Source organism: Caloenas nicobarica, chromosome 11 (assembly GCF_036013445.1).
Source record: "Caloenas nicobarica isolate bCalNic1 chromosome 11, bCalNic1.hap1, whole genome shotgun sequence".
NCBI classification, from domain to species: domain Eukaryota; kingdom Metazoa; phylum Chordata; class Aves; order Columbiformes; family Columbidae; genus Caloenas; species Caloenas nicobarica.
The window spans coordinates 2263549-2334030 of NC_088255.1; the positions used below are offsets into that span (position 1 = coordinate 2263549).

General features: G+C 47.0%; 2 protein-coding genes and 1 long non-coding RNA gene across 8 annotated transcripts; 2 read left to right on the top strand and 1 right to left on the bottom strand.

Annotated features, from left to right (window-relative positions):
* Positions 1-11733: 11733 nt before the first annotated feature.
* Positions 11734-36382, bottom strand: PTPDC1 (protein tyrosine phosphatase domain containing 1). Of its 6 annotated transcripts, none has more exons than XM_065642577.1 (11): positions 36330-36382; positions 35051-35174; positions 24426-24518; positions 21533-21704; positions 20667-20747; positions 20328-20446; positions 19582-19719; positions 17723-18915; positions 16814-16999; positions 13291-13401; positions 11734-12478 (listed from the first exon to the last, which is right to left on the bottom strand). In XM_065642577.1, the coding sequence occupies exons 3-11, from the start codon at positions 24508-24510 to the stop codon at positions 12362-12364; spliced, it is 2202 nt and encodes a 733-aa protein (XP_065498649.1). In that variant the 5' UTR covers positions 24511-24518; positions 35051-35174; positions 36330-36382; the 3' UTR covers positions 11734-12361. The 6 variants fall into 6 exon arrangements, with proteins under 6 accessions (XP_065498649.1, XP_065498647.1, XP_065498648.1 ...); XM_065642575.1 differs by having other exon boundaries at positions 17708-18915; XM_065642576.1 differs by lacking the exon at positions 35051-35174 and having other exon boundaries at positions 17708-18915; positions 36330-36352.
* A 35-nt stretch (positions 36383-36417) lies between these two features.
* LOC135993172 (uncharacterized) lies at positions 36418-37338 on the top strand. The gene is made up of 3 exons (XR_010606825.1): positions 36418-36578; positions 36724-36903; positions 36982-37338. It is a non-coding gene; the product is annotated as an uncharacterized LOC135993172 (long non-coding RNA).
* Positions 37339-56639: 19301 nt separating this feature from the next.
* Positions 56640-59540, top strand: BARX1 (BARX homeobox 1). Its single transcript, XM_065642867.1, has 4 exons — positions 56640-56844; positions 58513-58801; positions 58944-59028; positions 59376-59540. Exons 1-4 carry the CDS (start codon positions 56640-56642, stop codon positions 59538-59540), a joined length of 744 nt encoding a protein of 247 aa, XP_065498939.1.
* Positions 59541-70482: the final 10942 nt, after the last annotated feature.

Consider the following 70482-nt stretch of genomic DNA (forward strand, 5'->3'; position numbering starts at 1 on the left):
GGCCTCCAAGACCAGCCGGAATCAGAACCAGAGTGTCCGGCCTCTCCAGAATCGCCATGGCCTCCAGAACCATCACCGACTCCGGTCCAGGAGGAGGAAGAGAACTATGGCATCCAAGAGACAGAGTCAAAACCTGTGCTCTCACCATCACCACGACCGTCACATCTCCCCAACCCGTCCTTAGCTGCTCCACAGAAGCAGTACAAGCCGAGTGTCCTCCAGCGACTGACATGCTGCAAATAAGTTCCTCCACCATGTCCACAGCTCCCCAGATAAAGAGGGACTAAGGTGTTGAACAAGTGTTTGTGTGGTACCAAAATCAAACCCCGCAAGGCACCGGTGCTGGTTGAGCTCCAAGGCCTGGGCACAGCCCTGGATGCCCTCAGGGGCAGCAGGAGCCGGGCACGGGGCTCCCCCCCTCACCATTTTGCTGCACCGAGATGAGATGAAACAGTGCCAGCCCCAGAAGTTGCTCCTTGTGTGGCACTGGTGCCACGACACCCACGTCTCCCTGGCCCATCCTCAGCCGCTCCATGGAAGCAGAAAAAGCCAAGTTTCCTTCAGTGCCTGATGTGCTGGAAACGAGTTTGTCCACCATGCCCACAGCTCCCCAGATCAATAGGGTCTGAGGTATCTAACCAATGTCCTGGTGACACCAAAATCAAGCTCCCCAGGCACAGCCCGGGATGCCCTCGGGGTTGGGAGGAGCTGGGCACAGGGCTCCCGCCAGCAGCGCTGGGGCCACCAGGGTCTGAGGGAGCCCATGGCCATGGCCTGAAAGAGACGGGTGAACCTGCCCGGAGGTGAACCTGGCCAGAGGAATCCCCCTGCTCAGTGGTGCCACGAGGTGCAGGTGTCCACCTCAGCCGAGCCCAGCCAGCAGCTCAGCCCATGGTGCTGGGGAGCCTTGCCAGCTCTGGGCCGTGCTGCGGAGGAGAGTCCCTGTGTCCCGCCTGCAGCTGAGGCCTCAGCAGCCTCCTCTCTCCACAGGCTCCGCGATGCAGAGGCAGCAGCCAGGCGGTCAGGAATATGGCAGCTGCCCCTCACTCCAGAAAAGAAGACCAGGCACTTTGGCGCTCCTGAGAGCTGCGCCCAACACCAGCAGCTGCTGCCCCGGCCTGGAAAAATGCCATATCCTCCCTCCCCACAGCTGCCATCTCCTCCCAGCATATCACCGGCTGCCCAGCCGCAGTGGGAACAGAAGAATGTCATCAAGCAACTGATGGACTTCAAGTCAGAACGTCCACACTCCTCACCACCCCTGCGTCCCCCCAGCCCACCACCATCTGCTCCGCAGGGACAGGATCAGGACGGTGTTCTGCAGCACCAGACGGTCGTCAAAGCAGCACGTCCGGCCTCATCACCACCCCAACGTTCCCGCAGCCCGGTCCCAGCTGAACTGAAGCTACTGAAGCCGTGGAAAAAGCCCAGTGTTGTCCGGCTCCCATAGTGCTGATGACGGGAACATCCACCGTCCCCACAGTCCCCCGAATAAAAGGGACTGATTTGTTGCACATGTGTCCTGGCGGTACCAAAATCAACCCCCAGGCACAGCCCTGGATCCCCTCGGGGTCGGCAGGAGGCGGGCTCGGGGCTCCCCCCAGCAGCGGTGGGACCACCAGGAGCTGGGGGAGCCCATGGCCATGGCCTGAAACAGACGGTGACACCAATCTGACCGACACACGGTGCGGGAGGTGGTGACAGGAGCCCGGCCTGGGCAGTCGCACGGAATGGTGAGGGTCTGTGGGGTGAGGCAACGTTTGTAGCAGCGGGGTCATCTGGCCGTGGAGCTTGTCAAATGGGATACCCAGGAAAAGAGGGAAGCCATCCAGAGCACCTCTAAGGATATGAGCCCGACAAGCAAATGTACTGGAGGCACAACAAAGGCCCTCAGGAATTAATAGGCCCTTGATGGGTCCTAATGGACAGGCCAAGGCCATCACCCCTTGGGGTGCTGCAAAGTATCTGCACATCTGGGTGCTGAGCCCCCTGTTACTGTACAGCAGCAGCCCGGGGCTTCTTAGGCTAAAGGCAGGCTGGGCCTGGGGTTCGTCCTGAGGCCTTGCCTAAGATGGCCGTCGCTTTTGCCTGTCACAGTGTTGAGGGGCAAACGGTTTTAACGCTTCTCCCCGGGCAGTGTGGGTGCTGGTTGTTCCCTCCAGTGCTCTGCGAGGCTTCCTCTGGGTGCCAGAGCTCTCCCGGGAGGGAAGCCCCCAGGGGCCGTATGTTGGTCCATCCTCTCCTCAAGAGCTGTTGCACGGGGCCTGTACAGGGTGTGTCAGAGCAGCCAGAGCCGGCCAAGAGCTCACCGGCCCCTCCACCGCTCACAACATCGGTGCTGTAGATCACGGTGTCTCGGGAGAGCACTCGGGGAATTCTCCCCTGCTGGCCTTGCTCCCACCTGCCATCCTGGGCTTCACCCACAGGCCAGGGACCCCAGGCTAGAGTGACTATTGGTCTTGAAAGTCTCCAGGGATGGGGCATCTACCACCTCTCTGGGAAACCTGGGACAGTGTTTCACCATCCTTCTCTACAAAAATATTTTCCTCATGCGTGGCCTGACTATCCCCTCCTTTAGTTTAAAACCATCACCCCTTCTCCTGTTGCAATAGGCCCTGCTAAAAGTCCGTCCCCATCTTTCTTATTCGCCCCTTTGAAGTCCGGAAAGGCTGCGACAAGGTCTTTCTGGAGCCTTCTCTTCTCCAGCTGAACACCCCAGCTCTCTCAGCCTGTCCTCCCAGCGGAGCTGTTCCAGCCTCGGATTGTTTCTGTGGCTCCTCTGGCCCCTCTCCAGCAAGTCCAATCCAGTCCCCTTTGTGCACCACAAGGCCCGGCATTATCTTGACCAGCTACACATATTTCTTCTCCCCATGTCCCTGCACTTGGCAGCCGTGCACTGTAGTTGGCTTCCGTGTATCTCCCACTAACACCTGGCCAGCACTGCATGTTAGAAAGCCAGCATTATCAATGCCTTCCTCTTCATTGTGTGCGCTGCTGTGTGGAGACAGCAGAGTGTGCTCATACTCACAGTCACAGCACGGCCAGGAGAGGCTGCTGCTAGGAGAGCTTCTCCAGGTTCTTTCAGTCTCCTCTTCTGGGCTTCAAATTCCTACATCCCTTACCCCTCTGTGATAAATACAAGGAATTTGTTCATTAAAGTCCCTTTGTTGAAATGTTTTGTTATACTTGATGAGCAGTTTGGAAAGTTGTTTTAAAACTAAGGGTGGTGGGTTGTTTGGCGGGAGAGGCGTGTCAAGGTTATTGCAAAGTCACAACGACAACCACCTAGCAACAGAAGACACATGCGCAGGAGGGACGGCCGGAGGATATAAAAACTGAAAGAACCCGCCACATCTTGCGCGCCACTGCCACTATTAAGGGGGGCCGCCCAGCGCTGTCTTTGCTTATTGCAGCCTGCTTCTGTTTGGCAATAAAACCTTAATTGTTTAAGTTAATTGGAGTTGAAATTTATTACACCTCCTCCCTCAGACCCAGGCTACTGTGAGACTCCAATCTGTGCAGAACCTGTGCAGCATCGCTTTTCAGACGTGCCTCACAAGGCACACTTGGTGCCTGGAGAGCCAAAATCCCAGACGAGAGGAAGAGAAGGTACTTGTTTCCCCACAGAGAGCCCTGGGGTAGAGCTGGAACAGCAAAGGGCTCGGGGGACCCACACGAAGTTGCCTTTCCTTGGCCACACTCGAGGAGACTGTCCCATGGTCACTGACTGGATCTAAAAACCTCCTTCCTCCATCCTTGCTCACCCAGTGAAAATTCTCACTACCCTTGGAAACCCACCTTAGAATTTCATGTGGAAACCCACCTAGGCCCAGTCTGGGGGCAAAATCCAGGTGTTCCAACCCAGGTTGCCAAGGGTCAGTTTGGTCTTTGGGCAGGTGCTGCAGTTTATGAATTCCTTGCAGCGTCAGCCCCGTGCTGCACAGCAGATGGAGGTGCCCAGCAGCCTTCCCCAGCACGCTGCTGTGAGGTGGCAGAGCAAGGGAGCAGACATTGCAGAAGGAGGCATTTGGCCACAAAGGCTGTAACCTGCATGTTTGTCTACTCAGGATTCTTCTAGTTATATTTTGGTCATCACCATTTCTTACTACAAGTTAGGAGTGAGCTGGCTGTTGGACTTGAGGCAAGAGAAGCCAAGGAAGAAGAGTCCGATGTTATGGAAGCGGACAACACTGCGGCAGCGGGGACGTTTCTCCCCTACGACTTGGTTGGGGGTTGTGGAGTTGGCACTTCCGACATGACTTTGTGGTAGGGTTCAGTAGAGGTTAAGACTTTTCTGTGGTTCGCTGCAGTAGCTGTTACAGGGGTCTTCATAGCTGCTGCCAATACCGAGGTGACCTTCTCATGGGAGAGGAATTTCCTGGAAGAGCAGAGAGGGTGGTGGACACCAGCTGGGGTCCTCCTGTCCCATCCTGCCATGAGCTCGTGGCCATTTTGCTGCAGCAGGACGGGCTGATGCAGCATCAGCACCACAAGGCTCCGGGTGAGTGCAAAGAGAAACTGCCCACACATAACCCGCAGCTGCAAGGCTGTCACACAAAGCTTGAGTCGGTGTAGAGCATAAGGAAGTGATGAAGAAAGGAGTATTCACGATTTAACCCTTCACATCACGCAGGTCATAAATTTATTAATAGGCAGATGCTAAACTTTCTAGGTTTAATTATTCATTTGGATGGACTGGTTTTGTTTTTTCCATGACGGACTCAATCAGATGTGGTGGCAAGTTTGGCCATAATTGCAATCGCATTTGTCAGTGAACCAAAAAAATTACTAAGTACTAATACTGTTCAGATCGCATCCTTCTCTGCAGTCAGTGATCCCAGCAGCCTGATCACGGAATCGTCGCATCATAAAAATATTTGGGTTTGAAGAGACCTTCAATGCTCATCTGGTCCAACACCCGGCAATGAGTAGGGACATCTTCAACTGGATCTGTTGGCTCAGAGCCCCGACCAGCCTGAGCATTAAGAAGGAATGGAAAATCAAAGGCTTTATCTTTCCTGTAAAACCAAAGAGACTCGTGATCCCTGGGGCCCCCCAAGGCGCCAGACCAGACTCAGCCTGGAAGCTGCCGACAGGAGGGGAGCTTGCGCTTGTCTGGAGACAGAAACCCCTCACTCTTGGGGCTCACGAGCTGCTGCTGACAGCACCCGAGGAGGTCAGCAGTCCTGTGGCTGTGGTCTCCGGCAGTTCTGGGCACTGTGAGCTCCTCCTGCCCCTGTGCCAGTGCCCGCAGAGCAGGGCAGAGCCGTGGGCCCAGCCCCGGGCAGGACAGTGGCCCAGCCCTTGGACGGAGCTGCCCCACGGGACGTGCTCCCCTCCTGGAGGCAGCTCCCCGGCTCTGCTCCAGCACCTTCCACCAGAGCCCTGAGCCGCCCCACGCAGCCTCGGCCCAGCCGGGAGGTCACAGCGACTGTGAGGTCACAGAGCCCGCGGTGCCGCACCAGCCATAAGAAGCAGCTGTGCAGCCCCCGGCTCCCAGTGCAGCAGCAGCAGCAGCAGCAGCAGCAGCAGCAGCAGCAGCAGCAGCAGCAGCAGCACAAAGACGTTGCGAGTGCACGGGACCATGTCCTCCACCCGCCGCCTCTTCCTCCTCCTCCTCCTGCTGGCCCTGCAGGCCTGGCCTGCCCAGGCTGCTCCGTGGCGAGCACGGGGAGCAGGTGAGCGGTGCAGCCTTTCACGGCCAGCGGGCTCTTCTCCCTGGGCAGCGTGGGTGCTGGTTGTTCCCTCCAGTGCTCTGCGAGGCTTCCTCTGGGTGCCAGAGCTCTCCCGGGAGGGAAGCCCCCAGGGGCCATATGTTGGTCCAGCTGCTCCTGAGGGCTGTTGCACGGGGCCTGCACAGAGTGTGTGCAGAGCAGCCAGAGCCGGCCAAGAGCTCACCAGCCGCTCTGCAGCTTTGGCAATCTCCAACTCCAACTGGCTCCCACGTGGATGCCCGAGCCCCTTCCAGTGCCTGCAGTTCCCTAAGGCAGCGGTGGATCCCAGCGGGCAACGCAAACGTTTCTCCTCTGTGCTTGTTTCCAGATGAGGCTGGTGGCAACGGTTATCCAGCGTCTTGGCTGGATGTTGTTTCAGAGCCCTTGAGGTATCCTGCAGGTAAATTCCATGTGAAATGCAAGTTGCCCCTTGTGTGGCCCACACTCACACAGGGAGGAGAAGCGAGAGGGAACGGGTCAGGCTCAGTGATGTGTCCCGGGGCACTTTCCGTTGCCGAGCTGCCTTTGCCGGCCCCTTGGAGCCTGAGCTGCCCCGGTGCCGAATGCCAGGTCAGCATCTTGTTGGGGTTGACTCTGGAGCTGCAGTCAGCTCCAGGGAGTCCTTTCTCATGGCAGCTCCGCATGGGCTCTGTTTGGTCCCAGCACGGTGCTGCTGCAGGGACGTGGTGACTCTTTGCCCCACGCTCCCGACTGGAAGGGAGGGATGAGTGCCGCGGAGCAGTGCCATCTTTGAATTGCGCTCCCGGCCACTCCGAGCTGAAGAAGCATCTTGAACTGTGTCACGGGAGCTGTTGTGTCCTGCGCTTCTTTGCAGCCAAGCCTGTGGGCGAAGCTGATCCCGGTTCCCATCTGCATTCCAGGAACGAGCTTCCAGGACATGCCGTGGGTACGTCACGGCTTTTCCTCTTTTGAGAGCTGCCAGCTCCAAGCCCCAAGGTCCGCCAGCCGGGCAGGTCTGCGGGTGTGAGGACAGAGACCTGCCCGTGTGTGTGCCCTCTCCTTGCGCGGTGCCCTCACCGCTTCTGCCATTCAGTGCTGCCCATGCAGATCACAGCAGGTGACGGAAGCTTCTCTGGCTCTTTATTGACAGATGATCCCACAGGAAGGACTTTTCCGCCTCCTTGGCAGGGTGCTGGGCTACAGCCCGGCTGGCGTCCCAGGGGTGAGTAGTCTGTCCCTGCTGACCTCACAATCTCTGCCTTGTTTTTCCATAATGTATTAATCTCACTTGGAACCGAATCTTGCTGCTAAGGTGTTCCAAGGCCAATGTATGAAGCTGAAGGACCAAAACCATCCCCAGATCCATCGGAAGTCTTGAGGCAAATCCTGGACGAACTGCAAAGGGTACACGGTGGGTATATTTCACTTGGCCTTAGCCGTGAGGCTCAGCATCCGCAGGTTTAGGTACCGGTCTGGACAGGCTGTAGAGTGGAAAGGGGTCGATCAGAGCCCCTCTGCAGCGATGCTCGTCTCACAGCATGCAGCTGCCAGAGAGATGGTGCAGGGCCTGTGCGGCCAGTTGTGGTTCAAGCTGAGTGCCAGGGGCAGCTGCTGGGATGGGGCGAATGTGGCCGGTGCTGGTGCTTCCAGGGAAGGGCACGAGGGCCTTGCAGAGGAGCCTTCTCCAAAGGGCTGTTACTCCAGCTGGCCTGGCTCAGCTTCTTCCCGTTCTCTTTGAAGGACAGCGTTCAGCATCACCCTACACTTTGCCCACAATGTGCAATGCAAACCAGAAGGTCGCGTGCGATTTCCTGGGCTCCCAGCAGGGCCATGTGTGGCTGTTGTTCAGAGCAATGCTAGGCACAGCCCCAGAAGCCCAGCCCTGGTTTCTGAACATCAGCCATGCCTTTGAGAAGTATTTCCTCCTGAAGATACCATCTCCCTGATGGGGAATGGTTCCATTTGATCCACCGTCCCTCTTTCTTTCTCAAGAGATGCACCGCGAGGTTGTGCAGAAGGAGGCGTTTCCAGAAGGAAGCCGCGGCTCCCTGCCAGGCTCTCCTGAAGCAGCAGAGGCGATGCCAGCCACTGGTATGCCAGGTAATCGCTGTCGTGTGGTCAGCCGGTGTCACCCATCAGGATCGGTGTGTGTCAGCAGGCTCTTGCCCCAGTACCCGCTCTTGCACGTCACCTCACAGCCAAAACTCAAAGTGCTTTGGGCTCGAGGCATCTGGGCCGAGTTTGGCACCTGATGGGGAATGTGACTGTTGCACAAACGTACCTCCCACTGTAGCTGCAGCCCAGAGCTTGCCCTGAGTCCCCAGAGGCTCAAGGCACAGGAGCAGCACCGAGCGGGATCCCTCCCGTGAGCTGAGGTCCAGAGCGATACCCTGACCGCCAGATCGGGCAGGGGCTTAGAGGGAACCTCCCCGTCCTCCTGCATCCTCTGTGCCTGAGCCGTGCTGAGGCTTTACGTCTCATCTCTGCTTTCTGACAGGGCTGCCAAAGCCCGGAGGCTACCAGCGCAACAGCATAAATGCATTCCGTGGGGTGAACTCAGGTAACGAACAGTCTTGCTGGGGTCCCTGAGCAGGAGACATACCCCAAAACCTGGGAGCAGCTGCAAGCGGTGCCCACGCAGGAGAAAAGGCAGATGGGGAACGCAAGGCTCATGTCCCTCTTGAGAGGGCCGGACTGCGTCCCCTGGGGCTGTGGGAGCTGGACCGGCGGACAGAGCTGGGGGTGGCACTGCCTGCTGCAGGGACGGCTTCTGTCCGTGTCCCTCAAAGGAGCGACTGGTCAAGCAGCTGCGCTCCCCCCATGCTGTCCTTCTGGCCTTCTGCGTTTTGTTTGGTGGGACAACCTGTCCTAAAGGGTGGGAGTCCTGTCCCAAAGGGTGGGATGGTGCCTCCAGGCAGCAGCACTGATGGAAACGAGGAACATGCTGGCCATATCAAAGGTGCTGCAAGCTTAGCAGTGGTGCACAGGATGGAATAACATCTTGAATTTCTCCTCCAGATGTGGTCAGCAAGAGAACCACAGCTGCTCCCAGTCCCAAGGGAAGCGCAAGTGTGTTCTGCAATGAAGTTACGGGAAAGCGCTGTATGATATTCACAGTAGCAGCCCTGATTTCCATGCCACTTGTTGTTGTGTTGTTCTGTGTCGCGATCTGGCAGTGGAGGATGGCTAAGAAGTGAGTTATTGCTTTTCTCCCCACTGCTTCCTTAGGTGGCTGCTTGTAGCCACAAAGAATTTCTAGTCAGGCTGCTGTGGAGTGGCCAGTTACTGGCTGGCCACAGAGATCTGCTGAGGTTTCTGCTGCTGTCAGATGCCTCAATTGGCCTCTTAATTCCTGGGCCGCCTTCTCAGGAGCTCGCTCTGACTGGGGCCAGGCTTAGCTCAAACTGACCCTGCCTGGGCAAGAGCAGCCCCAGGAGCGACAGGCACAGGCAAAGCCAGGGCAGGACGAGGAGGAGCAGGGGATGAGATTGCCCAAGAAAGCGAGATGCTCACTGTCACCTGCTCCTGAGCAGTGAACTTGCCCAGAGGAATCCCCCTGGTCAATGGTCCCACGAGGTGCAGGTGTCCACCTCGGCCGAGCCCGGCCAGCAGCTCAGCCCGTTGTGCTGGGGAGCCTTGCCAGCTCTGGGCCGTGCTGCGGAGGAGAGTCCCTGTGTCCCGCCTGCAGCTGAGGCCTCAGCAGCCTCCTCTCTCCACAGGCTCCGCGATGCAGAGGCAGCAGCCAGGCGGTCAGGAATATGGCAGCCGCCCCTCACTCCAGAAAAGAAGACCAGGCACTTTGGCGCTCCTGAGAGCTGCGCCCAACACCAGCAGCTGCTGCCCCGGCCTGGAAAAATGCCATATCCTCCCTCCCCACAGCTGCCGTCTCCCCCCAGCATATCACCGGCTGCCCAGCCGCAGTGGGAACAGAAGAATGTCATCAAGCAACTGATGGACTTCAAGTCAGAACGTCCACACTCCTCACCACCCCTGCGTCCCCCCAGCCCACCACCATCTGCTCCGCAGGGACAGGATCAGGACGGTGTTCTGCAGCACCAGACGGATGTCAAGCCAGCACGTCCGGCCTCATCACCACCCCAACGTTCCCGCAGCCCGGTCCCAGCTGAACTGAAGCTACTGAAGCCGTGGAAAAAGCCCAGTGTTGTCCGGCTCCCATAGCGCTGATGACGGGAACATCCACCGTCCCCACAGTCCCCCGAATAAAAGGGACTGATTTGTTGCACATGTGTCCTGGCGGTACCAAAATCAACCCCCAGGCACAGCCCTGGATCCCCTCGGGGTCGGCAGGAGGCGGGCTCGGGGCTCCCCCCAGCAGCGGTGGGACCACCAGGAGCTGGGGGAGCCCATGGCCATGGCCTGAAACAGACAGTGACACCAATCTGACCGACACACGGTGCGGGAGGTGGTGACAGGAGCCCGGCCTGGGCAGTCGCACGGAATGGTGAGGGTCTGTGGGGTGAGGCAACGTTTGTAGCAGCGGGGTCATCTGGCCGTGGAGCTTGTCAAATGGGATACCCAGGAAAAGAGGGAAGCCATCCAGAGCACCTCTAAGGATATGAGCCCGACAAGCAAATGTACTGGAGGCACAACAAAGGCCCTCAGGAATTAATAGGCCCTTGATGGGTCCTAATGGACAGGCCAAGGCCATCACCCCTTGGGGTGCTGCAAAGTATCTGCACATCTGGGTGCTGAGCCCCCTGTTACTGTACAGCAGCAGCCCGGGGCTTCTTAGGCTAAAGGCAGGCTGGGCCTGGGGTTCGTCCTGAGGCCTTGCCTAAGATGGCCGTCGCTTTTGCCTGTCACAGTGTTGAGGGGCAAACGGTTTTAACGCTTCTCCCCGGGCAGTGTGGGTGCTGGTTGTTCCCTCCAGTGCTCTGCGAGGCTTCCTCTGTGCGCCAGAGCTCTCCCGGGAGGGAAGCCCCCAGGGGCCGTATGTTGGTCCATCCTCTCCTCAAGAGCTGTTGCACGGGGCCTGTACAGGGTGTGTCAGAGCAGCCAGAGCCGGCCAAGAGCTCACCGGCCCCTCCACCGCTCACAACATCGGTGCTGTAGATCACGGTGTCTCGGGAGAGCACTCGGGGAATTCTCCCCTGCTGGCCTTGCTCCCACCTGCCATCCTGGGCTTCACCCACAGGCCAGGGACCCCAGGCTAGAGTGACTATTGGTCTTGAAAGTCTCCAGGGATGGGGCATGTACCACCTCTCTGGGAAACCTGGGACAGTGTTTCACCAAATCCTCACAAAAATGTTTTCCTCATGTCCAGTCTGAATCTCCCCTCCTTTAGTTTAAAAGCAATGAGATGGGGTGGCCAGTTTGGCCAAAATTACAAGTGCATTTGTCAGTGAACCAAAAAAAATACTAAAAAAAGAGAACCCAATTCCACAATATCTATTATTGGGACTGCATGAAGGTAAGTTTTCAAATGCCAACACCTGACATTAGATTATCTTTCTGAAGTTAGTGATATGTGGAAGTCCTTGTTAATTATAATGGTTTAAACCATCCTGAGCTGGTTTCTACACTCCGAGTGTATAACACCAGGAAATGGTGCTAGGTATTTGGAGCTAAATATTAGTCATTTACAGAAATGAATAAAAGTACTTGGAAAAGAGACAGATTCTTGTTTAACTACTTAAATATATCAAACTGAACAAACTGTTAATCCTGCAAACTGGCATTCCAGTCTGAGTCCAAGGGCTGTAATCAAAAGCTGCAGTTATGACAATACCACAATTATTTGTCTTATTAGATAAAAATACCTCTATGATGTGTATTGCAGATAGTAAGATTTTCATTGATTATTTTTTCAGTATTATTATTTTACAGCTATTTATGCAAGTTTTCACTGAACATAAGTACAGACAGAATTATATCCTTATTAAGTTTTAATAATTATTTTCTCTCTTAAAGATCTATAAGTTTAGCTAATAAGATAAAATTTTACTCTTATTCAAAGCACTTTAAAAGCCACAATCAATTTTGTGTTAAAAACACTTTAAAGCTTCCTTAAACAAAAAAATACAAAATAAGGCCTTGGTAACTTAATACTCAATATAACTAATGTATTTCTCTACTGCAACATCTTTTAGAAACACGTTGGTGACAACTATTTAAGAGATCTAAAGGAAAAAATTATCTGTTGACAATAGTAGACCTCAAGATCCATCATTCATTATTACTCTTAGTCTTATTTTAAAATTTCTAAAAGGAAAAAGAGTTTAATAAGTTCAACCAACATTTATTTTCTACAAAGTAAAATCAATTAACATTAATGTAAACATACTTAATACATAAATATTAACTCAGTCCCTTAAACCTTTGTGTACCATGGCACTGAACTTATGGCAATCGTGTAACTTGGAAATAATGTTGCTTGCAGCTTCTAAATTAATAAATGTATTTGAAAACAAGAGAACAGTTCACCAAATAAAAGTGTAGTACCTGAAAGCAAATGCTACAGTACAGTCACACAGGAGCTGTTGTTTAGAACCGTGTAGATAAAACAACTGTCACTACAATTCCATCTAAGAAAGTAAAATGCTTTGTAAATAACTACTATTACTTAAAGTTAGGTAAGTCATGCCAGATAGCACAAAATACAGTAGCTGGAAAATGCAAAGTAATTTGGTAGGCCCGTCTAATTCTTCAGCACAGCTGTGCAGAAATCAAGAGGGATTCTCTGTTCCTTTGTCAAGCCTTTTCCTTTTTTCTTCCAGTGTTTGTTTAAATACTTTTTTCAGGGTATTGTAAACATACGGTCCATTATCAGAATCAAAGCTTGTCTAATAAAAGGGAGAAATTTAAGATTAGTTGTTACATGGACATCATACAGTGAAATGCAAAACAGACGACCAACATTTTTTTAAAAATCAGTTTTGAGATGTATAGAACAATGTGTTTCATGATGGAGTACTTAATGCTAAGTATTTTCAATTTTACACTGACCAAACATCAAAAAACTAGGAGAAATGTCACGATTGTTTTAACAGATGACACAGCTGTAGATTTACAAAAGATTCAGAAGTAGTATGATGAACATTCTGTGCAAATAATTTCACCTGCTGAATCTGAGAAGCAAACAGCTCTGAGCTGAGCAATAGTAAGCGTAACCTGTCACTGTTATTAAATTATTCCAAAAGCAGAAGTTATTTATACATATCCTATATTAAAAGCCCAAAACACAACTGAATTGCAATGTCATTTCAGAAAACGATTTAACCTGTTGGAAAAACTCCAACTAGTACAGAATCTGCCAAAGCCTTCAGTAAACTACTCCCAGTGATTAATTATTCTCAACAATTAAAAATTATCTTTTCCCTAATTTGAAGAAGTCCATGGATTGGCAGCGATCCAGAAATAGATAAATGAGACTAAAAGACCAAGGCTGTAGTGACAGAACTTAATTACATTGAGAATATTTCCCATCCTTAATGTAGGCTGACTAGTATAACATGTAAACTCTGAAATAGATAAGCATGAGTACTCGACGCGTGAAGCAATTACTGTAACTTCTGTCACAGAGGCCTGCTCTGTTGATTCACCCTTCATGATTTAAAACAAATAAATATGATGCCACGGAGAAATGGTTACTTGCCTTAGTGAAAGCTTTAATAGCACGAGCAAGTAAGGCCTCCTCCACATCAGCTGGTAGCATTTGCAAGTTCACCACACAGTGTAAAATACAAAGGATAGTCTGACACTGCTCCTGGTGGGTAAGAGGAACAGCAGCTCATTAGAAGAAATATTTTCAAGAAAAACATTTAACTTTCAGTTTTTGTTAATTGCTGTTTCAATATAAGACTGTGCCCCCTCCTGTATTGAAACCTTTGGGTGTAGGAGTTGGGGAGGGAATTTTCACAAGCCTAAAGAGCCTCTACATGATTATTTCAGTCATGATGGGAGAAACTCTTCTCTTGTCGTGTACCACAAGCTGTTCTGGAAATTTCTAGGAGGTCAGGCACGCATCTGGAACTTATTTTTCAAGGTCCCCTACAGCAGCAGCAGCATTCATAAGAATTGGCATAGAAAAAGCGAGATTTGATCTTTTCAGTACAAAACACTACGCATGTTTAGCGCTCTTAACTAACATAGGATGATCTGCATCTCTCTCTGTCCTACCAAGTCTCCTTCACCATTAAAGGAAGCTCGCAGAAAGACACATGGGCAGTGCTAGCAAGGATGCACGAAAGGGGCGAAAGTACCTTTGTGGCTGCTCCTTCCCATCCCTTTCCCAGGGGAGACAGATCTCCGCGCTGGCAGGTCACTTAACGGTGAAAATTAAAACAAAACTTGAGGGATTTCTGGGAAGAGCAGCTAAATATGCACCAGTACACACAGGGGACTCTCTGGCTGGAGAGCAGATTAGCAGGAAGGAACCTGGGTGTCCCAGCGCATACGAAGCTGAACGTGAGCTGCACGGGCTCGGGCGGTGAAGGCAGCTTAAGAGCATCCTGGGCTGCGAGAGACAGAGTTGCCAGCAGGTCAATGGAGGAGACACATCTGGAGTGCCGGCTCCAGCTCTGGGCTCCTTGGTACAAGGATATTGACACATTAGAACTAGTCCAGCGAGGTGCCACAAAGCTGATTAAGGGACTGGAGCATCTGTCACACAAGAAACCTGTTTTGAGCAGGGTGGTTGGACTAGAAGATAACCAGAGGCCAACTCAACTATTCTGTGACTCTGAAATAAGGTAAGATAAAATTAATATTTTAAATTAAAACTCCCATAATTATTATTTCTTTCCTATTTGTTTATAACAGGTGTCAAGCAATTATTTTTTTATTTAATACAAACAGAAAGTTACAACTCTGACAGAGTGGAAGAATGCTTCAGGAAGAAACATGATGTTTTTAGATGAACTTGGGAATTCTGAATGTCCTGTCATGAAGATGGGGACTGCACAGAAAGTTCTGACCACCTGATTAGAAGCTGTATTCTTGGATATCCAGAGGCTGTTAAAAGGGACCCTATTTTCTTCATAAATATTTCAGAAACGAAGAAACCCTGAAAAATTAGGATATGAATTTGTGTAATTAAGAGATCAAGAATAGAGAATTTTCTTTTTTAATTTACCTCACATCTAACCCTTTGGGGAAAGCACAATTAAATAGTTTGGATCAGAAGTACCTGTTTTTCCTAGAATTATAGAATTATAGAATCACAGAATGGTTTGGGCTGGAAGGGACCTTAACGCCCATCTAGTTCCAACCCGCTGCCATGGGCAGGGACACCTTCTAGTTGAGCAACCTGGTCTTGAACCCTTCCAGGGATGGGACATCCACAGCCTCACCACCCTCACAGTGAAGAATTTCTTCCTTATATCTTATATAAATCTCCCCTCTTGCCGTTTAAAGCATTTATCCCTTGTTCTGTCACTCCATGCCCATGTCCCTCTCCAGTTTTCTTGTAGGTCCCCTTTAGGCACTGGAGGCTGCTCTAAGCTCTCCTCGGAGCCTTCTCTTCTCCAGGCTGAACAACTTCCACCTCTCTCGGCCTGTCTCCATAGCAGAGGTGCTCCAGCCCTCGGATCATCTTCACGGCCTCCTCTGGACCCTGTCCAACAGGTCCATGTTCTTCTTATGTTGGGGGCTCCAGAGCTGGACGCAGCTGGACACCGTTGGCTTTCTGGGCTGCAGGCGCACATGGCCAGGTCACATTAAGCTTCTTGTCAACTGACACCCCCAAGTCCTTCTCCTCAGAGCTGCTCTCAATCCATTCTCTGCCCAGCCTGTATTTGTGCTTTGAATAGCCCCGACCCAGGTGCAGGACCTTGCACTTGGCCTTGTTGAACCTCATGAGGTTCCCATGGGCCCACCTCTCCAGCCTGGCAAGGTCCCTCTGGATGGGTCCCTTCTCTCCAGCATGTTGACCACCCCACTCAGCTTGGTGTCATCAGCAAACTTGCTGAGGGTGTCCTTGTCATAGAATCATAGAATCATTTCAGTTGGAAGAGACCCTCAGGATCATTAAGTCCAACCATAACCTAACTCCAGCACTAAACCATGTCCCTAAGAACCTCGCCTAAACACCTTTTAAACCCCTCCAGGGATGGTGACTCCACCACTGCCCTGGGCAGCCTGTTCCAATGCCCCACAGCCCTTTCCGGGAAGAATTTTTTCCTAATATCCAATCTAAACCTCCCCTGGCACAGCTTGAGGCCGTTTCCTCTTGTCCTATCACTTGCTGCTTGGGAGAAGCAACCAACCCCCTCCAGGCTCCAAGCTCCTTTCAGGCAGTTCAGAGATCAGAAGGTCTCCCCTCAGCTCCTGTTCTCCAGCTGAACCCCCAGCTCCCTCAGCCGCTCCCATCACACTTGTGCTCCAGCCCCTTCCCCAGCTCCGTTCCCTTCTCTCAACTCGCTCCAGCACCTCAATGTCACCAATAATTATGTTAAACAGTGCCCGTCCCAATACCAACCCCTGAGGAATGTCACTCATCACTGGTCTCCACTGGGACATCGAGCCATTGACCTCAACTCTTTGACTGCGACCACCCAGCCAATTCCTTATCCACTGAGTGGCCCATCCATCAAATCCCTGTCTCTCCAATTTAGAGACAAAGATGTCACGTGGGACAGTGTCGAATGCTTTGCAGAGGGATTTCAGAATACAGAAGGCCTGACTTATGTAAAGGAATCTGGCCTGGCTTCTGAATCTTTGAAGTGGCAAATTCTTCCTGTTCCTTGCCCCAGCTCTTCCAAAGCTGATGGATTTGCACAGCAAGTGATGTTTGCACAGCAAATCTGACAACCCTTAAGCCCAGCTGCCAGATGTGACAGTAACGAAAGTCATACACCAACTCACAGAGAAAATGCTTCTCATCTTTGCCTCTGGATCTCAAACTGCAGAATTTGCAGGGAAATATGCTGAATTTGAGCTTCTACTGTATAGTGTTCAAAGACAGTATCTGGTATTTTTCTTATAATATTCATCATTATAATATTGATTACAACTCACACTTCAATACCAAAACAATCTTCATTTTGATTTTTAAAGAGATGAAAGTTGCTTTTTAAAAGTGCAATTCTCTTGCCTAAAGGCCATAAATAAATAGTTTGACACACATGAACAAAATATACTTGGCAGTTAAAGAATAAACTGACATATATAATATCTACCTTTCTCAGTAAGTAAAGTGCATCCTGTGATTCTGTGCAGTTTTTTGCCAGCATGTCAACATCATCTGTGGATATAATAGGTTCTTTCAGCTGCTCTATCCAGGACCACATCAAGCTACAGAGGATAAAAGGATCTCTCTCGGTACAGATTTTATCCCAAGCTCCATCTCGAGAATTCAGTTCTTTCTTAAAAAAACAAAACAAAACTGAAAATGCATCATCTATTTACTTTTGCTAACATTCCCTTTGATTACAGCAGTACTTGGCTGCTTATGTTCCAACAAAAAAACTTAAGAGTTACAAAGAAATTATTTCTAGTTTTTTTCCAAAGTGTTAATATTAATCAGCAGTAACACAAGCAATTATTTTAAACAGAAGTATAACAGTGAAGCTCAGAACCTCCCAGTTATCTACTGGAATACATAAAGCAGCTTTGGATTCCAACTTCAAAGCAAACATTGCTGGGAGGATTTGGTTTTGAGGATAAGCAGTTAAGTTTCTACTAAATTATTTTACACACAGAATCCTCTGATCAGTTCTGGGAAAGCACTCACTAAACACAACACAGCTCTACCTGAAAATATGTAGTACTGTCATGCTACCAGCAGCCAATCACAGATAATTGCATCAATTTTCCTTAGATAGTAAAATGAATGAATACAACCAGAAAAAAAATGTTCTCATTTCCTGTTAGAGACCAAAATTTGTAGGTGCATTTTGCTTGCATTTGAAAGAACTGGCCCATAACTGACAAACAAAATAATTTCCTGAAATAGAGTATAAACCCATGTCCCGATGTGCCACTCAAAGCGCACGGTGGCGTTTTTGCCATTTTAGGAATTAACCTAGGTGAAATATGCAAAGCCCATAACATTGAATCGAGTGAAAAATTACCTGCCACATTTCTACCTTCTGCTTCACTTCATCCTCTTCCAGAAATTCATTTATGTCTGCAAGCGCTTTTGCTGCCAGAACTCTTCGGGCTTCCAAACTTAATTCTGATTGCAGAACAATGTGTGGAATTGCCTCTGACACATCTTTGCTACCTTGGCTTTCACATCCAATGGAAAAGTTCACTTTAGAAGAAGAAGAAGAATCAGAGTCCTCAGAGACATAGACTCTTCTGCTATACATGTTAGTCTTGTGGTCTTTTCTACGACCAGTCTCATCGGTAAAATTATGCGTTGGCGTTCCAGGTTCCCTGGTATTGTGGATAGACGCTAGACCTGAAGAAAAGGTTCTGCTGCGTTGTACTTCTTTGGTGGAGTTCCTTCTGTTATAAAGTGAGGATCCATCTTTTTGTCCATCCAAATTAAATTTACCTTGACTCCAGAACATACATGTATTACGCACTAACGCTTCTTTGTTTAAATCCAACTGTGGCTTTTGTTCGCTAGTGGCAGAACATTCCTCACCACTATTCTGCTTGAGTTTGTTGCACAGCAATATCTGAGCAGGTACTGTCCATGCGGTTTCTCCTTGTTCTGAGAGAAACTCAGTTCTCCTTAAATCTGACTCACTATAGCTTAGACGCCTTCTCGGATGGGTAAGAGGCTGAAGGCATTGAGCATTCCTTTTTTTCCAGAGAGGATCACATTCGTGTCCCAGGGAGAAAAGAGAATCCTGCATCTCAAAAGTGGAGGAGTGGGTGTGGGAGGACTCCGAGGTGTCACTGTCCTGCCTCGCAAGTTCTCTATCGAGCTGCGTGGACACCAACTGAGAAACAGTCTTTTCGATTTCAGCTGAGAGATCTGGGATATCCAACAATTCTGCCTCGATCACTTGCCTGTTTTCAGCCAGGTCCAGCAACAATTTGCAAACGAGATGAATAAGTTTTGGCACGTGTTTGAGATGCCTGCTCTCGTAACCATGGAGCAGGTGTCTCTGACGGGTCAGGTACTGGGACAGTGTCACCGTGTGCGCCTTGGGCTCGCAGCACGCAAATACATTCCTCAGAGGAACCAAAAACTGGGTGAACTCTCTGATGCACAACAACTGCCCCCTAGTCTGAATAGAATTAGGCCTTTTTGCTCTGACGAAAAGAATTGCTTGATCAGCACTCATTCTTGTTGCAAAAACTAAGTAGCAAGCTATTAGAACACCTGGAAAATATAAAAACAAGCATTAGCTGAAGAACTATCAGACTAAAACAAATAGGCGGTGGAACTATAGGATAAAAATATAGGGAAAGATCCAGGCTTTATGCCCGCTATCACATGACGCTGTTAGGTAGGTACAGTTGCATTTGTTGGACCACAAAATGGTCCAACCCATTCTCTCTACACTTCCAGGGAGAGCTGGTTCCTGACTGCAGCATCTCGCAGAGTTCCACCATGTGTGACCACAGGAGCGATGGCGGCTTCTCCAGCAAGGACATCGGCACACGGAAGTAAATGAAATTTTAGCCGCTCCACCAAATCTACCTGATCTGACAATGACCGGCGGGTTTGTAAACAAGCGATAAATACTGGAAAATGAAAGTGTACTGGGTTAATTTTTCCCAGCTGTTCCACTTAAATGTAACAGGAAATTATTACACAGACAAAAAAATTTTCTAACCTTACAGGTTACTGTTTTTAACATACTAAAACTGATCCCCTCCTGCCATTCAAATAATTTTCACAAATTCATTTAGCATTTTTAACCGTTTTATAGATGTATATCTCACAACGGTATAGAATCTAAACGAACAATTAATAGTTTATAACCAGAGATTGTTTTGCATTTGTAGAAAAACAATTCTGTTGATCTTGCAGTAGAGCACATACCTGTCCGACCAAGTCCTGCATGACAATGGACGGCGACCCTCCCTTCCTGCAGCGCAAAAGCCATGACTTTCACCATATCAAGTATGGTAGTGAGAGATGCCACTCCATAGTCCTTCCATCCAAAGTTATAAAAATAAACTGAAATAAAAGGGGAGAGAGTTATTTTCTGTCATACTGAATGTGAAATTTTCAGTCCTATATGCAGCGGAGAGATGACTAATAATAAATGATAGTAATAAAATTGCTTAATGGATCTTAGAATCTGACTACATATTGCTTGCAAGGGACTATTTTTCCCATTTCAGAGTACGCTTGCTACTGAAATTTGATAAATACATGAAGGTAGCAAAGATTTGTCAAACTAAAGTTCAGCTAGAACATTAAAGGTGTAACAAAACTGAGTGACTCATACAAAAATTACTGAGCTATATATAGGTAGAGGGTAATTTCTTTTTCTTTTTAGAAATGAAAGCACTTCTTCAGTCAAAAGCTGTTTCTTACAGAGAGGCGCTTTTTCTCATCTCACCATAATATAAAAATATAAAAGTATTGACAATACATGTGCCCTTAAATGAAATAACCTTTTACCATCTAGATAAGGAAACATGAATTGTACCAGAATTTGAAACATCGTTCACATTTTATATATTTCTTATACAGCTGCTTTTAACACATGAGAATTCAAGTGAAAACGTCTTTAAGTGCCAAAATCAATAATTAAGGAGGAACAGCAGGAGTGAACTTACTTCCAGCCTCCATGAAAGCTTCAGGAAGGTACGTGAAGCCGCTTTCTTGTTCCAGTGGATTCCCACAGCTCGCGTGCTCCCCAGGACGCTGAAGGTTAATTATGGTTTTTATGCCACATCTTAAGGAAGGAATAGATGAGTCAAAGTATTATATTCAGCCAGGATCTAACTATACCATATTTTCTGAAACACATTTATTCTTAATGGAGAATAGATCTTTACCTGTACATTATTAAAATGAAAGGATCTTTATCAACAATCCAAATCAAAGTTGAAAAAGAAAATAGATCAAGAGTTACTTTAGTAATACTTACAAGATATAATGATTAAATTTGTTACCTTTCAAACTGTTCAATAATGTTGTATTTTTCAATTAATTCTGTTGAGGGTCGAGCCATAGCCAGTATGTTATCTGTTATCCTGAGAAATTAGAAAAGTAGATAATAATGTTGTTGTTAATAATTTCATGGATATGAATCTACCAAAATAAGAACACCATGTTATTTTCAAGAAAGACAGAAATATCTTGCTGATTAACTAGAAATGATTTTTCAAAAAATTGTACTATCATGTATCGCTACTAATAAATCCTGTTAAGCTGACGCAGACATGTCATATCAAAAGACCATTACTGGAAGTGTTCAAAGGCCAGGTCAATAAACATATTAAAAAAATTCATTCGAATAGAAATCTGGACTCAGACCTCTCTTTGGCCCGTTAAGGTTTCTATGCTTCGGAATAGCATTTGCCACTACAAGAAGATCAGTAGAGATGCATTTCATGTGAATATTACTGTATATGAATATGCTTTTGATTGCGTACCTTACCCTATTTCACTTTTACTTTTAAATTCTATTATGAACACATTTCAATTCATACCTACTTTAACCATTGCAAGAACTGTCTAGAACCCAGAAAAGGTTTCTTGTAATCCATGAGAGATAGATATTTATTCTTTTGGATGTGAACCAAACTTAAAAACCAAATAATAAGTAAACAGAATTCTCTCCTAAAATTTAGTGGGCTATGTACAATGGCCATTATGGTTTGCTGCTAAGCCGTAATTCTGAATCAAACTATTTTATTTTATACTTGACTCAGTGGCAGGCGATCCAAAAAAAGCTCATTATTTTACTTTGACTTCTCTCTTTCGATAAATACAATCGATGCAGGTACATTTAGTGAGACTAAAGGCTGCTTGTTACCAGGAAGAGTAGAGCCCTTTGATGGCTTGCTCCTGGCCGCTCCATCGAGCCGGGTTCTCGTACTTGCACGCCCGCCCGCCGCAGGCCATGGAGCACTGCATGTGGCCGGGGATGACGTGGCGCAGCCGCTCCCCCACTTTCGTGTATTTCGCCGTCGGGCGCCTCGAACTTCCTAGAACACAGGCAAAAACCAGATTTAGTAAGGAAGCTTAGAAATTCACCTCCACCTTAAAAGTATCGGTTTGACCTTAAATCGATGAAGCTGCAAACAGCACAAATATATGGGATATATATTGAAGGCTCGTTTTTCAACGCAGGCTTGAAGTAAGGATTCTGAGGGAGGAAAATTGCATTGCTGCAGAAGTTGTTTTTTCTCACTGTAACTTGGGTTTTTCCGATGAAGTTAGAGGTGTGTGATAACAAAAAAACCAGTCACGGTCCTCTTCCACCTGAAATCGAAAATATATTAGTATATATATATATTAGTATATAAATTATTATATACTTGGTGTATGTGTGAATGTGTGCTTCTGTTTTATCAGTCCTTTATAACTGAGCTGTTAGAGTGAAAAGCATATATTTATCCTTGATTAAGGAATCAGTGAGCAAAATATAAAATACAGGAAAAAAAACCAAACCCAGTATTTTATGCATACCTACAAAATATAGTTAACAGAACAAAAGTATATTAATTTAATACCAAGAAAATACCCAGAACTGCCAACAGTGGAAAGTACTTTACTTTTTTTATCAGGAAAAGTTGCATCCAGCTCCTCGGGGCTCAGCGACGATACCGCCACCATAACCCGGTGAGTCGACGACGAGAGCACCTCCACAGCCGAGCTTCGGCGCCTCTGGAGGATGCGGAGAAGGGGATCGGAAGAAGAATGCCTCCGACCCTGGAAAAAGTTGCTAAAAATGCTCACTGCCGAGCGGCGGCGGGGAGAACCCTGCATGGCTGGGCAGCCGCCGGGAGCGGCCGGGACGGGCGCTGGGGACGCGCTGCTGGCACAGCCAAGTTGCTCAGCGCGGAGTTGCGGGAGCGCATCCTCCCGCGCATCCTTCAGCGATGCTGTCGCCATAGAAACCTGCGGGGAGGGCGCTGCCACCAGCCGTCTCCCCTGTGTGGGACAAAGCGTGCCCGCTGCTTGATGCGAATAGTTGGCGTTTCAAGCAGATCGTTTTGAAAATGGAGAGGGAGCGACCCAAGCGGTTTCCGTAAACAATGTGGGTATTTAGGCGGCCGTCAATAACGTGCATTCAGAACTCGCGCAGACGCAAAATACGAGATTCAAAAGAACAATCAAAATGTAGCTGGAGGCTCTGCTTCCTGAGAAATCTGTAAGTCAGTACATTATACTCCCCCACCTCTTGGTTTAACATTCCACAACCACCTCTCCTCCTCCACTTAGTTGCTCCAAAATGCATCATTAGCTCTATAATGATTGGGATTAGTGTGTTCCTACTGCAAGGGTTCAGTACATGATGAATCGCAGACTGTTCGCTCTGGACCATTCACATCTTCTAACAAAACACAATTTGTTATTCAAAACAAAAGGCCTGGTTTTTTTCAGGGCGCAGCTTTTTTACTAAGCAAAGCTGTTAGCCCTACAGACTGAGATAAAACAGATTATGGGGAGGAGGAGATGTATCAGTTGAGTGCTTTAGGCTTTTGAAGGTAGATATTAGGTGGCAAATTGCCTCCCACTTTGCTCCCAGCGTGCTAAGGAGAATGAGCTGGCCAGAGAGATTGCAACGCTCTCAAAAGCACAAAAATATGATGCAACTGTATGGAGAACAGACTATGGCAATGCTAAAAAAACTTTGTCATCCCACTGTCTGCGCATTAGACTGCATGTTAAAAAGAGAGAAACTTGGGATATTAAAAAACCTCACCATAGGTTTGTGCGATAAGCAAAATTAATCCCATTGCATTTTCCTGTGGATACCATCATCGGTCTGTGTCTGATGTTTCTTTTTGTACTACGAAAACAGCAACTCTTACAGAGAAGCCTGCACAAGAGAAAGCGCTCTTCTGATAAAAATTCATTAGGCAAAAATCTACTGTTTCTTCTAGCTACTGAATAGGAATTGAGCGGCTGAATTTTGAATCCTGCACCCCAGGTCCTAAGGAGACATGGGAAGGTTTGCTGTGGGTACCAGTCCTGAAACATCAGTAGTGATGTCATATGAGAAAGGGAAAATGTTAAAGCTGATTCTCTTAGCTGTTGTCTCAAAACTCTGACTGTTCCAATTCAACAACAAAGCTGATATCAAGAGGTGAGGAAATATTTAAATGTGTATTTTAGGGGTTGGGTGGAAGAGAAAGGAAGGAGATGAAAAAGGCTATTTCAAGTGCTACCTATACCCGGCAAATATGAAAAATGTTTTCTAATTAATTACATTGCTTTCTTATATTTAATTGTTTTTCTCTTTTCCCATAAGCTTTTCTTCGGGATATAACTAACTATAGCGGAGCCAGAAATGAGCAACATAAAATGCTGCACATCATTATTTTCCTGTTGAATCTAGCGAGATTTGCAGGTACTCACCCAAAACAGTAAGAAAGAATTACATCCCATAAGGGTTTAAATACTTTATTAGAAAGGGGAGATTGTTGAAAGCGTGTATTTTCAGAGAGCTAGGCAGTTTCTGAACACAAAAATCACATTGTTTCTTCAGCTAAGAGCACTGACAATATGAAAATTGCAGAAAAGCTCAACATATTAACGCATTGTGGTGGTGATAAAGCAGTGCAGCTCGGTTTTGTCACAGACATTTTATAACTGGGGATAATATTTCTGGGGTTTTTAATTTTCTACGGAAAACATTTTTTTTTCCAGAATTTCTCTAAGCACTTTTTATGAATGGTGTATCAGAGAAAAATTATTACCTGAACTCATATTTGCAAGATACAGACTGCTCTCTAGCAACGAAGAATACGGCAGTTCATTTTGCAGCAAAACTCCTGCAGCCATCGCAGTACCTGTTGAAACAGTAATATGTTCATTGAAAAGCTACAACAGAAGCTCAAAAATGCAAAATAAAGCTGAATAGCTGGCACCTGGTTATAGAGTTGTCAAAGGCTTGAGATTTGAGCAGTCGGACATGGACTGTACTTTCTTTTTGCTGTGCAGTCATCTTAAAATTCAACAGCTTCACTGCTTGTTCTAGCAATTAAAAAGTTTAGTCGACTGTGTGTTTCTGGCTCTGGAGTTTGGCTAATTATGTACTTTATAAGTGTGTGTTTTATACGGGCAGGAATCACTCAACTAAAAGCATTTAATGTACTGCCATCTTGATTTTCTCCAATCCTTAAAAGCGAACGTACAACATCTCGAACTGAAATCTTGCAAGAGGCAGTTGCAGCAAAGCTAATAATATCACGATGGCAGCTCAATTTCCAGATCATGCCATTTATAATTTTAGTTGATACTTGCCAAACAGACCGTCCGCAAGTTATACGCTTTCTCTGCTCTCTTCCCTCCGTTCCTTGCTTTTAGCCTGTTGGTAAGTTTGAAGTCGTGTATATGAAGATTCTCCTCTAACAAGAAAACTGGACACAAGAGTCTGTCTACGCAGAAAAAAGGTTTTTCTCATGCTTTACTATAATTTCTGATAGATGGTAAGTCCTGTTCTGAAGACCTAAAAAGCTAAAGGAAAGCTGTGAATGTGAACCTATTAATCAGTCCCTGTGATATTTAAATAAACCATTTACAAGGTGCTGAGTGGAAATTGTTACCCAGCATATCATTCTGGTTTTCTTATCTATACAGGAAAATAGTTGCAAGCATAACAAAAAAGCTTTTTTTCCACCAAACTAAATATGTCTCTGCTGCATGTGTAACTCTTGAAACTTTTCTAAACAGACAAACCCTAGGTCCCAAATTCTGCAAAACCAATATCAGGATTCAGCAGCATAAACAGTGTTTGAAAAGACAGATTTGCTAAAAAAAAACCCACCAAAAAAATAGGCATAGTAAGGATTAGGTGGTGTAACAGTCCTGTGCTGTGTTGAAGTGTGGTGTTAACTGCTTGCTGTTCATTGTCCACCTTTAATCTACAATCCTGCATAATTGTTTTCAAAATAAATATTTAAATAGACTCAAATAGAATTTCATTCATTCGGATATTACATTATCTACCACATACTTGATTAAATTGAAATTATTCTTCCAACAACGCTAGTGGACTTTATTCTGCATCAGAGCCACCTAGTGCAGCTCTGTCCTTTTCAAGGTGCTTAAAGGTGGGAACAGAATATACACACACATTAATAACTCTTTAATAGCACAGTATCACTTGCCCCAAAAAGATGAGAATTCCATTTGCTTGTGAAAGCCAAAAAGCCTTTTGAAACTTCAGCGATGCTCAGAAATGCATTTCTAATGTAATTATAGTAATAAGGATATGAATTAAAATGCATCTTAATAAAGATTAAAGGGTATCTGGAGCATTTTCTACTCAGCTACTTGACCATCTGACTGTGTCAATTTAAGTCAATTCCTTAATAAATAGACAGGAATACTTGTATATAATTGCATTCTATTTGGAGAAGCTCCAAAATGTCTATTTTTTTTTCCAGTGGACTTTGAAATCAGTAAGGGAAATAACTTTATTTCATCCCCAGGAATTCTTTTTAGAGTTGAATTAACAAAAATTGTTGGTTTGTATTTCTCAGAAAGTTATCTCAAAAAAATCTGAATAATTTGTCCAGAAAACATACAAACATTTGAAAAAAACATCTCATAATATGGGCAGCAGAATCATCACCACTAGGACTATTTAGTTTTCCTATTTCCTTGTAGTCGAGTGTTAGAAAAAATGAAATATAATTTTTTTTTAAACCACAATTCGGGCTGACAGGGATTCTTAACTGAAAAGGGAAGAGATGGACATTAATGCAGAAGATAATATACCTACAGTATCACAAAATACTAAAATACTGGCAAGATGGTTTTAAACGGCAGAGGTGAACAATGTGTTTATTTGCTTAATTTTCCTTATGCTTAATATTCCCTTAATATTCCTTTGCTTAATATTCCCTTAATTTTATTTCAGAAGATACACCAAATCCATATTTCCTGTTCTGTATAACCGGGCAGTTCCAACCGACTTCAAGGGTTTGTCTGCGTACCTTTCAGTTTGCTAAATTCACTTCCTGACAGGTGTTTTAAATCCCACAGTGTGACCAATGTGAGCAATTCCCTTATATTTATTTCCGAAAAAAAAAAAAGATGGTGGAAATAAATAACTTTACTGTATTACACTCCCTCAAACAGCTGTAAAATGTTGTCATTTGGGACAGGCGGCAATATTTCAGTGTTGATGTTACCAGAGAGGTGCATTCCATTCCCGCATAGATAAAAAGCAGTAAAAGCAAATATAGTGCTTGGGTAAGAGAAACAACTCCCTCCCGATTCTTCTTTGTACCGTATATTCTTAGTTTTTAAAAGGTCCTCTTCAGTATTTTGTTCATTACAGGAACACTTGAGAGATGCTGGGGAAAAAACCAGCCTGGCGCGTTATCTCAGGTCACGTTCATTACCAGCTGTTGGAGTCACGTGCCCTGTGGGAACCGTGACCCCGCTTAACCAGATCCGCTCCGTTATCCGGGGCTGCACTTCTATTGCCATGACAGCAAAGACGCTGGTCTCTTAATCCCCGTTTCCCAATTGCAGAAGTGGAACAGTGTCTCAGGTGATGTTCTATCTCCTGTTCTATCACAGGAAGCAACGTCACGAAGCGTGCACAAACTACGCAGCTAATGAAACCAAAATGTAGTAAAAACAATGCCCGCATTGTTGGCTGGCAGGAGTAAATGGCAGTAACACGTCGTCCAAGGAAACAAGGCTCTCTTGAAATCATGATGCACCATGTCAAGCACTAAGGGGGATATTTCAGGAGGTCCCCTCCAGGTATGGATGTTGTACTTGTTTTGATGTCTGCATGTATTTTTGAGGCGGGGGGGGGGTTCCACTTTTGAGCATATCGATTCCTAACAGAAGGGATATAGCATTTTTTGTTCACTTGTTGCATTCAGTAACATGACAGTGGCCAGGGAACTGCTGGAGAGAGTCCAGCGCAGCCACGAAGATGCTGAAGGGAGTGGAGCATCTCCCGTGTGAGGAAAGGCTGAGGAGCTGGGGCTCTGGAGCTGGAGAGGAGGAGACTGAGGGCTGACCTCATTCATGGTGATCAATATGGAAAGGGGGAGCGTCAGGAGGATGGAGCCAGGCTCTTCTGGGTGACAACCGGTGATAGGACAAGGGGCAATGGGTACAAACTGGAACACAGGAGGTGCCACTTGAATATGAGAAGAAACTTCATCATGGTGAGGGTGCCAGAGCCTGGCCCAGGCTGCCCGGGGAGGTTGTGGAGTCTCCTTCTCTGCAGACATTCCAACCCGCCTGGACACCTTCCTGTGTAACCTCATCTGGGTGTTCCTGCTCCGGCGGGGGATTGGACTGGATGAGCTTTCGAGGTCCCTTCCAACGCCTGACATTCTGGGATTCTGTGATTCACACATGCAGAGGCGGTTTTCTTGCAGAGGAACGGCATGGGCATGCTGCGCTGTCAGGTGAGATCTGCTTCCACTTTTCAGGAGTCAGGCGGCCTCTTGTCCACCTCCATTTCCTCTGCAATAAAAGCACTTCTCTTTGTGAAGTGACAGGGTGAGCAGCAAAGTGCCACACAGCAAGTGGGACAGCTGGGAGATCGGGGATCCAGGAGGAAAGAGGTTCTGAACTATTAATAACTGCTGGGCAGGCTGACTAAGAGCATCCTGGCCCCCTGTCTTAGTGGTTCACGGGCACAGGCTGCAGCATGGACGCAGCAAACGAGCCGTGGGGTTACAAAATGAGCAACCAGCTTAAGCATCACTTTGCCTCATAACAAGGAAGATTCCTTTCTAGTCCTTCAGGATCTGGAAATCAGTGGCTTCCAGTCACTGGGCTGAATTTTTGCTCCAGAATGAAACACGAGAAAGGAGCAATGCCTAATGTTTTAGCAGCCAGAAAACAATTATATAGCCAAAAAGTGATGAGACGAGAAGATGCTGGTCTCACTCTACCTTAGCAATTAAGATGGTTATTTAATAGATGCAATTACTACCTTTTACTGCAGGACATGTTTTCAAAACAGAGAGAAGAGCTTGTTTTCCAGACTGGAATGATTCCAGCTGGGGCAGCTCAGCTGCTGGCACAAACACTAATCCCATTGGAAAGTTCCCACTGCATTTCTGTGCAACTATGAACAGCAAGGTCCCATCTCTCCGATTCACGTGGATTTGGTAAAGGAGAATACAACAGCAGATCATGCATTTTGAAAGACTTTGCTCACTTATTAACATATTAACATGAGAAAATCTTAGATAAGCTTTCAATTGTAAAATATCAGTGCATAAGAAAAGCTAATTTACACCTCAAATATATTAATACAACAGGCAAGTGCTGATGCTTATGCCTGTCACATAAAATCAGGAAGGTTGTTTTCACTATTTTCTTGTCTTCTAAAGTGAGTTGTTCGCTCCCTGTTGCAAACGTGTAAGTAACTACCCCGTAGCCAATTTTTTAAAGGAACACGGTGGAGCACAGACACAGGTACGGGCCGCGTTAGCTCAGTACCTAAGCACTCAGGTAACACCGCTAAAATTCCCTCCGTGGCCTGATTCTACAGGTACTTATCCTGAGCAGCTTTGCGTTTGTGAGCCGTCCCAAGAAGTCAACAGGGCACTTGGCTAAACATAAGATCTTACGGAATAAAGTATCATGGCCAAAATGCAAAGTTCAGCAAACTGCACTAATTAAGATGTTTTAGATAGATTATAACTAAAGATAACTTAGATAACTAAGACCAAGCAAAAATATGATAGTGTAAGGAGGACTTTCTATTTAATGAAGTGGCTAAGAGCTACTACTTGGTCTCTAAATTAAGGCTGATGTTTTAAGATTGGCAGATCATGAGACTTTTTAACAGAAGAATCTTCTAAATTTGCTGAGACACAATTAGTCACTTCTCCAGGAAGCACTGGTAAATGAAACCGTGTTTTAAATTACAACAGACTATCTAAATTTAACAGTGTCAGAAATAACAGAGCACTTAGTGCTAAAATTTTGTAAAACTTGTAGCTAACTGGTTTTTGTTAAACTTACTACGAATGGAACAAAATGCAAAGTTTGTTGTTCTAAGGTATAGATCAGTAAAAAAAGTTCGCTGGTTGTAGATATTTCACAAATACTTGAGCTACAATTAACCAAAGGCTTGAAGGCAGTTTTAGCGTTGAGCGCACATTTCGGCAGGCACACACCTCAATTCCCTGGGCTTATTTCAAATGTGAAATGTTCACTACCTATGAGCAAACACCAAAAAAAAAAAAAAAGAAAGTAAAAAGAAAATAAACACATAGATATAGGACAAAGAGAAGGCAAGGTAATCATTTAAAAAAAAAAAAAAAGTTGTAGTTTAGTTATATGTAATTTACACAGCAGAACAATACTACAGCTATTGTAAAACTCCAGTGATTTCACTGGGACCATAACCAGAACTGATTTGTTGTTTCTATATGTGTTCTTTCCCCTTTGGGAAAAAAGTCCTCACCATCCGTTTTACTAGAAGGTGAATGTCATTTAATCATTAAATGTTATATTTACAAAGCACTGTAACTACTTTCACGTACAAAAGAGACAAAAGAATATAATTCGTTAGATGATTATGTAGGTGTTGGTCTGGTGATTCACTATTTGCTACTCATAGATTTTTTTTTTACAGAAATAGCAAGAAACTGCAAGCTAAACTGATGGACAGGTCTATAAATTGACTTGATTCATGTTATTTAAGTCACATCAGCCTTCTGTGATAGTGTTAATGCAATAGTTATCAAGTTATTTTAAACTACCTAGAATAGGCTGGAAGCCAGTAATTACTATCGATAATTGTAAAGGAAATGGTGTAAAATGAATATATTAACTGTTCTACAAACAAAACCGGTGACTCAGATACTCTTGATCACGAATATCATGTTTACAAAGAGACTATCAGACTTGTAAGGCTGACTACATACAGAAGAATGAAACATTGTCAGCAATGCATTTTAACAGCATTCAGAAGTGGAAAAGTTTTAAAAATTAACCCTGCAAATTAGAAGAATTATTTTTAAATCTCAAATAGTCAAAGCATAATAAATGTACATGAGTTTTCATGGAGTTTCAATAATTTCAGTTTAACACCTTACCTGTTACCCTACAAAAAGAATGAGTGATCGCTGACCCCTTCATTGTTGCGGTACCAACCACAAGAAATACGTTGTCGGGAATTCACATTTTACAGTAGCGAGGCTCAATGATGCTGCCACGGTATTTCCTGAAGTTAATTGGATTCGTGATGGTAATCTGGGAGGAGCCAGTAACTATCTTTTCTTATCCTAAGACTGTATGAGGAGTGCCATACGGACCACACAGATAATCATCCCATAAACTGCTTCTGTATCTGCCCCGATTTTAAAGGGATTGAGGCAAACAGGCCACACCAACCCCAAGTTTTAATAACTGAATCTTCCATCTCCTTTTTTTTCTGCTCACCTCATTTTCCTTTTATCAACCACAAGTAAATATATATATATGTGTGTGTCTACATGCATCAGAGAACTAAGCACACGCCTAGAAAGATTGTGAAGTTACATTAATAACAGCTAAACTGATCCATTAATGTTGAAATGTCATGAAAAGATCCTAGATAAATGTTTCACTGTTATCTGTGGTTACAACCTGAACAAAACTTTTTATTTCCCACCTAATAAAGCACAGAATGTCATTGAAGTATTTACATTGAGTATACATTAACTGCATTAAAAGTAGTATCTCAAAAACATAACAAAAGTTCATCTGAATGTAAAGGATGCAAAGATTTTGTTGATTTGTCTAAATACGAGCTAAAATTAAGTAATAAAACAAGTTAAATAAAATAGGATGCAATATAAATGTCAACTACTAAATATTACCCCCAAAAAAAGTTTTCATCTATTTCCATTGCTTCTCTGCATGTCTTATGAAAAATCCTAGCATTAATTACGTGCTGCTCACTACTCATCATTAAAAATGTCTCACAATTATTTAGAAACAAAACATTTGTGTAAGCTTCTGTGGACAGGATATGTGTTAACCAAGCAAGGACAGCAACTCGAGGCTGATGCCAACAAACTTATTAATTCCAAAACCACCATCTTAATTTTGGCTAATAGAGACGGAGCATACAACAGGACCAAATGGTCTTGTTAATTTTCAGAAATACTTCTGTAGTCATATTTCACTGGTTTTTGCTGTATACTGCTCATAAAAATCAGAAGGAAGAAGAATACAACTACTATTCTACAACTACAGAAAAATTAATTTACTGAGCACAGAGACAAATTAGCAAGGTAGTCCTTAAAATTACACATCTAGCTCCTTACTAATCTTGCGAAGACAAAAAGCCTCACATGCATGAACTAAACTGCACCCAGTCATTTTACTAAACGGCACACATCATTTATGGATGTTTGTGGGAAAAAAAAATCCTTAAATAAAAATGGGGCTTCAAAAGATTTGTACACAATTTTGGAAAACACACTAAGGTACCTTAGTACTTAAAAATCTGAGCAGGTTGTGGAGCCTAAAATACTAAAATAGTACGTTGCACATTCTTGGGTTTGTCACATAGTCATTAGAGAAGTGGCTCTAGAAACTGGAGTCTAAGAATGATGAGCAAAGGGACACATTTTTCAAGTGTCAGCACACAAAAAGTGGTTAAACAAATGGAGCATCTGGTAAAATGTTTTGTAGGAGGAAATGGAGGAAGTTAGCATTTTTTTTAGTTGACTAAAGAACAAAGAGCAGTTTCGGATAATTAAGAAATATTAATTAAATTCTTAATACTAGCATACTTATTTGGGTGAAAGTTTTAAATGCTCATATTTGAGAAGCCGCCACTGACATACTTAAGCCTTTATTTTCATATGGATAATATAATAACACTATTCACCTATTTGATTCTGGAAGGGGGTTAATTCGTGGGTGGTTTGGATTCTCGGTGCAACAGCCTGCTGCTTTGCTCCATCAATTCGTAGCTGTTAGAGGTTTGCTGGCTTGCTCTTCATATCTATTCCTACATTTGTACCAATTGGTATTAACAGCAGTTTATTCAGCTGAAGAACTGTTTTATTCGAGTGATCCGCAAAGTTTAGCTAGTTCCAGGAATTGGTGCCAAACATGTTTGTTCGAACAGGCTGTGTCATCACATTTTGTCAAGACAAGGCTTTGTGCGAACAGAGGATGATTTTTTGGGGGAGTCAACCATTAGGTTGAAATAATTTGTCATTTCCAAGGAAAGAATACAAAGAGTAGGTGGGATGCTAGTGACTAAACTAATAATCTTTATCTCTCTAGGCTTGGCATTTTCCTACTAACACAAAATGAAGAATCCCAAATCCTTTGGAAAATTCTGTTGAACTGTGCCATTTAAAGACACTAACAAGCTTTTTAGGTAAGTAGAACAGGATCACTTGGCTCCTGGCAGCTTATTTCTCTTGCACTGCATGGGCTGCCTCACAGCGACTTTACACGCACTTAGCAAATCCACCTGTCCTGTGACCTTACCTACTAATTTAGGCAGATAGAAAACTGGCTATATTGTCTCATAATGAGCTGGATGCAATTAAAATCTTTGCCTGTTGCTTAGACTGCATTGTTCGCATTGATACATAGACAGAATCAAAACATCAAATTATCCTAAAACTTAAAGTTTACTAAAACCTAATTTACTTTAGGGTTCATTTTAGTTTAGTACAAACCATGTATTTAGATTCCTAGCTCGCTTTGGACATTTCCAGCTTCACCTTTTGCTTTTTGCTCTTCTCATAGTTTGGATAATAAAAATCAACGGATGTTGCTTGTGTGGAACCACTGCAGGGGATGCTCTGGTTTCGTGAAACGTTATTAAATACTTTTTTCTAAGTTTTGCTTTCAGATTTGTGTATATCTATATATGTATTTCTGTTCCTTAAGCACAACGCAGTACCTACCACTGCAAATCAATCACAAAAGCAGGGTCAAAGCCTATCTTTGGTAGACCTTAACGACACCAGCAGTGTTATAGCTGTAAGATAAATATACATGTCTAAATAAATAGATGTTTAAATGCTTAATGAGAACCCAGAGTAGCAGCCCACCTGTGATCCCTGTCCTCCTTCAACATCTGTCTTTCTGAGAGCCCCTCTTTTTCTGTTTGTTCCACTGGTAGTTAAAATTGCCAATAATGGACAAAATGGAAATATAGTGAAATGTGAGGCAGAGGCAGCATAGTAATAAAAATATTTCAATTCAAAAGACAGTTCTAAAACTGAAGAATTGTATCAAGTATTAATGACTGGTCATTCGATGGACTTGCAATGCAACAGGTAACTGAAAGCCAAGGAAAATAGCCTAGAACTGCTCTAAAATGAAAGAAAAATCACAAGTTAAACTAGATATACATATAAAAAGGGAAGCAGAGGTGTCATGGAGCCATAGTGACCCCATCTTGCTCTGATTTGTGAGAGAGCTCATTTTCTAAATATATGACATGGCAGTATCCATGTGGCTGCAAAGCCCTTGTCCAGTAACCATCTACTTTTGTTGGTAGCTCAGTCTTTGAAATATCTGGCAAATGTCGGATTGTTGAAAAACCGAGAAATTACGAAGAAATCCTTCTTTCATAAATTTTAGAACTCCCGCAGAGCTACCATATAATAAGCCAGTTTGTGCTGACTGTTGCAAAAGCACCATTTAATGTACACAGAATTTCTAAGAAACGTGGGACCTGCTGTGGGTGTGCGGAACAGTTGTCGAGTTTACGCGCAATAAAACTTAACTGTTCAAAAATGGCAGACTAGGTAAAGAGGAAATGTTAAGAAAATTAGGTAGACCTAAGGTAGTCGGTCTTTTTAGGCATTTTATCACGTGTTTTTTGCTAAGGAACAAAATGGTCAAGCTCTGTAACACAGGGAATTGTTTGAGTGAAGAACCGAAGGGGTCAAAGGAATTTAATATACGTGGCCAGAGACCAAGAGCTGCAGATGGCTGTAACTCCCTCACGTTCCTGTGATAGGATTAACTCCAGGAAATACTCCAGAGTAGATAGAAAACTGAGGAAGTAAGTGTATTTTTACATATTTTTCTAATTTACAACATTAACAAGCTACCCCAAATCATCCTTCCCAGGACAGAGGGAAACTCAATGAACTTTCAAACTAGGCACGTGGTCTTTAACTATACATGGCCGCAACAGGGAAGGACTGAGTTTGTTTCGAAATGTACTTGTTTTAAGGGGTTACAGGTATTAATTACCCCGTACAGGTGAACTGGCTGAGCACTTTGAGGCCGGCAAGAGCCGCCCTGGGCAGCTTCTGCAGCATGGCAGGAAAATATCCGGAGAAGTGGGAATATATAGCCAGAAACTGGGAATATATTTGCCACCTAGTACTAAAAGATACAAGCAATCTCGTACCTTATCTGAGCACTTGCGATCCGTACTTTTTATATTTGTAGCACATTCCTTCCCAGCAGCGAGCTTCATCCATGTCAGATTTCAGCATTTCTACTCAGGACTCCTCTCATTTGTGATTTTACTGCTATTATTAAAAAATACTCATAATGGTATCATTGGTTTTACAATTAAGTAAAGCATTTACTCAAACATGTGGAAGAAACGCTATCCAGACCAGCTCATGCTGCCACCCAAGCAATCACACACTGAGAGAGGATTACACCGCTAATTATATCTCTTTGATGATATTCTCACAGCACCTGGCCCTGAAGACCATCTCCCTAACCTACTTAGTCTTTCTTGTGTTACACATAAACTATTGATGAAAAAAAATACATAGAAAAACGCTTTCAAGCCGCACACAATTGCAGATGCTCAAATTTATTTTGTATGTATTCTTTTGGGATTAATTACTCTACAGATGTGGTGCTCGGTTTTACTAATAGAGGCACGGGCCAACTGAAAACACGGCTCTTTCTAAGAAAAGCAAAGCAAGGGAGCTGTGCAAAAACACTTAAATCCAGATTACTAATCTATCAGCTAAGCCTTTCTTTTTCTTAACGAAGAGCGCAGTTACAGCCTGTCGGCAAAAGCACTAACAGCTACACTGAAAAATCGCTGTCCTGCGTTTGGCTTGAAGAATATTCCATGTGCGTGTGTGTCTTTTCGGCTCCGAAGGGGCTGCCCGTGCATTTGGGGGTGCAGCTGCTACGGAACAGGGCGCTGCTGCAGCGGGTGCCCGTTTGCAGGGCGGGTACCAGGGGCCGGGCTCCCTGCGCTCGTCCCCTGGCAGACTGGGGGTTAAATCCCGCCGGATCACTGAGCAAAGCCCCATCACCCGCCCCCTGCCCGGGGTTCCACAGCGGCGGGGGCCGGGTCGCTCACCCCGCGGGGCGCGTGTGGGTGGCCGGTTCCTAACCGGGGCCTCTGCTGGGCGCGGCCCCGCGGGAGGACTTGGTCACTGGCTAAAAGCAGCTGCTTTGTGCCTCTGCTCCGTGCTGAGCGCAGCCGGGGGAGCGCCGGGGCGGCAGCCGGGGGGGCGCCGGGGCGGCGGCAGGAAACGGCCGCGGCCCCGCGGAGGAGCCGCCGCCGGGCGTGCCGCGCTGCCATGGCGACGGGGGCGGGCCCCGGGGGACGGCGGGAGCGGGACGAGCCCGCCGGGCCGGGACAGAAGGGGCTGAGCGGGACGGTGGCCCCGACCGGCGGGGCCGCAGGGGCGCGGGGAGGGCGCCGGACCCACCTGGCTGCCGCCGCTCCGCCGCCGCTCCGCCGCCCGGCGTGGGGAGAGGCGGCGCGGGCGGAGGGCGCATGCGCGGCTGCGACGGGCGGGGGCGGCGCGGCCGGGGCGTCCCCGCCAGCCCGGGCCCGGGGCCTGCTGCGCTGGGGCGGCCTCACCTGGAGCATCCGCTGCGTGCGGGGCTGGGGACACAGGAGAAAAGGAGAGAAAGCTGCTGGAGAGTGCCCAGAGGAGGCCGCGAAGCTGGTGAAGGTTTGGAGGGGAGGCCGTGTGAGGAGCGGCTGAAGCCCCTGGGTTTGTTCAGCTGGAGCAGAGCAGACTGAGGGCAGAGCTCATGGGGCTGCAGCTCCAGCAGGGGAGCAGGAGGGGCAGGGCTGAGCTCTTCTCTCTGTGACAGGGACAGACCCCAGGGAATGGCAGGAACATGTGCCGGGGAGGGGCAGTTGGACGTGAGGAAAAGGTTCTTCACCCAGAGGTGCTGGACACTGGAACAGGCTCCCCAGGGAGGTGTCCCGGCCCCAACCTGACAGCGTTCAAGAAGAGACTGGACAACGTCCTCAGACCCACGGGGTGACCGGTGGGGTGTCATTGCAGGGACGGGAGCTGGACTCTGCTCCTGTGGTCCCTTCCAGCTCAGGACATCCTATGATTCTAGGAGAGATGGCTGAGGAGCAGCTGGTACCCCTCTTGTCGCAGCGTGCCGCCTCCTGGGCGCTGCAGCGTGACCGCACGGAATCAAAGGTGACTCGATGTTCATTTTCTTCCTGATCAGAGATGCGCAAGGGGCCCGTGTCCCCTCAGCCGCCTCTGCCCGGGCCGGGAGCCGGGGCTCGGGCATCCCAGAGCTGCCGTGTGCTCAGAAATACACCGAACCGCAGCGAATAAATTCACTGACACAGCATAATTAAATGGTTTGAGCATCATCGTGAATCACTGCTCCTTCTTAGTCGTTCAAGTTTGGGGTGTCACTGAAAATTTTCAAAATGTGGTGTCTTTTGGGTAAATTGTGCCCTACAGCTGCTCTGTTGGTTCCGTTATGTCTCACTCATTGAGAGGCTTAGCGTTGGTGATGATTCTGTGCCAAACGGACATCAGTTTGAGAGGCTTAGTTAAAGTTTTTTTTAGCATCTTCAACAGGCGCAGAAGGTCTTGGACACAAAGTAGAATAGGTTTGTAATGGCTTATTTTGATACTAGAGTTGAATATACAGTTCCTGATTAAAGGAGTAATAAGAGCTGTAAACCTTTGGGGCATGTTAGTGTGCTTGGCTGAAACACCTGCCTGTCAGGTAAGAAGGATGTTTTTGGAGTGAGTGTCCTCGTAACACATGTGTGAAGTTAAGTTCTGGTTTTCAAGATACTTGCAGATTTTTGACACTATTATGTGTCTCTCTCGTTAGCCACGTTAGTATGTTAGAACATAGAATTAGTGTCTCTAGTACATCATATAAATTACATAAACAATAGCGTGTTTGTGTGTTTTTAACTTACGTTTTTTAAAGATAAAAGCATTCAGTAACTTAGTGGAAATGCTGAAGAGATCTCTTTCTCTCCTCTTCTCTCTCCTCTTCTCTCTCCTCTTCTCTCTCCTCTTCTCTCTCCTCTTCTCTCTCCTCTTCTCTCTCCTCTTCTCTCTCCTCTTCTCTCTCCTCTTCTCTCTCCTCTTCTCTCTCCTCTTCTCTCTCCTCTTCTCTCTCCTCTTCTCTCTCCTCTTCTCTCTCCTCTTCTCTCTCCTCTTCTCTCTCCTCTTCTCTCTCCTCTTCTCTCTCCTCTTCTCTCTCCTCTTCTCTCTCCTCTTCTCTCTCCTCTTCTCTCTCCTCTTCTCTCTCCTCTTCTCTCTCCTCTTCTCTCTCCTCTTCTCTCTCCTCTTCTCTCTCCTCTTCTCTCTCCTCTTCTCTCTCCTCTTCTCTCTCCTCTTCTCTCTCCTCTTCTCTCTCCTCTTCTCTCTCCTCTTCTCTCTCCTCTTCTCTCTCCTCTTCTCTCTCCTCTTCTCTCTCCTCTTCTCTCTTCCTTTTTTTTTCTCCTAAGCTGAAGGAGCTGTCAGCATAGGAGATGCCGGGTTTGCTTCTTAAAACATGTCAGTCCTATTAGTACGGAAGTGTCTTAAACATGTCATGTTTTTTGACAGCATTAGCATACCGCATTTCCTACAATAACTGTGATTTCTAAACAAGCAAGAAAATCACTGTGTGACTCTTAACCTCTATCTCCCTCTAAAAGACTCAAATGTAGTTTCCCTTACTATGTCTACCTGTCAGAAACTGTTGCTAAAGTTTACAAGTTTCGTTTTTAAAATTAACTGCAGGACACATATTGAGTGCTCAGTCCTACTGCGTGTGATTTGTGCTTTTGCCATCAGTTACAATTCTCGTGTATTCAGGGTTTTGCTGGCTCAGAGCTGGAATGCCGAGCACGCCATGTGATATCTTTTCCCAACGTTTGTGTTTATCATTACATAATTACCTGAATAAACAAATTCCCTGCATACATCAGAAAGAATTTGTAAAGTCCATAAAATTCATAGAAGAAAGCATAAAGTTTGTCTTGTTGTAAAGATACAACCACAGAGGCGTACCACGCTTTTTGAAAATAAGCACTGGCTTTGTTCTTTTCTGTCTGAAATAAGGAAAAAGCTCAGGTTTTCACCACACAGTGTCCTTGATCCGGCTCGTGGGGAGATTCCGACTGGACACAGATAAATTTTTCCTGATGAGAACAACCAGCCGTTGGAATAATCTCCCCAGGGAAGTGATGAGTTCCCCAACATTGGACACGTTTGAGATTCAGCTGGACAGGAGGCTGGGCCTTGTCTAGACTGGGCTTTTGCCAGTAAAGCTTGGACCAGGTGATTCTTGTGGTCCCTTCCAACCTGATATTCTATAATTCTATGATAAGGGGGTTTTGGTTCAGAGGGTGAACCAGAACTGGCAGAAAACTCACTGAGGTTGAACATGAGATACAGGCTCCCAGATACAGCCAGGAAAACATTCTTTTTGCTTAGGGCAACTTAATAGAGTATAAGGAGGGAAACACGGAAAAGGAAACTTCTTTTTTCCCCCAGGAAGAAGTGTGAATTTGAGTTTGATAATCCTAGGAACATAGTGAGATTTGCTAATACCATAGGGCCAGCTTCAAACCTGATGCAAATGGAATAACTGAAGCTCAACCTGCCTGAGTTTTGCTGTGTAGATCTTACAAATCTCACCTGACTGGAACTTATTTCAGATCAGCACATGCCACCTTGTGGCAAATTCACATGATGCATCCCTTCTTCTTCCAGCTCTGAAAAACACTTTTTTCTTTACTAATGTTTAGCCCTCTTTCGATAATCCTTGCATTGCTTGCGGGGCAAGGCGGGTTTCATCTCCAAAGTTCCTGCGCCTCATCTTGGCAGTTCCTAAGTAGTTTGGAAATCCCACCTGTTCAACGTGGTGGTGTTTTGCACCGGGCTGTTAGGCCAATATAAAGTGTGCTTTTCAGCAAGGTGTTCTGAGCGCTTTCCGATTCAAAGCTAACAGCTAGCTGAAGAATAACTTTATGGGATTAATCTGTGGAATAAGGTATTGTAAAGAATATGGAACTTTTACCTTTAACCCGTTACCTTCATTTCTGCATCCAAACTGTTCATGGTCCTTACCTCTGTTGCACAAGCACTGGGTTTAAGCACTTTATTCCTCTTTTCTGCCATTCTGCTTGCTCGCTGGGGTTAGCAGTGTTCTTTCCCAGCACAAACACAGCCTTTGCAAAGATGATTTCGGCTTTCACTACGAGCCTTTCGTTTGCACTGTTTATGCAGGCGCATCACGCGTTGTACAATATCTGTCTTGTTTGTGACGAGCCAGTGTGATGGGAAAGGAACAAAAGGCTACAAGGAATAATCAGCAGATGCCGTGAAACAATGCCAATGAAAAATATGTAAGCAGTTTTCGTTAAAGAATTTTAAAAATAATAACTGTACCTCAGCAGAGGGCTAATCATCAGCCCCCATTTTACAACAGCACCGGTAAAACAATGGAGAAAGGTCTGAGTGTCTTGGGCTTTGAGTGGCTGTACTTTAAAATAATGATTAAGAAATTTAATAGCCAAAGCCTACAACTTTGTCTGTGGCGAATTCTTTCCCAGATCAGGGAATACAGGGGCTTGGAGACCCTCTTCTCCCCCTGCATGTGGTGTGTGTTCTCCTTCCGGAAAAATGTTAAAGAAATAACATTGCAGTAAGTCAAGGTGTAACCTGCCGCATTTATTTCAGTAATCTGCTTTCATCATTCATCTCTGTGTTACAATTTTACTTTCTAAAACAAACACATATTTTTCATTTTATAAAGCCTGTAATGGTTGAAGTTACATGCAGCTCTATAGCTGCAAAATAATATGAGCCACAATGGAGGAAAATAAATTTTAATAGGATAATATAGCTGCTGGAAGTTTGCAGAGAGCTAATTCAAACCATGCACCCTTACCAGTCTGCCTTGAACTTTAGTAAGAAATAAGTGAGATGTAGTTCATTCTGGTCATAATTCTAGCGGTAATTTTTTTGATGGTTAAAGCTTATCAGTCTACTTTTTTTTTTTCCCGACATCATAATTTTTCAATTGAAGGGGATTTTCAGTGACTTCTGCATTAAGTTGAGTTTGGTTTTAAGATCTAGAGGTAATAAATGCCAGATCCCCTGTGAGGCTTAATGAAAATTCAGACTGATATCCATACAAAATTTGATCCGTTTCATAAAATCAATGACTGCTAAGGCCCACTGCGTGCATTAAGACGGCTAATTTGCTGCCAGAATGGGTATTATCTGTGTCTCAGATTAGAAACAGTTATTGACAAATAATAGTTCTCTTTCCATCAAATGAGAACATGTTGGCACAATGGAGTGGCTGCTTCCTGAGTGAGATGCTGGAAGAGGAGGGATTGAAGCACTGAGTTTGGGTTTCTGGTTGTTTTTTCTTTGATTGGGAAAGAAAGAACAAGGATGAGGAGGTATGGATTGCTTTTTAACAAAACATCTGGAGCGGCGAAGGACCAGAGTCAGGTGCTGGGTCAGGGTGAACGTTTGGTTGCCCAAACGGACCAACCTGCCACCGGATTGCTGCAGGAAGAAGGCAAAAAATGCAGATCAGGAAAACTGAGCTGCAGAAGTGAAGTCTTGTGGTTTCTGACCATTAAGTCACTGACCAAAACCCAAAGAACCCTTGGGATGAGTTAAGCTTTAGCAAAGATAATGTGTTGGTGCTCCTGCAGCTGGGTGTCCAGAGGGAAGGAGCAGCTCTTGGTGGGTGTGAAAATATTGCTGAGAGCTGTATCGCTAACAGAGCAGCGGCCGCGTTCCAGCTGCAGCTGCCTGGTGATTTGCATGGTGTGTTTAGCTAGGATTTCCACTAAGTCCCGTCGAAGTCCCTAAATAAACCCATCCCGAGGAGAGGAAATGGGGTGTTTGTGGAGGGGGAGTGAGCCAGAGTCCTCATCCCTCTGCTCACTCTGCAGGAACAGGAGTGAAAACCAACACGGTCCAGCTCGGTGCCATCAGTGCTGTCATCGTGTCTTAAAGCTTGTCTACGCTGGGTTCCAGAAAGCTGTTCTGCCAATAGCAGTCAAATGTACATACCGGAATTCTGCCTTTCGTGATGTAATAGTGGGACAACATGGAGTGATTTTATGAGCTCTGTGCCATGCCAAAAAGGTGAGAAGTCAGTTTGCTCCAGGCTCACAGCATCTGCAGGATGCTGCAAGAATTTTTATGGATTGTCAAAGAACGACGACTTGGAGCGTACATTGTGCGATAACCTCACTGACAGAGCCTCGGGTTGTGCGTGAATGCAGGACATTCAGAGAGGTGTATTTGAAATACATCTTCACCGTTTGAAGGGAAAATAAGTTCCTTCAGTGCATTTATCAGAGGACAGTGTATATGGCAAAAGCAGACTATTCAGATTGTAAAACAAATTTGTTTTGACTGTGATCTTGTCTACCATCCATGAACATTTTTGCCGGTGAAAACAGATTTGGAAGCTGTCTGTCCAGAGTTTAAACAGACAAGTGCGTGCATTCCCAAGGGAACGGCACAAACACTTGTTTCTTCAGGGACATAAGAAACACAGTGTGACAGAACTGTTTTGTCACAACTAACTGTCTTGCAAGTAGGCTTTCTGATTCTGTGGAGTTATTTTAGTTTTAATTAAAAATAGGTGCTTTAAAATTGCAATTGAATTCAAGCGAACTGCATTTGATTCAGGGATACTGTGGAAGCAATAAAAAGAGGTTTAAAAAAATCAGCAGTTTTCTGGAGATTATTTGCTCAGCTCTACTATTAATATAGTTTTGTTTGCCAGACTATGATCAAAAACATTTGGCAGGCAAGGCTCAGTCAGGAAAGTGAGCCAGTAAAGTTGAGCTGTCATCTAAGTACATACAGAAAAACTGTTCTTTGGCATGGAAAACAGACTGTTTACAGAAATAATAAACATGCCCTCTAAAATTATGTTCCTTCTCTCTAAAATCATGGAAGGTCACAAGACTTTGACCCTACAGAAGGAGCATAACACTTTATGAGGCTCCTGTCAAAGCACGTGATAAAAAATAAATACGCTGTAATAAAGACGTGTCGGTCTGATGGCTCAGATGTGCCTTCCCAGCGCATTCTGGGTCCCGTCTTTGGGATGTGGTGCGCGTACGGCCACGCAAAGGCGGCCCATCTGGAGGGGACAGCGAATCAATCCATTTTCTTGACGTACCAGTTGATGTAATTAACTTTAGTTTCATCTCCCAAGCAAACCTCGTAAACAATAAAAAGTCAAAAAGTGTCAAATAGAATTTACTGAAAAGTATAATTTTCAAAAGTCGTGATGCGCAGAGCCACGAAGATGCTGAAGGGAGTGGAGCATCTCCTGTGTGAGGAAAGGCTGAGGAGCTGGGGCTCTGGAGCTGGAGAAGAGGAGGCTGAGGGGTGACCTCATTCATGGGGATCAATATGGAAAGGGGGAGTGTCAGGAGGATGGAGCCAGGCTCTTCTGGGTGACAACCAGTGACAGGACAAGGGGCAATGGGTGCAAACTGGAACACAGGAGGTTCCACTTAAAGATGAGAAGAAACTTCTTCATGGTGAGGGTGCCAGAGCCTGGCCCAGGCTGCCCAGGGAGGTTGTGGAGTCTCCTTCTCTGCAGACATTCCAACCCGCCTGGACACCTTCCTGTGTAACCTCATCTGGGTGTTCCTGCTCCGGCGGGGGGATTGCACTGGATGAGCTTTCGAGGTCCCTTCTGATCCCTGACATTCTGGGATTCTGTGATTCAGCTGCTGGATAGAGCCCCAGATGCTGAGTCCCCTTGAGGAATAAGACACTCTTTATTTGGGTTCCTTCTTCCTCCTCTATAAAGCTGTTTGTTTAAATTCTGCTGTGTAAACTCCAGGCATGGGAGTGAGAATTATTGCTGGTTCTTGAGAGCCCAAGGAGAACAATGCAGCGTTCCGGTATCGTTTGAAGATCTTTGGTGGGGACCCTCGGCTGGCTGTTCCTCGCGCTTCTCGTTGAAAAGCGGTGACTGACAGAAATGTTCTGGTTGTACCAGCCATAAACTAAAATAGTTGCAGGAGTTTCCCTGCAAAAGCTTGTCTGGGGCGGTCCAGCATCAGGTAGGATTTACATACGAGAATGGATGAGGGAACCACTAGGCTTTTTCACTTGATAAATACTACTTTGTCAGCTAAGCACTGCCTGCAAGTAAGAGTCTGTTTGTAAGCCTGATTGTACTGTAGCATCTCTGGGACCTGCTTATCAGAAAACGCTGTCACCACCAAGGCAGAGAGCACAGGATTCACAAAAGACAATATTGGAGTTGTAGGAGGACAGTTGGAGTTACAGGTTGCACATGAGAATCTCTATTGACTACACAGGGAACCAAGGAGAACCATCTTTAGTAGGTTAATCTTTGTTAACAGATCCCCTCTTCCCTCTCCGAGTTACTTCCACAGCTATTTCCTTGCGTTCAGCCCAGGCCTGTCCTGGGCTCCATGTTGTCACCAGTATATTGGTGTCTAATTGAGCCAAGTAGTAAAAAAACCCAAACAGTCAAGAAGCTGCAACTCCATTGTCGAGGGTAGTGCAGACTTGTAGCCAATGCTGCCGGGCTCCCTGTGGAATTTATGGACAACCCTTAGCCTCTGGCATCCCTGTAGTTCAGAGGAAGCAAAAGTGTCTCCCCATTGCCTTCCTCAGTTGCCCTGATCTTCCTCTCACGTACAGAACAAAACCAGCCAGATGATCCCTGTTTTGGAACTCCACCAGTACAGCTTATACATGTGCAGAACATAAAAGACATTTAAATTTATAAAGCTTGAGCTCTCAGCTTGCCGAGGGTGAGTGTGCGAGTATTTGGCTTTGGGTCCATCTCCCCCCTGTCCCACAAAACAGCTTAATCCAGAAAAAAAAAGAAAACTAAATAAATCTTCACTTGCTGGTAGTTTAGATTCTGTTTAGCTATAACTCACAACCCCAAAACATAAGAATTAAGTTTAATAGTTCATAAATTATACAACACATAGCACATACTGTTGTAATCTGTACTGCACATAATCTATATGAAGTATTAACACCGATGTCTAAACAAAATACAAAGTCACTATAGGCAATCTTAAACCTCAGCTGTACAGTTTTTCTGAACTACTTTGGCTATAGACGTGATTTTTCACCCCTCTACCCTCATATGGTATTAATTCAATTGTTTTATATGTTATACATGCGTAAGAACTAGAAGGGATTTCCTTAAACAACAAACATTGAGGATGAAAAGATTGGTGTTTATAAAAATGTCAAACTCAAAGGCTCTTCCATAACTTGCTAGAGGATTGCTATCATTTAAGACTCAAAAGCCAGTCATTCAAAGAGTCCTCCAGAGAGAAAAGCTAATCCTGAGTTTCCACTCGTGGTCCCTCAGCAGAGCACCAGCAGCAACCATGCCGAAGGAAGACCGGAGAAATTTGGATGTAGTTAAAAAAGATCCGAAAGGGGCTGTAGGATGATTCGGTTCTACAGCACGTGGCACTTTGTCACTCTCGTGTTCGGTTTGTGCTCAGAAGCTCGGCGTGAAGCAGCTCCAAGCTCGGTGCAGCTGGCATTCCTGCAGCGGTCTGTTGCTGCAAGGTGTTGAAAAGTGGATTTTTGTGTCGCAGCTGCCTGTTGCTCTTCCACAGGCAGGCTGGCAAGGTCGCGAATGAGAAACCGTTCAAAGACGCGGGGTTGTCTGAGGGCTCTGCCGTTTACCTGCAGCTCTGAGTGTGTGCTGGAAGGCAACGCTCAGGCACAGGATGAGGTGGGAGAGGTGGTGACGGACCCGCTTCCTCCCTTAATCACGTAAAATGTTGCAGCCAGCATAGGTGCAGTGTGTGGCGTGGGTTTAGGAGAAAGGACATTCATGTAAGAGCTGCAAAACAACCCCAAACTTGGGAAACTGCCGTCCCAGTTAAAAATGGGATGCAGACGCTGCTGATGATCCAAATGAGCCAATGTCTGAACTGTTGGATGTGCAGATGTGTTGGTATTGCCAGTTACATACACAAACTTCTCAGAAAAAAATGATTATTGATTACTGTCGTCAAAATCTCAGCTTTTGTGTGCTCATGTTGCCATTCATTGAAACGTGTTAAGTAGAATTTTCCCTTTTTGGACCAAAATCTTCTGATAGTGATGACTTAATCACGAAAGGCCTTTTGCTGGAACCTTATCTGAAGTCAGCAGCGGATTCCTCCGATTAAGCTCAGGGCCTAATTCTGTTATGAAAACTAGAGGGAAGCCTTGCATTAGTAGTACTGTGCTGCTGAATCCGTCTTTAATATTAAAGTGTTTGCACTTTTTTCCCATTGGCTTTGGTGTTCAGCGCTACTGTACAAATTTAAGCGCCGTGCACTTGGGTGGCTTTAGGTTACTCTGGCTCTCAATGGGTCGTGTACCAAATCTGTAAAAACCAGCTGTAAAATGGAGACAAAACCGTCTGTCCCCACCTGCCGCTGCCCAGCTGTGTGGCTTTGGGGCCTGACCATTGCCCGCTGGCATTTCCGTGCTTGCCTTACTGGTGAAATGGTGTTGCTTTAAGTTTGCTGTTCTGTGAGTCTCCCCCTGTTACTAATCACAGAACACCAGGTTGGAAGGGACCACAAGGATCACCTGGTCCAACCTGTCTTAGCCAAAGCCTGGTCTAGACGAGACAGCCCAGCACCCTGTCCAGCTGAATCTTAAAAATATCCAAAGTTCGGGAATCCACCAATTCCCTGGGGAAATTATTCCAATGGCTGATGGTTCGTGAAAAATTTCCCTCTTGTGCCCAATCAGAATTTCCTCAGGATATTGCACCTATTGCCCCTCATCTTTAGTATTCTACAACTGCCTGAAAGGACTTTGTAGCATGGAGGGGGTTGGTCTCTTCTCCTGAGTAGCAAGTGACAGGAAAAGAGGAAACGGCCTCAGGTTGCGCCAGGGGAGGTTCAGATTGAATACTAGGAAAAAATTCTTAATGGAAAGGGTTGTCGGGCATTGGAACAGGCTGCCCAGGGCAGTGGTGGAGTCACCATCCATGGAGGGGTTTAAAAGGCGTTTAGACGAGGTTCTTAGGGACATGGGTTAGTGCTAGAGTTGGGTTATGGTTGGACTCCATGATCTTAAGAGTCTCTTCCAACTGAAATGATTCTATGGTTCTATTCTGTGATTCCCTCTTTCTATTTTATTCTGTACTAATATTCTTTCTGTTCTATGATTTCCTTTTTTGGATGTTTTAATTGCAAGCGGAGTAATTGTTCTCAACTTGTATTTAATATGAAAAAAGAAAGAAAGAAAGAAAGAAAGAAACAACAACAAAAATGTGCCCAACTATCCCACTCCTCTCTCCAGCTCCCCCATCCGTGGCTGTTGGGGTGAGGCTGCGGTGGCCGCAGGGACAGCCCGAGTCGCGACGGACCGACCGTGATCCCCAGAGGTTCCCGAGCGGGCCCGTTGTGCAGAGGTGGCTGCTGTGAGGCAGGGGAGAGGCTGGAGAAAATGAGCAGGGAAGAGCTGTTGAGTAAGGGAAGGAGGGGACAGAGGCGTATTAAATCAATCCGTCTGTAGTTCAGACAGATGAGTATCTGTGGGTTCGTGGAATTTCGTATTGGAGTCCAAAAATGTGCACGTGTCATAATATATGTATGGAAAGCGAAATTGTTTAAACTTCTTAAGCAGTCATGGCCATATATGGGTTTGAAATTTAGTTCTGGGTGTAGTAAATAGAGATTTGCTGTATCAGATGTAAGAATTGCAGTGTAGGCAATGTAAAAATCAGTTCCCGTTTCGCCTGAGGTGGATAGCACAACTCTTTCTGGTGACTTCAGTGTGAGCAAGGTTTTCCCACACAGAACTCAAAATATCTGCTGCAACATCAGGGGCCTTAAGTCTTTCTGAGAATCCAGTCTACTAGCGCAAAGAGAATAAAAGACCTAAAGCACAGTCCAGGTTTTGCCTGAGAAAGGCCTGGAAATCAGAAACCATTATTGCACGCACTTTAACATTGTAAGAACATTGGTCTTTCTTAAGGCTAATTTTAGGAAGCCCTATAACTCTTATTAATCATCTCTTAGAAAGGAGAGGAAATCTGTTCCTGCACAGAAGAATTTGTAGGTTCATTATAGTTTTCAGGGTGGTAATAAAGCCTGTATATGGGCCCAGGGTATACCCTGAGGCTTGTTGGTTTTAGAGTAATTAACTTCTTCATGCAGATAATTCCATTTGCATGAATGACGAAGGACTCTCCCAAAATCTCATGCATTCAAGGGGGATTTTCTGCGTACAAATTGACTTCTATTAACATTGCTTCTTTTTAAGTATTTCATTAAAATATGACCATCCTAACTCCCTGTTTCATTCTAAATTAGACTGATCCATGAATGGTAATAAGAAAAACATAATTCTTCCAACTGAAGCGGGATACAGGAGGAGAATGTTGACAACTGTAGAAAAATTTACCCTTTCCTTCTTCCATCCCAACGGAAGTGAATCTATGGGACAGACTTTCTGCAGATATAAGTAGCACAATGTAGTGGGTTTATTAATTTTATTTAGTTTTATTTAATTTTACCCATCCGAAGACAGCAATGTAAGCCGGGGAGGGTCGATACAGGGTGCGGGATCTAAGACGGAGTGAGCAGAGCACGTAATCCCCACCTGCCTGAGCCCTCCCCTGAAGTGAACGCTGTGAAAATCGGGCTTGATTTCACTTGCACATCCTTCTGTGACCTGGGCTGGTTTCAGAGTAGGATGCGCTAAGCAAAGCCTTGGCCTGAGGAGTCATACAGAGAACCTTTACACAGGTTGGCTTACAACATCAGGGGGTGATTTTGGCCAGGACGCATGTACCCCTGGAAGTTTGGGGGCTCCATACAATAGGAAACGGCATAAAACCCACTGCGAACCGGTGCCACCAGCTTCCTGCCATCTCTCATGAAAATCAGGTTCCCTCAAACCCAGATCCCGCTCCCATTGGACCGGGGACACGACTGCCACCAATATCAGCTGGTTCAGGACCAAACCTTGTTTTCCGTTTGGTTAAATCTGGCACATTAGCACGAGGCACCTGAGCTTGGTCACAGGCCAGGGCTCCCTGCTCAGATGAAGATGAGGAGAACAAGCCCCTGCCCGATTGTGACCTGAGCACAGGTACCTCTGCTAAATATTTTAACCTTGTGTACTGATTTATGAGCAAGACTCCAACAACAAGTTACATTTCTAAGGATCCCCTGAATCTCAGCCAAGCTATGGAGATTAAAACAGGTAAAGACTTTTAGGAACATAAGCAGCATACAGAAACTCTAAACTGTACGGCACTATTTTTTTTTTTTTTTTTCAAATTATAGCCTGAGGTTGTATTGATATTCAGTTTCTGAGTGTCTCATGTCTGGGAAGCCGTATATGTTTAATCACCGTTTGTTATGAACGCTCCTCGCAGCGGGTAACACTCGCCTGATTCGCCTCAGTCCATAGGGCTGATGCTGCCGTCAATGCAGGTTTCAGCTGCCCCAGATCACTTGGCCTGGCAGGCGGAATATCTGCTAAAAACAGGAGCCATTCGGGAGATTTCAGACACCTGGTTGTTCATTTTTACAACAATTTTCTTAAGTATTTCTGGCGGGTGTGATTTTCTTTTTTGGTGAGCCCAGGCTGCAGACCCTTCTCCTGTGCCAGGGCCATTAATTTCTAGGGAAATGAGAAGAAATTCTGTTCCTAATCCCTATGGCAGGGGCACTTTATTTTTTTGTGTATCCATATTTTAAAACAAGATACACATACAAATCAAAAGCGTGTTTAAGAAATAAACCAACAGAAAAGAACCCATCATCACTTAATTGTTTTATATTGTTTGGCATTTAATGAAAGCTATTTTATGTAATTGGCTAGCTAACTTATGGAGTTTTAACTAGCCGTAGTGGTGCTTGTGAGAGACTGGGAAGTCAATATTAGTTTACTATGTATAAAACATCTTGTTATTTTTAAAAGAAAATGTTTCAATTAGCCATTATTGTTTTAAATTACTTAAACATCTCCCTGCTGATCTATAAACCAAAACCGTCCAAATCTGACACAGTACTTGAGAACCAGGAATCAAAACTGACTGGAGGCTAACCGTAAAACTGAAGAATGTAGGGATTTTATTCTGTTTCTTCGCTTCACTTTTAAAAACTGAAGGCCCCAACTCTGCGCAGATGTGGTCATTAGCTTAATTTTTTGAACTATAAACAGTCTATTCCAGTCACTCGACTGTGCGCACAGTGAATAACCTAAGCACACATTGAAATGTTTACAGCACAGGGGCTAATGTGATATCATTAAGGGCATCCGTAATTGTGCAACAAATGCAGGGGTTGCTTAAATTTAACCTAACTCAAAAGTGATAAGGACAATTCATTTTTTTCTCTCTGAAACTAATTTAGCATCTAGAAATGGAAAGTACAGTCACAGGTGCCATTTTAGATCGAGTGTAATTATTTACTGAAACTCTCTTTAACTTTTTTTAGATATCTCCTAACTGTCGTTTGCAAAACACATTTGTTACCTGCAGTTTCACGGGTGCAGCTCCACATCCATAACTCTGGTTGTGTCTGTGCTGTGCAAGATCAGTTCTGACATGAAACCCTGGGCGGGGGGGCTGGTGCTGACCATGACCGGAGGCCAAGGCCTGCGCACACCGTCATGGTTACATATGCTGTCAACAAGGGAAAGTGCAATTGCACTCATCTGTGAGCTGGGACACTGTTTTTAGGGGCTGTAGCCACCACGCTTTTGGCAGTGCAGTTTATGCTCGGAACCACAGAATGTCAGGGGTTGGAAGGGACCTCGAAAGCTCATCCAGCCCAATCCCCCCGCCGGAGCAGGAACACCCAGATGAGGTTACACAGGAAGGTGTCCAGGTGGGTTGGAATGTCTGCAGAGAAGGAGACTCCACAACCTCCCTGGGCAGCCTGGGCCAGGCTCTGGCACCCTCACCATGAAGAAGTTTCTTCTCAAATTTAGATGGAACCTCCTGTGTTCCAGTTTGCACCCATTGCCCCATGTCCTATCACTGGTTGTCACCGAGAAGAGCCTGGCTCCATCCTCCTGACACTCCCCCTTTCCATATTGATCCCCATGAATGAGGTCAGCCCTCAGCCTCCTCTTCTCCAGCTCCAGAGCCCCAGCTCCCTCAGACAACAGATCTCTTCATAACTAGAAATCAGTCCACAGAGGAAGAAATACTGTCCATCTTGAAACCTAACCACATTGCATCCCTCACCTTGTGAACTAGGGAAAAATTAAAACTAATAAATAAAATTTTAAAATCCTGTACGAAAAAGAAAAAAAAAGGGAATTGCCATCTTTCACCGTGTGCATCTTACCGTCTGCACTCTTTTGGTGTTCTGCAAAATAAACAATGCCGGGGAAGAGACGTTAGGGCGGAATGGGTGGGTCCGTGGTTGTGCATGGCAGAGGAGTGTGACCCTCGGGTGTGTGTTGTCCCCAGTGCTGCTGGTGGCGAGGGACATTGCACGTGTGGAAAGGTTCGCATTTTGTGGGCTATTCTGTTGGACAGAAATTAAACATATTCAGACAATAGCAGCAGGTTTAGGGATGGTTGTCTTACGCTTGTAAAGCTCAGAAATGGAGGACACCTCTTGTGAGCGCTGTCGCAGTGTGTGCAGCAGGGAGGGCCGGGATGCACCTCGTATGGCAGGGAAATAAAGGGGCTGGAGCGCGGTTCCCCGCAGCCCTCACTCAAACCTAACTGCATTCTCTAAACGTGACTTTCAAAGATAATGAAATAGTCAAACTGTCTGATGAGGCCAGGTGTTTGCAGAAAATCGTTTTTAGAGGGATACGTGTTTAAATGCTGATGAAGCTTTACTCAGCCATTAAACATAATGTATTACTCAGGACTGAGCTATTCCCTCAGCCCTAATGCTCCTTCCCAATTAGCCTGTGATGTCACGTTTTCCACTCTCTTCGTACCACTTTGTGGATTTCCTGACTATTAAGTGCCATGAGAAGAGAGCGAGTCGGGGATGGCTGTGACTAATTCCTCTCCGCGGACACCCGTGGGAAGGGCAGGGGCTGCGGGATGATGTTCCCGCAATGGCATGAGGGTCACCGCCGCTTCCCCGCAGCTGGGGAGGGGGAGGCCGGCGGTGGGCACAGCCCTGCGACCCGGTACCCCACGGCTGGGCCGGGGCGGGGGGCTGCGGGGACCGGGTCCGCCCGGCTGCCGCTTCGCCTCGGCGGTGGGTACGGACGTCAGGGATGGGGGCGTCTTATTAGCTTTTTTTTTTTTTTTTTTCAGAAAAACAAGTGATATTGGAAAAACCGAGAAGTGTTTGCGTTTGAAATGCATCGAGAGATTTGATGCAAAAAAACCCCAAACCAAACCACTTATTAATTAATCTAAACGCCGCTTGCGGGAGCAGCGCATCGGCCGGGACGGCAGCGCCGGTTCCCCGGGAGCGGGGTGCGGGCCGGGGGACCCTCCCGCTCCTGGGCAAGCCAGGACTTGGGTTTGACAGCCCTGAGCTGTGCCCTGCGCCCCCAAACAGCCCTGCGGGGACCCCGAGCTCTGTCGCTGCACTCTGGGGTGGGTCGGATCGCCCCGGCGGCGCTGGCAAGAGCGGGGTTCGTTTGTCGCCCTTTTTGTGTAAAAATGTTTTCCCGCTTGGGATGTTTCCTGAGGGATCCAGGAGGCAAAAGAGTTTTAATTTGGTTCTTTTTTTCGCGTTAGAGTTGTTGGAGTTCGGAGAATACTGTGAGAACTTAACCGACGGGCCGGCGATGTGCAAAATTCGGCAAAACTCTTCTTCCCGTCAAAACGGCGGTGAATCAGCGAAGCAAAATTACTCCTACCCCGGTGAAGAATTTTAAACCACCGGGTGAACTTGTTTCCTTCTTCACAGCAAAATTTGTACTAGTTGGACTAGTTTTCTGAGTTACCCGGCCAAAACAGAGACATCTATCAAGATATCTGAAGTGTAAAAGTAAGCAGAAGAAGCTTTAAAAACGCGTTCCCCTTTTGCATAAAATTAAGAACAGAAAACCGCCTCAATTAGATAGTTTGTATTGGCAATTTATGAAACTAGTTGCATACGTTTGTATAAAATTATTTTAAAATAGCTAACTCTAGAAATAGTCTGTATTTCTAACAGTTATATAAATTCTGTCCCTGGTGCAAGAAAAACGACAACAACAACAAAACATAAATGAGGAGCAGAGAAAGGTGATTCCCTTCCAGGGGAAAAAAAAAAAAAAAAGGGTATAAAATCTAGGGCCTGCAGCTTGTTCATCCAATTCCTCCCTAAAGCCCCACGTATTTTGCAGAACTTCAACGATGAAGTGATGCTGTTTATAAAAAAGAGATTATATGAACCGCTGAGGATTGTATCTACCGGACGGAGTGATGCAAAATGAGAGGGCGGGTTTAGGTGCTCTGTAAAAGCACGGGAATTAGACAATTTCGGGCACTATAAGAACCGCAATTTTAAAAATATTAACTGACATACTGTTAGCTATAGGATTTGCTTTGCAACGATTTTAAATTATGGACTGTGAGTGCAGCCGGATCGTGAGGTTCGTCCTTCCTTTCTCATAGTGCAGCATCAAAATCCTACAACACGAGCGTTTTCCGTGGACGTTTTTGTTTTGTTTTGTTTTTTAATGGAATTTGGGGGCTGCAGGCCGGCTCCCGGGAGCAGTTGCTGCTGTGTGATCCTCCCCCCTGCTCACACAAGCAGCCTCGGGGCAGATGTTTCACAAGGTATCATACGTAAAACCTTTAATTATCAAAGGTAATTGCTAGGAAATTATACCAGGTCTGTACTGCACTGAATATTACCTGCTCAGGAATGGCGAGGGGGGTGTGAATATCTACAATTATCCATGATTTTGTTTTATTTTAAAGAAAAAAAAATGCAAGGGGGCGGGGGGGGAGGTTGGTAATATATTTTATGCGTACTATTTGTTTATGAGTATGCTAGTCTCAGATGTGAGATTGTTTAAACAATCCGATGTGGATTTGTCTGTTCGCTCGAATGTGACACAAATTCTTCTCACTTTACTCATAATTATTCTCTTTGTTATTTATTACAATAATTCCAAAGGCCTCTTTTGCCTCGGCCGTTAGAAATCAGTGCCTTGGCATGAAAATACCTTCTGATCTAAATGCAGAAGATGGGCAAAAGATGGGCGGACAAAAAGCCACGTAAGGAAACTGGGAGGGTTTTTGTTCGGATTTTTGGGGCCCTGTTAACCTCGGTTCGGACTCCCCGGAGGGATGGGCAGGTGTGACAGGGATGCTGCTGGCTCCCAACACGGCCACTGCTTTGTCGTGTGTCACGGACTCGCTGGCGGTCCCAACACTAAGAGTGATGTCTGAATAAATGACAACCCTCTAACAGAAGTCAGGGGAGGGCTAATACCGTGTTTTTCAACTCGTTACTGTTTCACAGAGCAAGTGGCATAATTTTAAACTGAAGAAACGTGGAGAAAACAGGAAAAAAAAGATCGATGCCGAACTGCTCTGTACAAGTGGCAGTAAACATATGGAGCAGGTTATCTGGGAAGGCAGGGGAAGTACCGAGCATAAATTAAATCAAGGAACACCTCTATTTTGTCGAATGCAATGGTTGAGTAGTACGGTGAACGGACAGGACAGTAGGATTTATGTAACGCCTACAAGAGTAAGCGTCTCGGCCTCGTGTTCTCCATGGTTCTTTAGACGCCTCCACATATACCTTCTGCCACGATTTAATTAAAAATACCGGCCCGGGTGTCCCGGTCCTCCGAGGGTCCCAGAAGCCAGGACCTGTGCAAAGTCCATCCCGGGGCTGCTCGCTGCCTTTGCTGGCTGCGGGTCCCCCCACGCGTGTTGCCGGCCGGGAACCGCGGCGTGTAGCCCGGCAAGAAGCGCTGAGCCGGGACAGTGCGGGGGAGCCCCGGGACGCGGGGAGCCGGGGGTGCCGGCTGGACCCCCGGCCTCCGACGGTCACGGAGCGCTGTTTGCGCCGCGGCTGGGACGCGTGTCCCCGTGGGAAGAAGCCATCCATGGGTGACCCCCGTGGTGGTCCCGTCCTGCCTCGCTGCCCGCGGCTCGGCGGAGCGGGGCCGGGCAAGACCCCGCCGGCAGGTCCGCACGCCCACACGCATCCCCCGCAGACCCCGGGAAAACGTGCCGAAATCCCCTTTTTTGGTCGAAAACCATTAAGGCGAAGGCTGAGCTCCCCTTGCCCCGGGAATGAGCCCGACACCCGCTCCTCTGCCTGGGCCAGTTCCATAGCAGAGGAGCGGCTGCGCTGGGTCCGTGGGATACCTCCTGTGGAAATCATCGACGCGCGGTCCCGCGTGTCCGGTGCCGATCCCGCCGTGGGAACAGGGCATCCTGCCGGGGCTTCGCCGAAATCATCCCCCCTCTAATCCGTTCCTATATTTTCTGCTGGGGATCATGAGCGTTGGGACTCCCGTGCATAAATCTTGCATGAAGTACGTCAGTAATGAGTAGGGACCACTCAGTAATTATCTGCTGTCTTACATGACACGGGCTAAAGGGGAATTAAACGAATCCCGTTGTACCGAGCAAAATATTCGTGAAAAGACTATAAAAGTCTAGGATAACGCTCCGCTTCGTGCTGAGTTCGGTCTCGTTCCCTGACCAGCTCCTTTCAGTTGTTACAGTGATGTGGCCGAGGCCCGGAGGGAGCCGGTAGCTGAGGGCGCCTGGCCGGACCCCCTCGAAGGGCAGCGAGGACTCGCCTCCCCTCGGGCTGCGCCGGCTCCTCCGGGCCCTGGCTCCCCCCGACCACCGTACCGGGGCTGCCCCGAGGGCTCCGAGCCGCCGGTGATGCCGCGGGCTGCGGCCCTTCCCCGCCGGGAGGGACCTGCGGGTCCAGGGCCGGGGCCGCGGGGCTGGTCCCCCCGAGGGGAGCCGGCGCAGGGGGCGGGTGGCCCGGGCAGGTGGCGGGGCGGTCCCCGCGGGTGGCTCCGTGTCTTGCCCCCTCCGGCCGGGCGCGTCCTGGAGACGCGGCTCCCCCGCCAGCCCCGGGGATGGGGACAGGGATGGAGGTGAGGACAGGGATGGAGATGGGCATGGGCAGGAGGACGGGGACGAGGATGGTAAGAGGGATGGAGATGAAGACAGGGGTAGGCATGAGGACGGGGATGGGGTTGGGATTGCGTAAGGGGAAGAGTATGGGGACAGGGATAGGGATGGGGACGTGGATGGGCACGGGGATGGGAACGGGGATGGGGACGAGGATGGGAACGAGGATGGGAACGAGGATGGGGATGGGAACGGGCATGGGGCCGAGGCCGCGCTCTTGTTTGGGTGTCTGCTCTCCCGCGGCGGGCAGAAAGGCTAATTTGCTTTATATGGCAGGGGATCAAATGCTCTGCTGTAACCTCTCGCTTCCAGGTACTCGCCCGCCCCGGCCCCTTCCTTCCTCCGCAGCCCCTCCCGCGCCCTCCCCCGCAGCGCTGACAGCCCCGCCGGGGCCGGCGGTATAATAGGCCGCTGCCCGCCGTCCCGGGGCGGAGAGTCGCTCCCCGGTGCCGCGCCCCGTGTGCATGCGGCGGTAACGGCTCCAGCCCGCCGCGCTGCTCAGGGCGGTCCCGGGCCACTCGCGCTGGGGGGCCCGCACCGGGCCCGGCCCGTAGGGGCAGGGGCAGGGTAGGGGGCGGCGGGGCGATGGGCAGAGCCCCCGCGGGGCGCCCCGCTGCCCGGCTGTCAGCAGCGCCGGCCGGGGGGCTGCGCTAGGGCGGCCGGGGCTCCCCCCATCCCGGGCGGCTACGAGGATGCAGCACCCGCTGGAGCTGGGGGCCGGGCACTACTTCCCGGCCGAAGCCTTTCCCGACCACCGCTCGCATCGCTACCGCAGCTTCATGATCGAGGAGATCCTCACCGACCCCCCGGACGCCAAGGGGGCCGCGCCGGCCGGGGAGCTGCTCAAGTTCGGGGTGCAGGCGCTGCTCTCCGCCCGGCCCTACCACAACCACCTCGGTACGTCCCCGGGGGGGGTCCCCGAACCCTGAGGGGTCCCGCGGCTGCGAGGGAGCGGGCTGGGGGCTGCGGGAGCGGGGCGGGGAGGCGTTTCCCGCTGATGTACTCGAGCGCGTTTTACAGCCGGTCTCCTTGAAGAAAACTTCGTGAATTTTGCCTAAAAAAAATAGCCACCGGGCTTTGGCGGCCCTGCGCATCCCCTCGCCGTGCCGCGGGAAGCTGCCAGCCTGGAGCCTGGCGAAAAGCTTGGGCCTAAACTGAAGAAAGCGGATTTACGGCTCCAACGCCGCCTGCACAGAACGGCCATTGAACTCCACGGGGAGACCGTTGTTGTTTTTCGGTTTTTTCGTGGTTTTTTGGGATGAGGTGTGAATCGCTACGCAATGGGGTATGTATCTGTATGTCTGCAAGAGGCGGCACAGTGCTCTGCGGACACGGATTTAGCTGGAAACCCGGCATAGATACATTATATATTTAATATAGATAATGTACTTACATACATAGATAATATACTTACATTTACTTTAAGAGGGACCCAGCGTGCTCTATCCAGTCTGATATAGTATCTAGGAAAAATGCTGCGTATTAATGATATAGGGTTTTTTGTTTGGGTTTTCTTTTTTCTTTTTTTTTCTTTTTTTTTTTTTTTAAACGCCAGTATTTAATATATTTTAGACGCCAGTATCTAATATGTGATTGCGAAAGCTTTCATGTCCTAAGGGATCCTAGTCTGCAGAGATGCCGCTCTTTATCCGTTGAAACGAACGGAATAGGAGGATCCCTATTTCTTGTTTTCCTTATTAAAGGGAAAGAGGAAAGCACCAAATCTCACAGCAAGGGAGCAACGTATATTAGAATATCTGGAAAGCAGTATTATTTTCAAGACGGGCAGAACTATTTGTAACAGTCGACCAGCTAAAAGGCTCTTTGTGGCCCAGGTTCAGCGGGAGAAGGATCAGGCCCTGGAGCGGCCTAAATTTGGGACCAGCGCTGGGTTCGCGGGCCCAGGCCGGGGCGGCGGCCCTGGGAAGCGGCGGCTGGGAGGGCCGGGGCCAACCGAGCCGAGCCGGGGCCAACCGAGCCGAGCCGGGGCCGGGCAGCGGCCCCAGCCCACCGCGGAGCGGAATGGCTTTGCGGCCGCGGCTTGGGCCGGGAACATCCTCGCCCTCGCTCCCTCTGGAAACTCTCCCTGTCAGCGTCTTCATTGGAAAACCGTGAGGCTCCAGTGCACTGGGAGGGATATAAATTGTTCCCTCGTCGAAAATGTCCTGAAATGCATCGAAAATGCTCGGGAGGGAAAACCCGGGACGCCCGCCGGGGCTCAGCCGGCTGCAGCGGGCCCGGCGGCTGTTGGTGGCAGTGGAGGGAAACGCTTTTCGGTTGATTTAAACTATTTCTACTTGTAACCTTCCAAGCCATTCCGTAATTAGCAACTGCCCGTTGAAGGCTAAAATGTACGGCGCAGGCGGCGGAGCTGGGGGGACCCGACCCTTGATCCGCGGGACTCCGCTGCTCATCGCGGGGTCGTTGCCGGGAAAGACGGAGAAGGGTCCGGGGTCCTTGCAGGGTCTGATCACCGGGGAAAACGAGGCACCCTGCAGCCCCAGTGGGCCCCGGGGGCCGGGCCGAGGGTTGCCCGGCGCTGACGATCCTTCTCTCCCTCCTCAGCGGTGCTAAAGGCGGAGCCGGCAGCCGTGTTCAAGTTCCCCCTGGCTCCCTTGGGCTGCTCGGGGCTGGGCTCGGCGCTGCTGGCCGCCGGCTCGGGGCTGCAGGGCGGCTCCGCCTCGCCCCATCTCCCGCTGGAGCTGCACCTCCGCGGCAAGCTGGAGCCGGGCCCCCCGGAGCCGGGCAGCAAGGCCAAGAAGGGACGCCGCAGCCGCACCGTCTTCACCGAGCTGCAGCTCATGGGGCTGGAGAAGCGCTTCGAGAAGCAGAAATATCTCTCCACGCCCGATAGGTAAGGGATGCCAGACCCTCCGGACCGGGGATGGGATGGGACGGGATAGGGGCTCATTTTTTTTTTTTTGCGGCAAAAGGAGGAAAGCTACCAGCCGAGACGAAAGTTGCCGGGCCTCACCGTCTCTCTCTCTCGCCCGCAGAATAGACCTGGCCGAATCGCTGGGGCTCAGCCAACTCCAGGTGAAAACATGGTATCAGAACAGGCGCATGAAATGGAAGAAAATAGTAAGTGTCCGAGTCCTGCCCTGCGGGCTCGTCCTTCTGCATGCCGGCCCCGGCCAAAAAAAAAATAATTACGGTCCCGGCGGTTAAGGCCCGCATCGCCTGGGCCCCCACCGGACGCCCCCGGTCCGAGGCCGCCCGGTTTTGTAGCTCGGCCCCGGGTGCCAAGGGCGATCGGCGCGGCCGGGAGGAGCTGCAGCGGCAGCCACGGGGTTGCTCCCCTGGCTACGGCCCGGGCGCGGTGCCTCGGTCTGGGGGACGGGGGAGAGGGACGTTCCTCCCGCCTCGGGCGCATGGCAGCACGGTTTTACCGGAGTGCCCCCCTCTTCTGCCCCCTCCCTGCCTCGCAGGTGTTGCAGGGGGGCGGCCTGGAGTCCCCCACCAAGCCCAAGGGCCGCCCCAAGAAGAACTCCATCCCCAGCAGCGAGCAGCTCTCGGAGCAGGAGCGAGCCCGGGACGCCGAGAAGCCGCCCGAGAGCCTGGGCTCGCCGGCCGAGGTCAGCCAGGAGGAGTGAGAGTGCCCGCCCGGCCCCACCGCCGCCGGCCCCGGCCGCCCCTCCGGCCGCTGCCCGCCCAGCCCGGCGCCGGCCCCGCGCGTCTCCGCCCGCCCGCGGCGGCCCTGGGGGCAGAGGACGAGGGACAGCACGGTCCGTGCTCACGGTCGCCTTCGGTCTCCGGTGAACTGGGCGGTTTCGGTCGGTCGCGTCTCCGTCTCCCGCTCCTCTCCGCGCCCGCGGAGCGCTGCGCCACGGACGCTTGTATTGTGCGACGGCCCGGAGCGGCCAGGAGGACACTGGATCCCATCTTTTCACATCTGATCGCTGTCTAAAACCCTGTGGTGCCCCTAGTTATTCGAAAACTGCATTTTATGATCAGTTTTATTAATACGAAGATATTTACTTTATTTCAATAAAGTATTTTATGAACTATTGCTTTGAATAATGTGATGCCTTTTTTTTTTTTTTTTCCGAGGAGGTAGGTTAGAGATTCAAATCCAGGTTCGTAGGCAGGTCTACCGAGGCAGAACAAAGCGCAGCGTTATCCCGACCATTACGAAGCGGGTTCCCCCATCACACCCCTGGCGGCTCGGCCCGCCCTTGGCCGGGAAAGGCAAGACCCGCAGTCTTTGCTCGGGCAAATTTGGATGCTTTCGCGTTTTATAGACACGTTAATTGCTGACAGATACGCTAACTAGATTCCGCACTGCGCATCCTAAATTGTGCTTGTTCAAAACGTGGCTGGGGCAGGACGTCTGATAACACACGACAGCGAGCAGCCTGAGCGAGTCTTTTCCAAACCGCAGCGTGGCCCAGCCCGTCACCCCCCTGACCGGGCCCGGCCGGTCCCGCACTCTCCCGCCATCTCCCGTCGCCTTCCCAGGGCTCTTTGTCAACTGATGCGACGTAGCATGAAATCGTAACATTTTGCTTTTTTATTTTACCTATTTTTAAATTGTTTTCTCGCGGTCCCTGCTGTAGATATTTTTTAATCGAGATATAAAGCCGTAGAGAGACGTGCAATTACCACCATCCTGGTAAAGAGCAGAAGCACCACGGGAAGAAAAGCGGGACCAGAGGCGGTGCTGGCGCGGTGCTGGCGCGGTGCTGTGCGGCCGGGAGGTGACCGGCGGGCGGGCCCGGACCAAGCCCCTGCTGCAGGGGTGCTAATTAGGCCGGCCTCCCAATTAAAGGTGGTAATTAGCACCTCCCGCCCTCCCAGCTGCAGCGGCAGCCTCGGGGGAGCCTTAAGGGCTGGTTGCGACGGCGGAGCCCCCGGGACGGTCCATCTCTAACCCGACACAGCCCGGCACTGGAGCTGGCTTTCTGTGACACCTCCATCCCTCGATAACGGCACGAAGGCAGTGTCCCGGCGGGAAAGGAGCCGCGCTGGCAGCGTTTACGGGCTTTAATTGAAAATAGCTCCGAGCCTGCCGCTGGTGAAGCCCTCGGTGGGCGCCGAGTTGAGTCTGCGCTGAAGTCGCCCCGTTCCTGACACGGTTATTCCCGGTTTCCCTCGTTTGCCTGTTCCACAACACTCCGGGGGTCCGGATCGCTGAAGCGAGGCGGCGGGTGAGGAGGTGAGCGGAGGTCCGGGTGTCCCCCCTGCCCCGTCCCGGCTCGGGGGATGCCCGGGTGGATTCCTTTATCCCAGGTTAAATAAACTCCCGGGATGAGCGATGGAGTGTTTGTAAGCACAGGATACGGCCATTGCTGAATAAACAGGAAGCAAGTTCATATTCTTACACTAAAATGACTTATATATTTAAACAAGCAATTCCTTTGAAATGTTTTATTTAACCTGGGGACAAGGATTAACGTCGGGGAGGGGAAAGGCGGCGGTGTCGCGGGTGGGGGAGCCGGGCGGGCTGCGGAGTCCCTCGTTGTGAGCAGTACACGGGGTATGTTTGACTCTGTCGCTTCTTTATTTTATCTTCTGGCTATTGTTTCTGGTTAGGTTACAGGCTAACGACTTCGGCGCTCTTGAAAACAGCAGCCGTTCTTAATTAAAAGGTAGATTCACTGCTGCGTTAACGTAAATTAACAGAACGATAAGCTGTGTCCATCGCCAATGTTCAACAGAGATGTGGAAATAGCCAGGCTTCAGTTATTACTATCGCTCTTACGATATAATGTTAATATTTTCTTTTCACATGAGTAAGTGGCGGACAAGTGATTATTTTTCGCAGACCGTAAAGTGATTATTTTTCGCGGACTAGAAGGGCATTAAATAACGGACATTATTTTATTCTTTTCTAGAAAATCAGGGGCGCGTTTTCTGCTGAGCCGGGGCCGAGGACCGGCCGTGCCCGGGGGGTGCGGGCTGCAGGCGGAGCGCAGCCCCGGGCCGCCGCGCCCCGCACCGCATCGCCCCGCTTCCCGGGAGCCCTGGGCAGCGCAGGCTGCGCACCCGCGCAGGGGCGTCTCTCCGGGGGCTGCGTATCGGCCGTTTCGTGCTTCCCCGCAAGATCCAGAGGAAAAAAAACTTTCTCTGCTCCCCCCCACCACCCCGCAGGAAAATCTCCGTCGGGCGCTCGGGGGAGCATCTCCCCCGTCGTTAACAGCGGCCCCGGAGCCACCGCCTGCGCGGGGCTGACGGCGGGGACCTCGGCAGACCGGAGTGTCCCTGTTCCTGCCATCTGCCCCTCGGCTTTTTCCTCCAGCAGAATAAATGCAGGTGGGAGATGAACGTTCATGAGCAGAGCCGGGAGGCTCCGGCCGCGCAGGGCACCGGGGTGCGCTCCCGCTGCTCGTAAGCAACCGGCTCGGAGCATATTTGAGTGTGTAAACACGCCGTGAATGAAAACACTGAACCTCCAGAAGCGTACCGTGACCTTCGCTTAACGGGCTCCATGTTCGGAGCCGCTTGCCTAGAAACATTTTTTTGTTTGTAAAGATTTTAATGACGAACTCTCGCTTTGGAAGGAGCTGAGTGCATATGTCCTGAGCTGCGGAGCCCTCCCCACTTTGTCACTGGTGCTAATAGAACCTAAAGTCCTCTCAGTCACATGAGAAGTCTGTTGGAAGTAACTGACGATAAGCTTGACTAGTGCGGTGTTGTCTTTTTTCTTTTTTTACCTGGTAAATTTGTTGTTGTTGCAGGTAATTTTCTCTTAATGACTTTCTGTGTTATTTTCTGTTAAAGTTTGATTTCCCATTTGATTTCCTTGCTGGGCTGGCTGGTGTGGCATTGTACCTCAGAGCCGGGAGCAGAGCGGTCGCAGCGAGGTGTCACCTTCTCTTTGAAAAGCAAAGGGAAGTGCCGTCAGCTATTAGTGACGGCCCTTCAGATGCACTTTGATAATATCTGACTGCATTTACAAACCGGTCTCTGGGGCTCACCTCAACCAGCATCCTTTGCTGGTGGGTGAGCAACCATGAAGAAATTATAACAGGCCTCACCAGCATATGGGTTTAGTGCTGATGAATAATTTTTGTTAGTGCAGGATAGCTTCATTTTCTAATTACCTTTTACAGCTGTAATGAACGAGTATGGATGCTGTTAGGCTGTGATGGGCGATACCCACATTAACAACAGTTCAGCAGCGAGATGTGTCAGCCCAGACACTTGGAGATGTCGGACAGGAGCCCTGGGGAAGATCTTGATGAATTTCTTCAGTGCTGTGATTTCTCCTCAGAGCATGTTCTGCACATAGGGATCATCTCTCTCTGCAGCACCCCAAAGCACCCGAAAAGCTCCCCCCTGCCCCGAGGGTCCTTTGCCAGTGCCATGTAATTCTGCAGCCAGTAAAGTATACCTGTAGCTAATATGCCTGATGTTTATTCTCTTGTCTGCATATAAATGAGCTGTTTTGGGAAAACTCATTTATTCTGGCAGAAATGCATCCACGCTGGGGAACTCTATCATGTTCATTACACCAGTATAGGTAAAACAGTGTATGTTTTCTCCATAAACAAAGCAGAAGGACATACATTGAAGGCTGGAAAAGCAGCACCAAAAGTGGGTTCTTGCCATGTTTGAATGCTAATCGGGTCACAGTTAATCGGCAAACGTTACAACAGTTTTCTGAACAAAAATCCATTTACATGAGTTTCCAATTCAAACATCCTAAATTCCCTTTTTGTGAAACATCTCGGGGAAACCTGAGAAAGGTTCTGCTTTTTCACCAAGGTCAATTTAAAAATATCTCCGTGGAGCCAGAGGATTTTAAGATTAATGACACAGGGTTTATAGTGAGGTAAAAGCGCGGGAGTGCTTGTTCTGGTGGGGGCGGAGTGGGCACCGTGTCGGTGCGCTGAGGGGGTGTCCTGTTGCTGTGGGGCAGTGACATTGCCCTGATTCTCTGCTCCAGACCTGTGAGGCAAGCGGAGATCTGCTCTGCCCTTCTGAATGCAAAAATTGACCCTACAGCAATGTCTCGTGGGCATTCCCCACCAAAAAACCCACAAAAGTACAGTCTTAATGCTGCCTGTTCTGCTCTGGTGGTTTTGGGGGGGAGGAACCATGGAGAGGATGGAGCGGGGTGTGGGAATGTATGTGGGGGTGTGAAGGGATGCAGGGGTTGCAAGGGCATGTGCGTGGGGTGGGAGAGGATGTGGGGGGGATACAGGAGGTTGGGGGGAATATCGAGGGATGCAGAGGGTTGCAGGGAGGGAAGCTGGGGGTTTTGAGGGGATGCGGGAGATGCAAGGGCATGTGCGGAGGGATGTGAGGTGGATGGAGGGGGGAACGTGGAGAGATGTGGGGATGATGCAGGGGGGTGTGTGGGGATGTAGGGATAACGGCTGGGGAGGCCAGAGGGGGATGCAGTGCGAATGGAGGGTTAAGATGTGAGGGGATGGAGGGGGATGCTGCAGCCTGTGCCCCTCTGGCACTGCTAAGATACATTGCCTGGCACAATGTGTGTGTGCTGAGCTGAAGCTGGGGTGGGTTAGGCCTTCCTGGACCTGGGGAGAAAAGAGTTCACATCTATCTGGCACTTTTTATCACTCTTTTGGATAAAAATATAACGAAGGAATCAATATGATCTATTGAGTTCAGCCAAATTATCTGAAAATCATTAACCAGCATGTGAAGTACAGTTATTAGACATTTGTCTTAACTTAAAATGCTGGATTGAGGTCATTACAAATTTGGTTGTTTCAGCTGACTTATATGGCAGATAAAATCTAAGCACTGGGTGCCCTATTCCATTAAATTTGGCCGAGTAATACGTAAATGAAGTTCAGGGCAAGTTTGCATTAAATGCACTAACATGGTCCTTGATAAACTTTTCCACGAAATCTATAGGAAATTTGCCAGAATCAAGGCTCTGGGATATGGATGGAGTTACCTTACCTAGTGACTATTGTGTCACTAGGCAGCGGTTTTTGTAGCAAACTTTAAAAATACATGTTCTTACCCATGCAGCTCTGTGTTGATGGAAAAAGACATTCACAGTCTTACATGGGTCCATCAGTTTACAAACAGAGTCCATTAAAACATGATTATGTATAAAATGGGTTCTTCCTCTGCAAGATCCTCAAATCCACTGTTTATATTGCACCTATATTAACAAACCGCAAAATAAGCTTGTAGCGTTTCTAAAACTTTTTTTTTTTTTTTTTTAGGATGGGAATGTGGAAACTTTCCGAAATTGAAATGGCAAATGAATAAAAGAAGATTTGTGTCTAAAGTCTGGGTATTAGCTGGAATGAGAATATTTTGTTTTTTCAACGATTTTTTTTCCCTCAGGTAAATTTAAAGAGTGTTAAGCAACGTACATTCACTCTCTGAATAGAGACTGAAGTTAGTGGATTATATTTAAATATGTAAGGAGGAAACCCTTGAGTTCACCTTAAAGAGATTGCCCACATGAGTTCAAGTACAGATATGCTTAAAGCGTGATGTCCTTTGTCATTCGTACTCAAAAGTTACTCAGGCGTGACTTGCAGTGAAAAATTATGCAAAACCCAGTAATTTATGACAACTGTTTCCAGCCTGATATTTCGTAACTGTTAGCCTGAAAACTTCCCTGAGCAGGATCTCCTGGACCTCAGCGACATTCCACGAGGATGAAGAAAATAAAGGGTAAAGAGAGCCCGGAAGAGAATAGGCAGATGTGCAATAGCTATTCACACACCGACAACTGTGTGTCTTAGGAACTCCGACGTCTTTCTGAAGCCACATTACTACAATAACGATGATAAGAGACTCCCAAACACTACGCTGGGCCATTTTACATGAATTACAGTGCAACACTTCTCCAACTACCAAATTTGCACTTCACATATTATGAATATTGTGTCAGGGAAGTGTTCTGGGAGAAAAATCTACATATGGCAGTAGATCTCGGCAAAATGCAAGTCTGACTTCAGCTGGCAAGGGAGGTACTCCCAAAATACATATTTATTTTTTTTTTCACCACAGTAAGGTCTGTGAGGGAGAAACTGGCTGTTCAGTTTGAGCTAACTGGCTTTTTCTTTCTCTGCTGGGATTCTACCTGACTAATGCTGCTGGGCGCGCTTTTTGAGACATGTACTAAACATAAGTATTCGAGAATTTAATATAAACCCCAAATAATCTCAAATTATGCTCTCTCTTAATTATATCATTTGCTGAAATACGGAAGTTAATAGCATCTTGTCTAAATTGAAATAGCTTGTAATAGAAGTTTTTAAAAAGAAAATCATTTGCATATATTGTCCTCTTCTCCTTTCTGTAAAACCGAGAGTTGGGTTGCTGGGTATTCCCATTACTTAAACAGAAATTCTCATAGGGCCTGTTCAGTCAATGCAAAATGCTGGATTTTTGTGCCAGTGCTTGCAGATGTTCAGAGCCTCCTCTCTTTTTAGCTCTTTGAGGTTTACAACTGCCATAGGTAAGGTTTAAAGGGTGCTGTAAGTTTGGGGTTTTTTTTTAACTCTGTGGTGTGCCATGAAATTTCCACGTTAATGAGTGTGGAAATATTCCATATTCAGATTTTATACTGTTAATTGTGGAAGTCACAGACTACTGCTTGTTTCCCGGTCTGATGCGTTTCTCACTGGATAAGTGTCAGTGTGCAGACCATGCGTGTAATAACTGAAAATACCATGTTAAACCCAGTGGTTATTTGAAACTAAAAGTAATTTTTCACTAGTATTTGTACTAGTAAAGTACAAGTACTCAAATATTTGCAGAAAGCAAATGTGAAGCAGCTATAAATATGGCTGAATTTTCTTCTGAATTTTAAAGAATATTTGTAGATTTTTGGCTAAGCTGTGATGTATGTGTGTATGGGACAGAAAGCTTATAAATGTCAGTGCTTTACACTTACCAGTGTGTAAATTGCAGCTAAGCCCATCAGATTTAAATTTTATATCCTTAGTTTAAAGGGAGAAATACAGCCTAGTTTGGGGAAAAAAAACAAAAAACAACCCTTCAAAAAATATATAGAACATCAGAAGCTTTAGATAAACACATATACTAGTGGTCTGTAGACTTCACTGGCTTGTGGGTGAAAAGTAAATGCTGTGTAGTTTAACTCTTTCATTTCCAGCCAGCACCAGCAGCACCTCGGGGTGCTCAAACATTGTTTGAGCCAGATTTTATATTTTCAGTGTGAGAGCAGGCTCAGTGTGAGCAGGACTTGGGAAAGAGTATTGGGTTTCAAAGGGATGTAGTCTGCAAAGACTTGAAAAGCTGGGTAAAGCTAGCACAGCTGGGCGATGTTCTCTAGAAACACCGCCTGGCATTGCCAGCCGTCATTCGGCTGCCTTGATACAGATAATTTCCAGTTAGTTTTGCTGCTCTCTTACCCCTATTGAAACAGGAGACATCTGGATGGCAAAACCTTAATAGGTTTCTGTGAGAATCTCGTACCTGTATTCCTAATGTTTAAAATTAAATAAGAGAGTTGCCGCTGTGATTCCTGCTCTGGATTTCCAGAACTGCCTCGTGCTTTCCCCGCGTCTCCACTGCAAACACGGCCCGAGGGACCCAAGGACGTAACGGACCCCCGGAGCGTGCATTGCATGAGCAGTCTCGCGTGCTTCCACCGAGCTTTCGGGTGCCCAGAAACGCTGGATGTGTGGCCAAAGCAGCTGTAGATGAAGTGTAAGAGTGATGTTTCGCCGCCAAAAGCTGCAGCGTTGGCAAGTGTACTTGTGGCATTCGCAGGGTCCGAAACGCCTACCTACCGTCTCCTCTACAGACTCGCAGATTCCTCTTCTCAAAAAGGGTGATGTTTTCTGTTTTCCAGGCATCTAAACACATAAGAGGCATTTGCTTATTTCCTTGCTTTGCACGGTTATGCAAGCAGAATTTTATGTATACCTAGTTTTGAAATTACTGTGCTTTCCTTCTAGCCACTGATCTTTATTCTGCCAGAAGAGCCCTTTTTAGTATGACATATGATATATTTTTTAGGTATTGAAATTATGCTTAGTTATTACTTCAGAAGAGGATGCTTTTCAGAAAGAAAAGCCAATTATCATGAAGGTAAGGAAGAGATCTTTGTCGTTTGCTGTGAATCTCTTGTAGCCTCTAGTCTATAAAAACACGTAACCTGTTGGGTCGTGTTTAACAGGGATGCACATGAAAATGCTGTCCAGAAACAGCTACGCAGGACAAAAAAAAAAAAAAAGCCTCTATATTTTCTTGAACTCTCGTTACTAAAGCAGTCCTAGCATATTTTTAGGGTATATTTATGCTATGTTAGTACTCAGGAGTCCCAGTCACAGACCAACATCCATGTTTCTGGGTGTTGCAGTGTCAGCTGGCTATGCTCATCCCGTTGCATTCTCTTTCTTGTATTGCAATCCTTATTTTTTATGGAGGGATTTATAAAAGCAACTGACATCCTGGCAGAACTTTTTGTAACTATATTGTGATGTGATCTGTTGGTTTGGTATGGAAAAAATATTTAGGGAAAAAAGGTATTTCTTTGTAACTACAGTTTTTGATTGTATGTGGACCCTTAGAGTATCTTCTCTTAAATGAGACCAGCTCCAGAGGAGATGTTATCCATATACGAATTTGGAATAGTTATGTTTGGGTTGGATAAGAAAATACTACCTTTATAACCAGAGAGCCCATACTTGGCAGTACCCAAAACTGGGTCAAAACCTGTGGCACATATTTGTGTTTTCTGCCCTATTAAAATGAAAAACCCCACCGTGTTTTCTTAGGCTTGGATATACACAGTCTACAAGAATTCTCTTCTTTGACCTTGTGTTTACATATCTCACATTTTCCAGGTGCGTTTTCCCTGATGATATTTTTATTAGTATATTCGTGGTAAATATGTCCTTGAATGTCCACAAATCCTGTCCAATATACATTCTGTTAGTGCATTCAATGCAGATGGAAGTTTCAAGGCAAAGCAGAATTTCTAGGGTTGAATATTTTATAAATAGAGCTGCTGTACCTGGGAGATGCAACTTCTTTTCCCAGGAAAGAACTGTAGGTTTACTCCTAGGCCCTTATATGCACTGATTTTGTAAAGAAACAAGAGGTTTGGAAATAATGATTGGTCTGGGATGGCATGAATACAGATTTTGTCCTATTCATTTCTCATCAGAAGTATTTTTCCCTACACTGCACAAGTTATTGGTCTGGGTCTGGCACAATCTTATTCATCATATTTAGATCCCTCCAGCTGCTGTTGCGCTGCAATAGTTGACACGTGATGAAGAACTACTTTAACTATTAGAAAATGAGTAAAGAGAGAACTCCAGGGAATTTACACCCCGGGTTACACTTTCTTTCCTTCATTTCAGTCCTTTGTGATGTCAGTGTGTGCTGAAGCCGCCAACTTTTGGTGCCCCCACCCTCACCACATCTCTGTCAAGAACAATATTCATCCACAGAGAAGGGCAACAGTCAGAAAGCCAGATTTCCTCAGAGGAGGACCACAGTACCAGTTCAGCTTTAACCATGCCCTATATTTGATAGCAGTTAGCAGTATGCCTAGGAAAACATATAAAAAACGTAAACAAATAGTGATGCTCCTCTGCCTTGCAGTTGGACTTTACAGTCATTTGTTGCTTAAGGCTTCCCCAAGGCACAAGTGAATATGTAGATGAGCCTCTAGTACGCATTTCTTCCATTTATTTGTCATTTCCAGCCAAGTTGTCCTCGGTATATGCCAGACTATCTGGCAACAAGTCCTGTTATCTGTGCAATATGCGAAGAACTACAGCCCGTTTGCATTTTCAACTTGCCACCTGATAATTTCGTCTGATATACTTCGGTGACATGTTTTCACAAAGATAACGGCCTCTTTTATTTTTCCCCATGCAAATCTTTGGTTTGTGGAACTCTGTCATCATTTTTCTCAGCCTTTTTCTGCCTTCCCTCTACCTCAGTCATACCTGTTGGGCTATACTGAGGTTCCTCAGGCTCTTTGGTCTAAAATACAGTGGGTTTATTTTCTAACTGAAGAGCATCAGTGACTACATAGGCATGTACAATGTTTCTTAAAGCAAGAACTGCTGGCATGGACCCTTCTGGCTTGTGTTCCTCCATACATTTTATCAAGAGCTTCTTCAGTGTTCTTGCTGTAAATCCATGCCCACTCATGGTATCTTAAAATCCCTGTATCAGTGTTTTTGGAGCGAAACGCAGTCCTTGTGCTAGAAAATTCTTGCTCATGTAATCAGGTTGCCCTCTAATGGTTAGCTTTGATTCAGAGCGCTCTCAGGCTTGCTGATGACGGGAGGAATTTCAACTTTGGTTCCTGTGATAGAGGCCTAAATGTTTTACTCCGCAAAGCTGTGGTTCACGGGCCGGCTGGGTGATGGAGCTGTGCTTGACAGGGGAAGAGGTGGAAGCCTCTCCAAATGTTGTGGTTGCAACCCTGTTCATTTATGAAGTTGGTTTTGTTTCCCTTTAATTAACTGTTCATTTTAAGAGCTGGAGTTCATTGATGTCAAGGTTAGTTACTCAAATTTTGTGTTGACTGCTTAAAAAACGGGACTGAAAACAGCTAGAATGGGAACGTTTTCCTACGTGTCTAATCTTTTGTCCTGTCCCTGT

Excerpts from the sequence above, each read along its gene's own strand:
- BARX1 (XM_065642867.1), top strand. The coding sequence starts at position 56,640 with ATGCAGCACCCGCTGGAGCTGGGGGCCGGGCACTACTTCCCGGCCGAA. Across the intron at positions 56,845-58,512 it reads GCCCTACCACAACCACCTCG|CGGTGCTAAAGGCGGAGCCG; the intron begins GTACGTCCCCGG and ends CTCCCTCCTCAG. Across the intron at positions 58,802-58,943 it reads TATCTCTCCACGCCCGATAG|AATAGACCTGGCCGAATCGC; the intron begins GTAAGGGATGCC and ends TCTCGCCCGCAG.
- PTPDC1 (XM_065642573.1), bottom strand. The coding sequence starts at position 22,488 with ATGCAGGGTTCTCCCCGCCGCCGCTCGGCAGTGAGCATTTTTAGCAAC. Across the intron at positions 20,447-20,666 it reads ATTATTGAACAGTTTGAAAG|ATGTGGCATAAAAACCATAA; the intron begins GTAACAAATTTA and ends TCCTTCCTTAAG. Across the intron at positions 13,402-16,813 it reads CACTTTACTTACTGAGAAAG|GAGCAGTGTCAGACTATCCT; the intron begins GTAGATATTATA and ends CTTACCCACCAG.